At 44.3% G+C, this 71,722-nt stretch overlaps 3 protein-coding genes across 7 annotated transcripts; 1 reads left to right on the top strand and 2 right to left on the bottom strand.

Moving 5' to 3' along the window:
• Nucleotides 1–23,195: 23,195 nt before the first annotated feature.
• LOC147855315 (uncharacterized) lies at nt 23,196–32,629 on the top strand. Of its 4 annotated transcripts, none has more exons than XM_087330197.1 (8): nt 23,196–23,283; nt 24,092–26,538; nt 26,662–26,779; nt 26,987–27,060; nt 27,958–28,196; nt 30,932–31,018; nt 31,107–31,206; nt 31,292–32,629. In XM_087330197.1, the coding sequence occupies exons 2-8, from the start codon at nt 24,100–24,102 to the stop codon at nt 31,805–31,807; spliced, it is 3,573 nt and encodes a 1,190-aa protein (XP_087186323.1). In that variant the 5' UTR covers nt 23,196–23,283; nt 24,092–24,099; the 3' UTR covers nt 31,808–32,629. The 4 variants fall into 4 exon arrangements, with proteins under 4 accessions (XP_087186323.1, XP_087186324.1, XP_087186322.1 ...); XM_087330198.1 differs by lacking the exon at nt 23,196–23,283 and adding an exon at nt 23,978–24,018; XM_087330200.1 differs by lacking the exon at nt 23,196–23,283 and having other exon boundaries at nt 24,060–24,196; nt 24,348–26,538.
• A 1,371-nt stretch (nt 32,630–34,000) lies between these two features.
• LOC147855316 (pentatricopeptide repeat-containing protein At4g18520, chloroplastic-like) lies at nt 34,001–36,646 on the bottom strand. The gene is made up of 2 exons (XM_087330603.1): nt 34,601–36,646; nt 34,001–34,480 (listed from the first exon to the last, which is right to left on the bottom strand). The coding sequence occupies exons 1-2, from the start codon at nt 36,644–36,646 to the stop codon at nt 34,001–34,003; spliced, it is 2,526 nt and encodes an 841-aa protein (XP_087186729.1).
• A 3,704-nt stretch (nt 36,647–40,350) lies between these two features.
• LOC147855317 (UDP-rhamnose/UDP-galactose transporter 3-like) lies at nt 40,351–42,712 on the bottom strand. 2 transcript variants are annotated; one of them, XR_015530871.1, is made up of 6 exons: nt 42,510–42,712; nt 42,219–42,406; nt 41,824–42,024; nt 41,327–41,488; nt 40,728–41,208; nt 40,351–40,555 (listed from the first exon to the last, which is right to left on the bottom strand). XR_015530871.1 is itself a non-coding variant. In XM_087330782.1 (5 exons), exons 1-5 carry the CDS (start codon nt 42,700–42,702, stop codon nt 40,846–40,848), a joined length of 1,107 nt encoding a protein of 368 aa, XP_087186908.1. In that variant the 5' UTR covers nt 42,703–42,712; the 3' UTR covers nt 40,723–40,845. The 2 variants fall into 2 exon arrangements, 1 of the variants encoding a protein (XP_087186908.1); XM_087330782.1 differs by lacking the exon at nt 40,351–40,555 and having other exon boundaries at nt 40,723–41,208.
• Nucleotides 42,713–71,722: the final 29,010 nt, after the last annotated feature.

Below are 71,722 nucleotides of genomic sequence, written 5' to 3' on the forward strand. Positions count from 1 at the left end.
TCGGCGTAGTTCTGTGAGTTCAACACCATCATGCCCGGAGGCCCACTACCGCCACCTTCCATTTTCTGTGTTACCGTCGCTCTGATACCACTTTGTTGCAAAACAGCGCTCGGCCACAACCGAGGAATAGGATCAACTCACAGAAAACAGGAAATACAGAATTCACGAAGACAATAGAGAGAAGAGTGCTCAGGATGTTTACGTGGAAAACCCTAAATGGGAAAAAACCACGGGAGTCCTCAAACTCCAACTATCACTATGATCAGAGATGTACAATGGTGGAGCTACAAGGCAACAACCTTGAGCTCACTGTCTTCGCCACAGGCGGCGGTAATACATAGAGGCAACGACCTCTTCGTCTCTCTCTCTCTCTCTCGGCTGCTCTCTTCACTCTCTTGCACACATAAGAGTAGCGATACACAGAAAAATGAGCAACAACAACATTGAGCTGTTTGCCCTAAGTCATATTTATACACATATGACTTTCGGGCTATTTACAATTATAGCCTCAAGGGCCCTTGGCAAACATATTCACAAATATGTCCCCGCATCCGGATCTCTCTCCGGGTACATTCGTCATCCGGCTCCGTAGCCGGGGTCATCATCATCCGGCTCCGTAGCCGGGGTCATCATCATCCGGCTCCGTAGCCGGGGTCTTCATCATCCGGCTCCGTAGCCGGGGTCTTCATCATCCGGCTCCGTAGCCGGGGTCATCATCATCCGGCTCCGTAGCCGGGGTCTTCATCATCATCCGACCATCCCATCCGGAGGGACCGTAATCCCAACACGGGTCAAATATGCTGACCAAAGTACTGATACCTGACAAGCTGGATGCATGCCGGAAGCAGATCGGACTAGTAAGACATCCCATGCCGGAGTGAAGGGGGAGTTTGTTAGGAAACAGGTCCCTCCAGATGGTGAAGACCCGGTGAGAACCGGATGAAGAGTACTCGGCTACGGAGAGCCGGATGGTGCAGACCCGGTGAGAACCGGATGAGGAGTACCCGGCTACGAAGAGCTGGATGGTGCAGACCCGATGAGAACCAGATGATGAGTACCCGGCTACGGAGAGCCGGATGGTGCAGACCCGGTGAGAACCGGATGACGAGTACCCGGCTACGGAGAGCCGGATGGTGCAGACCCGGTGAGAACCGGATGACGAGTACCCGGCAAGTGCCGGATGATGCAGGCCTAGTGAGGAGTGCTCACCAGATGAAGAGACATATTCGTAAATATGTTTCTGAGAGTCCGTCGTGGCTATATTTGTAAATAGCCAAAAAGTCATATTAGTATAAATATGACTTAGGGCAAACTTATTGTAAGAAGATAGTTGTTGTCATTCTGGTTGGCGCAAGTGCAGAGCGCGTAACTGTGGACAGAGAGAGAGAGAGAGAGAGAGAGAGAGGAAGAGGTCGTTGCCTCTATTGTAACCGCCGCTTGTGGCGAAGATAGAAAGCTTGACGTTGTTGCCTCGGTGCTTTACTGTTGTACACTGTAACATAGTGATAGTTTACAACTTGTGGGCTGCCGTGGTTTTTCCCTAGTTTGGGTTTTCCACGTAAACACCCTGTGTACTCTTCTCTTCACTGTGTCGTGCATTCATTCCTGTTTTTTGTGTATGATTCTAAGCTCAGTTGTGGCCGAGCGTTGCGCATAGGGGACGTATAGTTCCCGTCAGATGACGACTTCATGGTCTGTTACACACCTCCAAAGTAGATCGTCGTTACCCCGACGGTACAAATTGCCACGGAGCATCGTGAAGGGGCCACATTTCTTTAGCAAGGCACGCGCATGTGTTCGTGGTAGTCGTTTTAGGAAGGATGCTCCTTCAGTTAGGACACGAATGATATCTGATGCCCATGCTGGTACGGTGTCGATCACGAATAATGTTGCATCTAGTGTTTCATCGTCGACCCCAGTGGCTTCTTCTTCGCTAGGAATCCGGGAGAAATGATCGGCGAGTACATGGTCTTTCCCTTTTCTCACTACTACCTTGAAGTCGAACTCGAGTAACGTTACGATCCATCGTGAGATGCGTCCGGTGGCGTGAGTTTTGTTTACTAAGTAGAGTAGGGCCTGATGATCTACAAAAAACGAGAACCGGAACGCCAAAAGGTAGTGGCGGAATTTCTTTACGCTGTAAACCATGGTCAAAGCCTCACGTTTCGTCGTGGAGTAATTTCATTCCGTAGCATTTAGTTGGCAAATAGCGAAGGTGACCGGTAGGTCGAGTGCCCCTTCACCGGGTTGAGCTAGCACTACACCAATCACGAAGGTGGAAGCGTCGGACGTGGAATTCTTTGGTCCAATTGGGAGGCCAGAGGATGGGGGCCTTAGTTAGGCGCTCTTTCAAGAGCTTGAAGGAGTGTGTGCATTCTTCTGTCCACACGAACTGCTTTAATAGGGTGTAGAGTGGTCTAGCCTTGTCCGCGAACATCTTAATGAAGCGTCTATAGTAACCCGCATATCCCATGAACCTTTGTAGTTGTTTCTCGTTTGTGGGGGGTGGCATGTCAAGGATGAGTTTTACTTTTGCCTCATTGGTCGAGATCCCGTGGCAGGACACGACGTCTCCTAATATTATTTCGTGCTTGACCCAGAACTGACACTTGAGCGGGTTGAGAGAGAGTTGATAGGTCTTGCATTTTTCGAACATCAAACGGAGTAGCCCCAAGTGGTCATGCCATTTCGAGTTGCGACATAAGTCGTCAACATAAGACTCCACCCCTTGTCGTAACCTTGCTGCAAAGATATGGTTTGCCGCTCTTTGGTAGGTGCTCAAGGCACTCGTGAGTCCGAAAGGCATCTGTTTATACGCAAACGTACCAAATTCCGTGGCGAAGGATGTCTTGTGTTGATCCTCAGGGACCACCGAGATTTTGTTGTACCCGGAGAACCCGTCGATGAAGCTATAATCTTTTGCTCCCGCAGTTCTTTCGAGTAGATGCTCGATGTAGGGTACCAGGTAATTGTCCTTGATAGTGGCTTCGTTAACTTGGCAGTAGTTGACACAGATGTAGATTTGGCCGTTTTTCTTTGGGACGACTACAATCGGGGAGACCCAAGTAGTTCGTTCGATTGGGTAGATAATGCCTGCAGCCAACATTTTGTTGATTTCGGCTTTCACTTGTTGGGCGTAGTTAGGGTTCATTGGACGTGGCCTTTGCCAGATTGGGTGGGTGTCGGCTCACATGGGGATACTATGGGTGACGACCTCAGCTGGGACTCCCTTCATGTCGACGTACGACCATGCAAACACGTAGCTAAATTCCGTGAGGAGGGTGATCAAGGACGCCTCCTCGTCGGGCTGGAGATCTGCAGCTATGAACACCGGTTTGGAGTCTGTCCCTTTCCCGAGGTTGATTTCTTTCACCCTTGTTGGTCCATTATAGACTTCTCCTAGGCCTTGGGGGGTGAGTTGTGGTCTCTTACAAGCCATTGCCCTACTCCCTTGTTCATAGAGTTTGAAATGCTTTGGGAAGTCCGCTTCCGTCACAGTCTTCTGAGTGGTCGTGACGTCACCTGGACATGTGACTCGTTGTACCAGTTCTTCGTCCTTTACGTCTACTTCTTTTCGTCGGGGTCCCAGGGTGGTGACGTTGAAGCATGAGATTGTTTCTCCGTCCTCTTCACAACACTTTGTACCTATAGGGTACATTGCATTGGTTGTGGCGAGAGCGTGCACCCAATTCATCTCTAACGTCTCGGAAGCGACGGATTGGTCGTCTCTCTCACGTGTGTTCTCCTCTTTGGAAGTGGTGAGGCTTTGAGGAAAGTGTTGGCCTTTGGTCAAGAGTTGAACTATCTTTGTGGGGTTGCATGCTAGGAGGTTGTTCTCGAACTCAGTGGTTTCTGACCAATCGTCTACGAGAGGGTTGCCTTCTTGTTCATGCACTTTTTGTGTGTATGCTTTGATGCGGAAGGTTTTGTTGTCCTTACGCATATAGATTATATCGTTCCCGAAATCCATTACCAGGCGGCTTATACGTAGGAATGGTCTTCCTAGTAAGCACTTGTAGGCTACATGGTTGGACGATCTTGTGACGACGAAGGTGAGATTGAACTCCACTCCGTGGATAGTGAAGTGATGCGCAGGAATCATGCCTTCCGGTCTTTGGATGGACCCATCTGCCATTCGTAGTTTGACATCGGAAGGAAGCATTCTTGGGCTCCCCCACTTACACCAACATTCGTAACTGACGATGCTTACCCCTGCTCCGGTGTCAATGATGGCATCACACGTCTTACCATTGACGCAGACTGGTAGAGTGAAACTAGTGTCGTTGCTCTTGAAGTGAGCTTTGTGGACGTCGACTGGCAGTCCTTCGGGTTGTTTGAGGACTGTGAACGTGTGAGGAGTGTGGGTGTGTATCCCTTCACCATATCCTGCCGATAGGCCACCATTGAGGCGTCGGAGGACGTCGTGCCACGGTTGAATGTCGAGTTTGAGTAGTTCTTCGAGCGTGAACTCTATTTCCTTGGCGAGTAGAGGTCGTAGCAGGGGGTTGTCGGTGGTGAAGGTGCCAGTGTAGCTCTGCACTTCGCGTAATGTGAGTCGCAATCTTAAATTTAAGATTTGCTGGAGTAGGGCTGTGTTGACCTCTTTGATCGGGGTAGGATGGCAAGTGGGGGTGTCGGTTGGTGTGACGACGGGGGAGGTGAGGGGTTTACCCATTCTTCTAGTTGTTCGAAGTTTAAGTTGGGGAGGCTAAGTGATTTTTCAAACTGTTCGTGGTGTATGAGCTTGATGTATTCTTCTACCTTTTGTTTCTCAGCTACTGGGTTTGGGTATGCCGCTAGGTGTGCTGGTAGTTCTTGATTCGGATTGACAGGTAATGTTTCTATGTCTCCCTCTGGTTCTTGATCTTGTTTTGAGGTCTGCGTGGAATTATTCTTTCTAGATTTGCGTCTCTTATGTGCGGTCACGGGGAGACCTTGATCTTGGTATTTTAAATTGTGCGCTACTCGTTGGACTCGTGTGATGACATTGGCACCGATCGCGGATGGTACAATGGACAATAGATTTGTGCCGACCCTTTTCTTCTTTTCTAGGCAATCAGATACTAGGTGTTCTTTACCGCACCCTGGGCATGATGCTTCTCTTGCGATTGTTGGGTGAGACCTTGCGCCAGTGGTTGTGGGGGCGTGTCGAGTGCGAGGTGTCGTGGTCGTTAGGCCATCTGGTTGTAGTATTCATGTTTGGTTGGGCACTCGCTAACCATATGTGGGCCTTGGCAGTTGAAGCATTTCAATTCTAACCTCCTTAGACCATTGTTGTTGCGGTATCCCATTGGGGGTCCACGCTGTTCCCCTCTTAGGATGTACACTGGTATTTGGTCGCCTTCAAAGTCCACGAAATGGGACAATACCTCTTCTTCAATGCCATACTCCCAATACGAGTCTTCATATTCGGGGGTGCTCACCCCGACCTGGGTTTGGTTATCTGTGGTATATTCCAGTTCGACGAGGCGGGTGCCGATGCTCGGTAGTGGGAGTTGTTGAGGGAGTATCGCTGGTAGTGGTGGGCGGCTAAGTGGTGGAGGTGAGCGTGGGTGTTCCACCATTGGCATTTGGTCGTACCTTCCAGTGGGAGCTTGCCAGCAGTTCTCTTGCGTATGCATCACGAAAGTTTTGCACCACTTACAGTATTGCGGTCATTGTTGATGAAGGAGGGGACACTCATGTCCCGTGTGGTAGCCGTTGTCGCGAAAATACGACGAGGATATGTGAACGTTGAGGCAAGACCCCGAGGCCTTTGACTAGAGGATATCAAATTCGTGTATTTATGTACTAAGAATTAACCAAAATGAGAAAGATTCACAAATTTCATTAATAAAGGGAAAGAAAGATTACAATCAATCTCAAGATTGAGATTACAAAAAGCTTAGTAAATGGAGATTACTAGAGTAATAGATAAGAGGAAATTAAGATATGAATTCTATAGAAAATTAGGGTTTGTGGCTTTGATAAGAGATTATGGTTTTATGAGTTGAATAGCTTCCGTATGGAAATTTAGGGTTATGAGTAAGATATGGCTTCCGTAAGGAAATTAGGGTTTACTTGAGAGATATGTCTTCGATAAGATAGGGGAGCTAAGAAGGAAAAGAAAAAAAATATAATATGGACAGAGTATATCAGTATAGGAAAAAAAATGGAATATATATGGAGTTTTCCCTTGATCATCTACATGTCCACTTTTGGTTGCATGGCCTCTACTTTTAGTTGCATCTATTTTTTAGTTGCATGGCTTTTTCTTTTAGTTGCATGCAACCGTCCACATGACCTTTATTTTTTGCATGCACTCCAACTTTAGTTGCTTGCATCCACATGGCCTTTACTTTAGTTCTCTTCACTTTACTTTAGTTTGTTGCATGATCCAATCTTCCGTCCGTCCGCGTCCAACCTCGTCCGATAGCCGGTTCTGCTCGATCGCCGAATCCCTCGCCGGTCGGTTCCATTTTGCTTGCCGACCTATTCCGATTTGATTGCCGACCGGTTCCGGTTTCTTGCCGGTTCACGGTTCCCGTTCCCGTTCTGGTTTGCTTACCAACCGATTCCGGTTCCATTTTGCTTGCCGGTTACGATTCCAATTCCGGTTTTGCTTACCGGCCGGTTTTCGTATTTCCATACAGGCCGGTTTCCGTATTCTGGTTTTGCATACCGACCGGTTTCCGGATTTGCATACCGGCCGGTTTTCGGATTTGCTTACCAGCCGGTTTCCTGTTTGCATACCGGCCGGTTTCCGGATTTGCTTACCGGCTGGTTTCTGGATTTTGGGAACTTGGCCACCATCATCCATCAAGACAAAGTGGCCAAAGTGCTCTTAGCGCAAATGATAAATGAGGGAGCTCAAGGTGCTTATATAGTCAGGGCCTTAAGTTTTCTATCTATGTGGGATAGTTCTAATTTCTCTATCTTCTCAAACTTCATTTTCACATAACTTGATATGTATTTCTCCATTTTGTATATAGTAAATACGTTTTGAAGCTCTTGAGTATATCCATCTTTCTATAGTAAGCTACTAATCTAATCTATAATAATTATTTCATTATTTTTTTACATAGTGTGTGAAGATTCTGGTCTCTGCTCCTTTGCCGACCGGGTAACACATGGCACGCCTGTGGGACAGTACCTTGTACGTCGAATCCCACTATCGGGCCCTTAGCCTTCATCCAAGATGTCTAGAATACTCTATTCCAGGGTATCCAATGGTTGTTCGGAATTCGGTTGTTGTTGCTGCTATTGTGGTTGTTGTTGTTGTTGTTGCTGCGGTGGCTGCGGCTCCTCCGACTGTTGCTCTTGAGCGGGCGTATGTTCGGCTCCCGGTACCGACAGTTGTAGCGGTGATTCCTCCATTAGCTACTCCGCCAGATTTGACTCCGGTTGACTCGTCCTGGCCTTGTCTCCGTCCGGTCCTTGCTCCGATGAGGGCTCCTCATCGCTGAGGTTGACGGTCGCCGCCTGCTTTGATTCTTCTCTTCGTAGCCTGGTCTGCTCATAGCTCTCAAACTAGATTTGAGCATCCAGTCGATCATCATCTAGCTGGGCTACAAGTTGTCGGACCACTGCTGCCTGCTCCTCCACCAGAGTTACAAAATCTTCGGCTAACTCCTCTCTGACGGCGGTGAAGTCCTCCTTTGTTAGCATGTAGCAGTCGTCACCATCCTTCTGCCGGTTTTCCACGTCCGCCCGTAGCAACCGGAGCTCGGCTGTGTGCTTTGCCCATTTGTCCCACCATTTCTTAGAGCTTTCGTCAATCAAGCGTTTGGTTTTGTTCCTCCATGCCTGGACAATGAACTGGATCCGCTCCAATCCCATTTTTTATTTGTCCTCCACGGCTTGCCGTTCGTCCTTCAACTGCTTGATGAGTGCCACCGTATCCACCTCCTACTCCCGGTAATGTGACAGTTGGATTTGATAAGTGTTCTGCAGCCTTTGCAAGATCATCGTCGCTCTTTCCTTCTCTTCCTAATGTTGCTTATGCAGCTCCATCCGTTCTTGCGCGACTTCCTCCAGCAGCGTGGTTCTTTCAGCCCGTTCCTCCGCCTGTGCCGTCTCAACCCGATGTACCTCCTGCCGGAGCTCTACCATCTTCTCCTCTTGTTTCTTATGCTCCATATCCAGGTGCTTGTAGTCCCGGTGTAGGTGCTCAAAATCATCGGTTTTCTGCTTCAACTTTTGGTTGACTTGTCGGCGAGCGCGGTCTTCCCGGTCCTTTTACAGACGGAGTTCTTCTTTCAGCCTTTTGATCTCTGTTTCCGCCATTCGTCGTAGCTTCTCCTTTTCTTATAGCGCCTTCTCTTTCTCCTCCTTCAGCCGGTCGTAGGCCTGATGTCCTTTCCGCAAATTCTCTTCTGCCTAGCGGAGGTTCTCAGCAGCCTTTCGTTGCTCTTCTTCTGCCGCTTTCTTCAAGTCCCGCTCTCGGGTGCGTAATGCTTCCTATGTGGCCAGTTCCTCTCTTAAGTCAGCAAGCTTTTTTGTTTGCGCCGCCACTATCTCCGGGACTATTTCCGTCTCCGGGGTCTTATTGCTATGTACAGGTGTCGGTGCTTCTTTATTTTGTACATCAACTGGGGTCACAAGTGCTTGGAGCTGTGGTCCGGTTAAGGCCATTTTGGCCAATTCTTTTGTGGCCAGGTCCAAGTCTTGTTCTAGGCTCTGGATCCTTGACCGGGCCGTCTCTAGTTCTCCGGTTGTGACGAGCAACCGGTCCATCTGCGCTTTCTCTTCCGCCTCTATGTAGTGTACCACTCCGGCAATCTGTTCTCCAATCCACCGGAGACATTGCTTGTCGGTGCCCTATTGTTGCGTCTACTCAGAGGGTTGGTTGTTGGTGTCGCTGGCCAGTGGTCGGTTTTGTCCAGTTGCGTCGAGCTGCAACTCTGGCTCTTGTTGGTGACCATTTTGCCGTTCTGGTTGCGGCTCCATTGGCCGCTCCGCCTCTGAATGCTCTTGGCTTGCCGGTGGGGTCGGCAATTGTACTTCCGGCGCTTGCATATCGGGTCTTGCCGTATCCTGACCCATCGGTAGAGGTTGTTGTGCAGGGGGCTCTCTGGCCGATTTTGTCCGAACCGGTTCCGGTTCCATCCTTGGTGCAAGCTGCTCAGGGCGGGGTACAGGCATTCCATCCTTCTTTGGGTCCGAACGCTCCCCGGCATGTTCGGAGGTGCTTGCCTTCTGGCGCCGTTGGAGGTGCTCTAACAGTTCCTCCTCTGTTTCCTCCTCTTGAGTCCCGATGTTGATTTTCGCTGCCAAGGGGTCCGACGCTTGTTGAACCAGTCGGCTAAGCCTAATCTTGATTGGCCGCACTGGTGGCTCCTCCTGCATTTCCGCCTACCGCTTCTTGTTGGCGCGCTCCTTTGCCGCCTGGTCCGTGTCGGCCACCCTCCCTTTGGTTGCCTTAGACGCCAACAACTGTTGCCGTTTAGAGGCTGTTTTCGGGGTGCCTTCGGTTGTTCTTCCCCGCTTCGTGGTCTTGACGGGCTCGATAGGTGGCACCAATAGAGTGAGCCATTGCGCCACCGCCGTCCATATCTTCCGACCCTCTTTGCCTCTGACTAAGTCGATGGCCGCACAGAGGCCATCCGCAATCAGTACCGCCCAATCCACCTTCACGCCTTCATATGTGGCTATGATTAAGCCGGCCCAGTTCTGGGGCATGCAGGGGGGTCGAGGGTATACATGTCCGAATTCATGGAGCACCCGGGCAATCTCTCGAAAGAGAGGATCTTCGCCGCCCTGTGTCTGGTAGGCCTTGCTTGCTACAGAGTATTCCCCAAAGTATTTTCGGAGTTGTTCCGGGGTAGGATTGTCGATAGTGAAGATTCCCCCTTCCGGAAGGCCAATCAACGCATGGATGGCCTCCTCAGTAATCATCTCCTTGTCGATTTCTTTGACTATCTTCTCCGCCTCCCGGTGGGGTGGCGCCTCCATGATGGTGAGGAAACCCTCTAAGCCGTGTTGCCTTAGCCACTTCTTGGCTGCTTCAGAGAGTGCTTGGCAGTCCATGGCTTCGTCGAGGTCGGTGAGCGCTGGTGAGGGTTGTGTGTGAGGAGTCTCTGTGTGCGTGGGTTTGCGTCTGCTGATCTTCAATTGCCTGTCTGCATTTGTGCTCCTTTGTTTGTGAAATGTGAGGGTTTCTATGTGGCGGGGGTCTTCTTGCTGCATGTTGGTGCCTGTTTATTTTTTCATTACCCGCGCATGTGCACGTCATGTACTAAAATAGAATGGCGTGCCATGTGGCGGCGGTTTAATACCCTATTAATAGCCCACTACGTACCTTTTCAAAGTGCCTTTTCACTCCTTCTTTTTGCATGTGTCCATTCACCCCTCGCCCTTGCATGATTTACTATGATTTGATTTGATTTGATTTCTTTTTTACTTTTTCTTTTTTTTTCTTTTTTTTTTTTGATAAATGGTTTTGCTAATTAGCAACTGGACCCCTATCCGGATTATGATCCTTGCCGGACGCTAGACTGCTTGCCGGCGCTTCCAACTTACCGGTGTCCGGTTCTGTGTCGCCCTTCACTTGTTCAAATGGGTTTCTTGGCATGGGTCCATTGTATGGTTTGAGTCGGAACCCGTTGACCCATTTACCCATAACCTCGCCGGCGAGTGTCCCTAATTGGTAGGAACCGTTGAACTCTCGCGTAATCCAGTATGGTCCGATCCACCGAAACCGTAGCTTTCCTGGCATCTTACCCATCCGGGTCTGGAACACGAGTATCGTCTTACCGATGCCGAACATCTTTTCATTCCCTTTTCAGTGACGATCCACGAACGCCTTCCTTCGCCGCTGCTCTAGTTCTAGGTGCATGATGCTGGCTAGCCGGTGTTCTTCCAATTCACACAACGCATTCAACCGGATAGCTTCTGATTCCTTCTCATTTAGGCGTTCCCGAATCTGTATTCGTAAACTCGGGACCTGGAACTCTATCGGCATCACTGCTTCTAATCTGAATGCTAAGCGGAACGGTGTTGTGCGGATACTTGTTTTATATGCCGTTCGGTAGGCCCAAAGTGCACTGTGCAGCTTTGTATCCCAATCCGTTCGGTTCTCATTGACGAATTTCCGCAGGATATTCTGTAGTGTTTTATTTGTTGACTCTGCTAATCCGTTGGCTTGCGGATAATAGGGAGTGCTTCGTTTGTGCACCACCGCATAAAATGTCATCAAACTTTCCACTACTTGCCCTAAGAAGTGCCCACCTTGGTCACTTATGAGCTCTATCGGACATCCATATTGGCACCAGATGCATTCATATAAAAATTTTGTCGTGGATGCCGCGGTGTTGTCGCGTAGTGCTTTCGCTTCCACCCATTTCGTGCAGTAATCCGTAGCGACGATCACGTACCGGTTGCCGGTTCTCATTGCCGGTGGTTTGAACGAACCGACAAAATCTAGCCCCCATTTCTGAAATGGTTCTACTGGTAGCACGGGTTGGTGAGGCATTCTAGCTTGTTCGGTTGGTTGCCCCATTCGTTGACATAGGTCACATTCTTTAGCGTACCAAACTGCATCTTTCAATGTTGTAGGCCACCATAGTCCACTCTGCCATATTTTCCTTGCCGTAGCGTCTCCGGCATAATGTCCTCCGGCCACGCCGCAGTGTGCCTCGCGCAATATTACTTCCTTTTCGTCACTGTGCACTGCACGTCGCCATATGCCATCTGCGCCTTTGTGGTACAGTGTGTCCTGCAATAGACAGAAGTGTCGGCTTTGAACTGCTAAGCGTTTCCTTTCGTCTCTGTTCATCTCCTCCGGAGGTAAACCGGTGCTCAGAAATTGGTGCATATTGGTGAGCCACTTGTCTTCCTCTGCGACTGAACTGTCCGTTGTCGTTTCTGTTGTGACTCTAAACAGCTCTGCATCCGGAAAGTCGTCTGGGACTCCGTCACCGGTTTCGCCGGAATCTAGCCGGCTTAAATAGTTCGCTACCGCATGTTGTATGCCAGGTCGGTGGAATATCTCGAACTCGAATTCTTGCAGTAGTAATGTCCACTGGGCTAGCTTACCGGTGAGTGATGCTTTGGACACCAAATAGAGGAGCGCCGAATGATCTACGTGAAAGGAAAATTTCCTTCCCAACAAATAGTGTCTAAACTTGGTGACACTGTAGATCATTCCCAAAGCCTCCCTTTCCGTCGTGGAATAATTACATTCCGCTTGGGACAACTTCCGGTTGGCATAATAGACTGGTCGGTACCATTTTGGTTCTGTCAGTTGCATCAGTGCGCTCCTGATTGCAATGTCGGACGCGTCAATGAACACATGGAACTCTTTGGACCAATCCGAAGGTTGCACCACCGGCGCTTGTGACAACAGTACTTTTAGTGCCCGATAAGCCTGGTCTTCTGTGTACGTCCATCGGAACGGTGTCCGATGTACTACGGCATGCAATGGTGTAGCCAGGTCTGCCAGATACCAGAGCATTCGACTATGCCACCAAATTTGTCTTAAGAACCGGCTTAGTGCCTTTGCCGTGGCTGGTGTCGATGCCTCCATGATTGCTTTTACTTTGTCCGGATCTACTGCGATATCGTCCTTGCTGACTATGTGGCCCAGTAACGCTCTGTTGGTTACTCCGAACACGCATTTTGCTGGGTTCAGGCTTAGTCGGTAAACCCTACATTTTTCTAGGCATAATCGGAGGTGTTGAAGGTGATCCCCTTCCTGGCTATAAACAGTGAAGTCATCCAAAAATACCTGCGTGAATGCCGGAATGAATTCCCCGAAAATTTCCATGATGATCCGTTGGAAGGTTGTCGGTGCCGTTTTCAGTCCGAACATCATCACTACGGCAACAAAGACTCCCCATTCGGTGACAAAAGCGGTTTTCTCCTGGTCGGCGGGGTGCATCCGAATCTGATTATAGCCGCTAAAACTATCCAGAAAACTGTACACCTTATGACCGGCGACTGCATCCAGGACTCCATCCGTGAATGGAAGTGGGAAGGCGTCTGTTACCGTAGCCGCATTCAATTTCCGGTAGTCAACGCACACTCTGATCTTACCGTTCTTTTTGGGTACTACCACTATCGGGCTGAGCCATATGGCTTTCTTTACCGGTCAGATGAAGCCCACTCTCAGCAACTTGTCGATTTCTTCTTTGACCTTTGCTGTGTAATTTGGGTTCATCCAGTAACGTCGTTGCGCTACTGGTTTGGCGTCTTTGCTCAGATGTATCTGGTGTTGATATAACTGAGGATCGAGTCCCGACATGTCTTTGTAGGACCAGGCGAACACATCACGAAATTCTTTTAGGAGTGTGATCATTGTCATTTTGTTGTCCGAAGTCATTTCCTTGGCGATGTGCACCGGTCTTGTGTCCTCTGTGGTACCTAGGTTTACCTCTTCTAGTTGGGATGCTTTCACACGCTGTGATACTGCCATTTCTTTTTCCAGTGCCTCCTGTGCTTGCCATAATTCCCGGATTGCCTCTTTATCCGGTTCCTCGTCGGTCCCGTCCGGTCGCAGTAGGTACGGTGATACTACTTCGACTACATCAATCTCGAACAGAGGTACGATCTTCGGATTTTCCTGTAAGTATTGATCGACCTCTTCGTCCGCCAATCCTTCCAGCATGTTAACACATTCCGCATATAGCAGCGTTGATTCATTGCCGGTACCGGATCGTGGTTGAGTCGGTACTCATACTTTCGCTTTTCCACGCCGGAACGTAATTATGTTCTTCCTCCAGTTTTGCTTTATGTGTGCCGTTTTTAACTAGGGCCGTCCCAACAATAGTGGGTAAGCTCCCTGAGCTTGTAGCTGGAGAACTACTGCGGAAATGCGAAATGTGTGACCCCCGATGGTCACTTCCAGATCGCGTATTAATCCGGTCGGCCGTACTGAGCTAGTGATCGCCATCCGAAGCCAAGACGGACACAGTTCCCAGTCCTAGATTCCTAGCGTGTTACACGTTCGGAGGCTGATCACGTTCACGCCGGATCCTCCATCGATAATCGTGTCAGGTAGCTCTTTTCCCTTCACGATGGTTGTGATTGCTAGACTGCTTGTGTCCACCACTGCCAGTCCTTCCTCTGGATTTGAAAAGAATGCCGGAGTCGGTGGTGTGTCAGATGCCGTCCTTCTGGTCTTCAGTCCTTCCGTGAACCGTGGTACCAGTTGCAATAGCCGTCCTAACGGCAGCATGATTTGGCATTCTTGTAACACCTGCCATGTTGGGTTTTCAGGTTGCCCCAGGCCGGTGAACTCTTCGGCATTCTCCTTTTGTTGTTCGAGCTCAGCCGCATTCCGTTCATTTGCCTTCTTCACCCATTCGGTTGCCTGCTTCCGGATGGCTTCTTGAGTTTCCCACTCCGTGGCTTTGCCTTTTGATCTTGTAGTGACTTGTTGTATGTCCGCAACTTCCGCGGCTACCATGTTCACCGTCGGTCGTTTGTCGTAGCTCTTCACCGGACATTGATTACTATAGTGACCCTCTTGCCGGCAATAATAGCAGTACGGCTTCCGAGCGTTGCTAGATTCAACGTGTGTGCTTGGTGGCGGACCAGGGGCAAGTGCTTGGTTTTGGTCTGGTTGGCTGCTCGGAGCGCCCTTTTCCGGTTCTCGTGGATGACCCCCCTTTTTGTTGAAATGACGTTTCTTATTGAAATTCTTTTTGTTGCGGTATCCTTGTCGGGGCTGGTCTTCATCCTTGCCATAGTCGTCCCGTCGGTGGTTGTAACCAGGGGAATGATCCCAGTTATATCTTTCATACCGTCCATTATAGTCCCAGTATCTATCCTGTCTATCATACTGGTCATACGCGTCTCTTCGGTCGCTATACCGGACATCTTGTGCCGGCCGGTAGCGCTCCTCTCGCCACCAACGTTCTTCTTCTTCCTCCCGGTTGCTCCGTGGTTCAATTTGCCGGACCGGTGGTGCTTGTCGATTTAACAAGTTATACTCACATCGTTCCATTGTGTGACTTCTGGAGTGGCTGAGCTGACTGTGTATCCACTGGAACCGGATGACAAACTATTGGATGTTCTCTGTTGGTTCCTGCCGGATACTGTAAAATAAGTCGACCATTTCCCACTGGCCATCTCCTTGTGGAAGAAATGCAAGAATTTTGCCTTTAATGTTTCAAACGTGGGGATGGTGCTGGGATCCTATGTTCGGTGCCATCTGGCGGCCGGTCCCTCCAAGGTCATGCCGAACTCTGCCCGTTTTGAGCGTTCCTCTTCGACTGCATTTAAGCGTTGGGACACATGGTTCGCTTCCCAGGTCTGCTGAAACGCATGGACGTGGGCTTCCGTGTCCAGATCACCGCAGTATCTGGGATATTGGAACGACATATCGTTGTCCGGTGTCGGTACACGGGCTGGTGGTGTCGGTGGTCGTTCCTCCTCCAGTGGTGTCAGAGGTTTTCCCCAGTCTTCTATCGCCGTCGGAGGTCTTTCCTGCTCCTCTTGTGGTGTCAGAGGCTTCTCCTCCTCAACTTCTAGTGTCGAAGGTCTCTCGTCGTCGACTTTTGGTTCCGGAGTGTGGTCAACTTCTGGTACCGGAGTTTCCAGCCTTGTCGATTCGGGTTCTGGTGTCGGCAAAGTATCTGACTCCTCGTCCTCTAGTCTACCTAGGGTGTCGTTACTGCTGCGGTAGTTCGTCTGCGCGTTATATTCCCCGTCCAAACCTGATTCAAATGCCAAAAATGCTTCGGATTCGCCTTCCCCCGTTGCCAATGCCCGGAGAAGGGATTCTCGTTCCCGGAGGCTGCTTAGGCTGCTTCCTTCGTCCGGGTAGGCGTTTTGTGGTAGCCGAAGTGATTCCTTGGCCACTCTTCGGATCACTTTCGAAAATGAGCGATCCGCTCTGATTTCTTCTGCCACTTGCTGGAAAGCCTCTCGCTTCCTCAGTCGTTCAGCAAGTCGCCTTGCTCGCTCCGTAACCGGGTCGTTCATTGGTCGCGTCATCCATTCCCGTCGTTGTTCGTTGCGATTGTGCAAGAATTGTGGTCGCCAAAAACTGTGTTAATCGTTAGGGCTGGACAATGGCCTAACACAGGGTGTCTCCGGAAGACACTTCACCAAAGGGTGTTACGGCGAGATAACTTAAGACACAACGATTACTTCGACTTAATTAGCTACTTAGCAATAAGGCATACACTTAATACACGCGTAAGATATAACAATTAATTCAGAACGGTAATCAATACGTGAAGATAAAACAACAAGCTTATATTAATTCTCCGTTAAAGTTATACATTGTAACCGAGCCTTTATATAGGTCACCGGTGCTGCGTACAAAACGGTGCCAACCGGCACCTGTTTGGAATCGGTCCGGATCCGGATCAGCATACCGATTCCGGTCCGTCCGTTCACTACATAATTATAATCTAATCTACTTAATTAAATATATTCCGAATAACCATCCCTTTCACATTCTGCTCTCTGCTCCTTTGTCGTCCAGGTAACATGTATATTCGTCGAAGGCTGAATCTTCGTCGAAGGTTGAATCTTCATCAAAGGCTGAATTTTCGTTGAAGGTTGTTCTTTCGACGAACTTTGGGTCCTCGTCAAAGGTTGAATCTTCGTTGAAGGTTGTTCTTTCGACGAACTTTGCATGGGAAATTCAAACTTTTTGGTGCCAACGGTCGTTTCGTGACCTGTGGAGTGATCGTAGCCGTGAGACTCACGGTGATTATGCTTGCCCTATAACGGCCCAATCTCCACAATGTTTAATGTTAACCGAGCGAATGAACAAAAAAATGACTTAATTAAACTATGGAATAATGAGAAAAAAATAGAAAATGGACTTAATTAAACTACGAAATGATGAGAAAAAACAGAAAATGGACTTAATTAAACTATGAAATGATGAGAAAAACAGAAAATGGACTTAATTAAACTATGAAATGATGAGAAAAAACAGAAAATGGACTTAATTAAACTATGAAATAATGAGAAAAACAGAAAATGGTGGTTCTCTTGCGATTTCTTCCTTCGTTGAGTGGTTTGCCTCCGAGTTTTTGACTACTCGAAAATAGGCTTCAAGTGTCGGTCGTATCCCTGGCAACGACGCCAAATAGATGTTAAGGATCTATGTATCGATGGAGTAAGCTCCTCGATATCGTGGCGGGATTCGGACCGACGTATACCCTCTTGATGGTGAATCGGGCGGAGATGGTTGTCGGATACCTCCGAGCCTCACACTCACTCAACGATTAGCAAATGATTGAGCACGATATCTCTCTCACTCTCTCAAGCGCTCTCTCATAGAAAATAGATTAATAGATATAGACAATAAGAAGGAAGAGTATGTCTATTATTAACCCTCTTTGCTAAGAGGTCTGGCACCAATAAGGAGAGAGATTAGTGTTCTCTAACTAAATACTTCACTAATCTCTCTTAAGCTCAAAGGTTACAAGAAGGAGGAGAGGAAGCTCTAGCTTTAATCAATAGGAGATCTTTACAAATGGGAGAACCCCCACAAAGCCACTGCTATGTGGTTTATATAGCTTTCACGTTTAGGGTATGGGCCTTTCACACTTGACCGTCTCTTTGCTTTCCTTTCCTCTTGCCGTTTCCTCTTCGTACTACGTCCTTGTTGATGCGTTCTTATTCGTGACTGGTTGTGTTGTTATTCCGACGCTTAACACTTGAGACATTGTATGTTGGGGTAAAGGCCCTAAATAACCCCCTTATAGTGTGTACATGTGTAAGGTCAAGTATTGTTGACGATGTCAGGAACAATACTAAGACAGAGAAGGAATTAGTACTAAACGAAGGATTAGTACTATGAGAGGTGTAGAACTTCTTCGAGAGAAGGAAGAAGTGAGCGAGACGGAGAGAAAGAGAGAGATAGAGAGTGATGATAAGAAAGATATGTATTATGTGAAGAGAATATACAATGGTGGCGAAAAGGCTTAAGACTGGCGTTGAACCAATTTGGTTCAACATAATGCCTAGTGCCCTCTTTTATAGTGTTTTCAGGAGTAATCCTGAAGCTTCTAGAATGTTCCAGAGAAATCTAGAATATACACTAATTTCCTATAATAAAATGTAAATGAAAATAATATCCTACGTATTACAATAGATGATCTAATGGTCAAGAGCTCAACCCATATAACCTAAGGTCATGGGTTTGAGTCTTGCCATATCATGACAGACGATATAGGCATAACCCTAAGGACAAATTCTAAGTCTAATTTCAATAGGTTAAGGGTAGGATCGTTGGGAAACCAATTACCCTAGGGACTGGGGAAAACTAGTAAGAACTTATTATATGTGGTGGTATGGGAGCCTTAGGTGTTTGACTATATAAAGGGCCATAGCTACCCCTTTCATTAGGGTACCTTGAGACATTGTATGTTAGGGTAAAGGCCCTAAATAACCCCCTTATAGTGTGTACATGTGTAAGGTCAAGTATTGTTGACAATATAGGCATAACCCTAAGGACCAATTCTAAATCTAATTTCAATGGGTTAAGGGTAGGATCGTTGGGAAACCAATTATCCTAGGGACTGGGGAAAACTAGTAAGGACCTATCATATGTGGTGGTATGGGAGCCTTAGGTGTTTGACTATATATAAAGGGCCATAGCTACCCCTTTCATTAGGGTACCTTGAGACATTGTCTATTGGGGTAAAGGCCCTAAATAACCCCCTTATAGTGTGTACATGTGTATAGGGCTATTCATAAAGGCCAAAAGTCACTTATCACTTTTTCGTTATTTTTGGGCCAAGTTTAGTGTGAACTTGCCCAACCCTAAATGGGTCATATAAAACATAAGTTAAAAACTTTTGGGTCTCTCTCTCTATCTTTTCAACCATCACTCTACTCCTACACCTAAAGCCCTAAGTGTTCCTCAACCCTATTGACAATTTCTGACCCTTTCAACTGGTAACAGAGCAGATTTAGGGTTTCAAAACGGTTGCACAGTTGTTGTACAGAAAAGATAAGGTATTCTACCATTAGAAGCTCCAGTTTCATTGCAAAGAACGTTGCCCCAGAGTTTCGAGGAACTTCTTGGGTGTCGCAACAATCCATAATAGGCTATTTTTAGGTGATATACAAGTTAAAGTAGGGTTTCTGCAAAATAGAGCCTAAAATTTGGGGCTTTTGCTCCTATACGCATTGAAAAGTTGAGTATTAGCTTTATGTATGCTCTCTGAGGTAAAAAACAACAACATTAGTTGTTTTTTAGCACAGAGTAAGGTTCTGAAATTCTTTGTGCAGAAAATTTAGAGATAAGTTTTTGTGCCTGAAATTGCTCTTGTAACCTTTTGGAGCTATGGTGCACTATTTCTTGAGGTTAGTCTCTGATTTTGGTGCATTTGACCTAAAATTCCAACAAGTTATCCTCTTCACTATGAAACTATGGCATCATCATCCTCAAATGTAAAGAATTGATTTGAGATTCGATGATTTGAGGGAAAGGGTTTGACTTGTGGAAGGAGAGAATGCAAGGAATTATCCTTTTGAAGGATTGTGACAAAGCATTGGAGGTAGAAAAACCAGAGAACATGTCAGAAGATGCATGGTGGATTTTGAACAAAAAGGTTGTCACATATATTAAGAAGATTGTTTCTGATGAGATTTTGGTAAATCTCAAGGGCTTGGTCGCTACTTCCAAAATATGGGCTAAGTTGAAGGCTACATATGAAAATACTACGCATGTTAATCAAGTACATCTAATGCGAAAGCTTGTTGGCATGCAGCTAGATGACTCTTAAGAGTGCAGTTGAACACTTGTCTTTGTTTACAGGCACCTTATCACAATTGCAGGACTCAAGAATGGCTCCTTTTGATGACAAGCTTAGAGCCATTTTCTTGCTTATGACACTACCTTACACGTGGGAGACATTGGTAGTCTCATTGCCTAATAACCCCAACTTGACCTTTGATGGTGCTGGGGGTTCCATACTCAATGAAGAGATCCTGAGAAAAGCAAGTGGAGAAGGTGGCAGATCAGCCAACACGGTTAGATGTAGGACAAATATGAGAAGTAACTATGTACACAAGAACAAAAGTAGAAGCAAGGAAAGGGGAAATAGCAACAAAGGTAAAAGCAATGATGTAACCTGTTATCAATATGGTAGGAAAGGCCACAAGAAACCTGATTGCCGCTATTACAAAGCAGAACTTGAAAGAAAGAAGAATTCTAGAGATAAGAAAAAGGACAAGATTGATGCACATGACAGTCAAAAGACAAAGAGAAGGCCAATTTGGCCTCTAATGTAATCATAGAGGAGTTGTTAGATGTTGAGGAGATTTTATGTGCCACTTTTTTAGCTGATGATACTTATGCATATGATGCCTCTCTAAATATTCATTCACAAGACATGTGCATCACTAAGAATGATTTTATTAATGCTTTGTTGACCATCAATGATGCATTGGCCCAAACATGGATAGTTGACTCAAGTACTTCATTTCATGTGATTCCTATCAAAAGAGTGTTTTTCTACTTTTATTGCAGGAAGCCATGGCCATGTATACGTTGGAAACAATCATGCATGTTCCATTGAGGGTATTGGCACTGTGCATTTTTCTACAAATGGAACTAATAAGCTGGTTTTGCATAATGTGCATTATGTAACAGGGATCAAGAAGAGCTTGCTTTCTGTGGGTCAAATGGATATGCATGGTTATAACATTCTCTTTGAGAGATGATCATGGAAAATGAAAAAAGGTTCAAGGTTGATTGTGAAAGGCACAAAGAAGGGAACTCTTTATTGTTTACAAGGAAATGCTATATGAGGCAAGTTTATTGCTTTGGCTAAGTTCACTCACATATGGAGTTGTGGCATAAGAGACTTGGCCATATGAGCCAAAAGGGTCTCACTAGGCTTTGTAATCTAAAGAAGCTTGATGCTAAAGGTACAAAGCTTGACTTTTGTAATGAATGCCAATTATATGGAAAGCAAGTGAAGTGTTCATTTTACTCTAGTGTGCCTTGTAAGTTTGGTGTACTTGATCTTGTTCATTTTGATGTGTCTAGAATGCCAACCACATCTATGGGGGGCGCTATGTATTTTATTTCATTTGTTGATGACTTCTCTAGAAAAATATGGGATCAATTACTTAAATCTAAGGATGAAGCCTTTGTTGTATTTGCAAAAAACTAAAATATTTGCGTATGGACAATGGTGGTGAGTATACAAGTGGTAAATTCAAGAAATTTTGTGAAATTTTGGGTATTAAGAGAAAGCTTATTGTTCCATACAACCTCTCTTCTAATGGTGTGGTTGAACACTATAATAGGACACTTTGTGAGAGGGTGAGATGCATGTTGTCCACCGCTAATCTCCCTCATAGATTTTGGGGAGAGGCACTCAAAACTGTAATACATGTATGCAATAGATCCCCTCATGTGTCTTTAAAAGGTGACATCCCTAAAGAGGTTTGGTTTGGCAAACCTGCTTCATATGATCACTTACCGTGTCTTTGGCTACGAGGTTTTTGTACATATAAGGCATGAGCTGAGAAACAAACTTGATGCCAAGTCCATTAAAGGCCTCTTCATGGGATATGGTGAAGAAGGCGAAATGGGCTACAAGATTTGGATACCCTAGCTCAAGAAGGTTATACGCAACCGAGATGTTGTTTTCAATGAGGCAAGGTTGCTTAAAAACGAGTATGCCTCAAAAGATGTCCATAAAAGGGTTGGATTTCAGCATGATTAACCACCTATTAGACCGAGTTTTGACCATCAGGATGCACCGCAAAGGACTGAAAAGATTGATGATCCAATGGTTTTGGAGCCGGAAGATGATGGACAGACAACAAGATGAGGATCGTAAGGGGAATATGGAGCCAAGTAATAATGCTGAAAATAATGGACAACAACCTAATAATGATGATTTAGACATACCACTTGGTGCTGACCCATTGCATGACAATGTGGATCATTGGGTGAGACGTTCTACTCGTAAATAAGATAATCAAGGAGAAAGCTTGGAAAACACTCCCGACAAAAAGAAATGTAATTCCAATTGAAACCTGCCATGATTGAGCCCAACAATAATAATGAACCGGGAAGTAAGAAGACAAATGCATCAGGCAAGGGAGTAGGGATTACAAGAGAGAATCGGAGATTGGCATGGAACGCAGAAGGGGTCATCAATGACCAAAAGCACCTAAGTCTACAACAGGGCTTGAAGCACAACATGCTTACCATTCGGGGGGCGGGAGCATGCAATGGAGTGTGTGTGCCCCCCCCCCCCCCTCTCCATGAGGTGACATGTTCGTTCATGATGACATATAAACCTGTATGGCCGGTAGCAATGGGCCCGGTTTCGGCTTAAACCGAACAGAACCGTTAAACCATGGTTTAAAGGTTTATAAGTTCCAAAATAATTAAATGGTTCGGTTTGGTTTTAATTAATAATAAACGGTTTGGTTTGGTTTTGAAACTAGGGTTTATAGGTTTTTGGGCTATCTTTTTTTATCCATTAAATGTTTATGTAATTTAATGGTTTAATTAATGTTTTTCATTGGTTTAATTCACTTAACTTAATTGTTTATTTAATCTAATGGCTCAATTAATCTTATTGATTGATTTTAACATAAATGCTTATTTAATTTTGTGTATATTTATTTAATTAATTTTTTAATTAGGTTGACTTAAATGTGGTTAAGTTTAAACTTTTTTATTAAATGGTTCGGTTTGGTTTTAACTTTTCCTTAAACAGTTTTGGTTTAAATGGTTTTTAGTTTACTTTTTTTAAAAAAATGGTTTGGTTAAAAAAGTTCGAATGTTCATAAAGGGTTTGGTTTGGTTTTTGTTTTATATAAAGGGTTTGGTTTGGTTTCAAGGCACCGAAACCGAACCGAACCAGGCCTATTGCTAATGGCCGGTGTGTGGAGACCATCATCTTCGGAAAGAGTTTAATGATAAGAATCGGAGGGCGGGTGCTTTTCACGTCTTCTCTCTTTGGCAGGGCTTCTTCTTCTTCTTCTTCTTCTTCTTCTTCTTTTGCTTCTTCTTATTTGACGGAATATGTATGCACTCGTTCAACGTTGACGGAGACATGACGGCGACGGTGACGGTGACGGCGGTGACGTCATCACCGGCGGGGGCGATGAGAGAGAGAGAGAGAGAGAGAGAGAGAGAGAGAGAGGGGTTTTTGTGTTTTGCATGGAACTGCGTTTTTGGGTCGGTGAAATTTGAAAAGGATCTCTGTCTCTGTCTCTGTCTCTCTGTTTCTAGTCTCTATGTGTGCTCTGCAGAAGACAGAGAAGGTTTTCATTCCTCTGCACAGAGATATGGGTGTTGTTGGGCTATGGATGCATAGTATCCGCCAGATGAACTCGATCCCTGCAGAGCTTCTCAAAGTAAGTCTCTTCCCCTCCACTCTGCCTTCATCTGTTTTGGTTCTCTCTTCGCTCTATTCTTTCTTTTCGCCTCTTCCTGTTTTCGTTGTAATCCAAACAACTCAGATTTTTCCTCTGTTAGGGTAGGCTAAACACATTTTACTCCGATGCATCCTCCCCTTTATTCACTCAGTAGTAGAAAGCAAAGAGCAACGCAATTTTATGGGCTATGTTGTTCCGGCACAAGTTTTCTGTGCTTTTTCCTTTCCCCCTATTCTCTCTGCCTTTGGCACATTGTCATAGCTAGTTCTCACTATGTTTATCTATCTTCTCTTCACAGTCTGTGGGGCACCTAGGTGATGAGACCATAGCATTATATTATGCCGCCAAATGTATATTCTCTCAGAAGTATTCATAAGGTTAATAATGCAGGAGAAAAAAAACAGAATGATACAGTTAAAAAATGCAGGGAAAAGGAACAAGTATTCGCCAAATCTATTTCTTACAATGCACAATGTCCCTTGATGTGTATATTGAGTTTTCTTCTGTTTGCCGTATGCTAGATGCTTCAAAACCTGTGCACTTTTAGTCCTGAAAAAAAAAGAGAGCTTTTTAACTTCTCCTAGAGAAGAGGTGCTATCGATGAGACTGCTGCGAACAGAATCAGAACCTCCTGCATATGTTTTATTGGACATGAAGATGAGCTAGAAAACTAACAAAAAAAAAATCGTTCTGTGATGCCAACTATGTGAGAAAGTATGAGAATAAATTAATAATGCAAAGTCATACCCAATGCTGGTCATAAGATATTTTGGTTCTTGTTTGTTAGATGCAGGGATGTCTGCGTGTACCCTTCATGTAGAAGTATTATTAAGGAGACTAAGCACTGACTGGGACATCAGAGAAAAGCCTCTACAGATGACAGCTACTGATGGTATACAGTCAAATGTTTTTCCTAGGGTTTCAGACCTGAGTTGTGGCGATTTAGAGTGTGAAAGGACTAGTGTTGATATTTATGAATCATTGCTAGAGGGAGAGAATGTAGCCTTATCTTCTGTCGCAAGTGAAGGTTTTGTTGCTGTCAGTAGCCATGCAGAAAGTGGAAGATATGAAGATGCGGCGATGGGTGTTTGTGAACTAGAGTTAAATTCACCTATTACTGCATCTCTGTTCTCTAGTAGTGTTTCACAAGATCACTCACATGATATATCTGTCTTCGTACCTGAGAACGACAGAGACAACAGCGTTTGCAATGCCATCTCACAATCAACACAATCCAGTGTGGATGGGAATGAGGAAAACCTTCCTTTTTCAGATATGCCATCGTGGAAAGAGGGTAAACAAGGAAAGACAATTTCTTGCAAGGTGCAGACTTCAGGGAATCAAAGACCAAGACTGCTGGATGGGTTTGACGTGAGACAAAGAAAACAATCCAAACCCCTTGCCACGGATCAGAAGAACCTGGATTTCAAAAGGTGGACATCTCCTCGAAGGGCACATGCTGATTCTTTGAGGAGCAGTTCACAGGGGAATAATATAAAAGAAAACAGTGTCTTGCAAGATAAGTCCTGGAAGAGTAAACAGAAAAATGATCATGAACCTGAAAGTGACAGTGAGTGTACAGGAGAGACCCTAAGGTCTTTCAGAGACCGCTTGTTTCTTAAAAAACAGGCTGAATCTTTGAAAAGGAAAACAGCGGAACAACCATCAGGGCTGAAGAAGGCGGCAGATAATCATAGAATGAATGCGGCAGATAATCATAGAAAATGTAAGTACATGCTGCGAGCACTTCGTGAGACACCAAAATGGCTCCAAGGGGGATCTCATTCTAAAGAGAGAAAAATGCCACGAGCAACTTGTGACCTTGCTTGTGTAGACACACGAAGACAGTTATGTGAAGAATCTCATTCTAAAGAGATGAAAAATTCAAGGTCAAATTGTCATTTCAATTATTTTGCAACACCAAGGAAGTTACATGCAGACTCTGACATGAATGAGGCAAGAACTCCAAAGGAACTAGTGCGGGATATTGCGAAAGAGGCCCTTCTTGAGGCTGGCTTCAAGATAGAACTAAGGCCAAGGCAGAGTAGAAATTATAATGATTCAGTGTATGTTTCACCAGAAGGTCATATTTATTGGTCTCTCCCAAAAGCATGGGAGGCTCTTAAGAGTGATAAGAGTTCAAACGATCTGGTAGATGATGAAGAGGAAATATTGGATGAGGGAAGAATACATAGTCTTGTTGATAAGAGTACATTGGAACAAGTACTAGTCGGGTTTGGGGAAGATGAACGGCTACTATCAGCTCTCAAGAAAATGTGTCATCTTTCTTGTACAAGTATTCATGATATTGTTAGGCAAGTGGAAGTTACAAATGCTAAATTGGCAGACATATTGTTGGGTGACCTGGGGCTTTTGAGAAGGATCACCAGTAAAGCTAAAGAAAGGAAAGCATTGCAAGCTTCTAAGTTACCAACCCCTTTTGATGAAAGAGATGGGAAAAAGCGGAAACTAAATAATTCGAATGTCTCGACGGAAATGGACAGAACCTCCTTGAGTAACAACATCACTCTGAAACAAGTGCAAGCTGTCAAAGCAGAGAAGGATATGATGCAATGGAAACAAACAAGGAAGGGTTTGCAAGAAAGACTTAGAGTATCTAAAGCTGAAAATCTACTTGTCTTTGATAGTCTCCAAAAAAAGAAGCGAAAAGAGGGTTCATATAAATCTGCTTCCAAAGGTACTTCTAAGTTCAGAAAGGAAAAGATGTCATCTAAAAAGGGAAAGAAGGCAAGAACACGAACTGGTTTTAGGCTTGAGGTTCGCCCGGGAAGATCTGGTGTTGATGGCGTAGATGAGTCATCATGCAATGGAAAACAGACAATCTTTTCGTGGATGATAGGTAGAGGTGCAATGCGAGAAAAAGAGAAGATTTTTTGTGTGAGTTGTGGTAGCAATCAGACATTGAAGGAAGGGGTAGTGACCCGAGAGGGGATCCTGTGTAGATGCTGCAAAAAAGTGTACACAAGCTCCGCATTTGAATCGCATGCTGGAAAACCACTCTGTGATCTAGTTTTTACATCAGGAAGTTCTGTTTTAAACTATCAATTAGAAGCCTGGGCAGCTGAATTGGAAGCTAGCAAGACCCAAAATTATGTTGGAGTTAGTGTAGCTGACCCAAATGACGATACCTGTATCTTATGTGGGGATGGTGGGGATTTAATCTGCTGTGATCGATGTCCTTCTACATTCCACATGTCATGCCTAAGGATTTCCGTGAGTGTTGTATTATTCCTTCAGAGGATTGCTAATTTCATGTCATTTGTCAGAAATAACTGTGGCATTGTTGACACTTAAAGTATCGTTACAAGGATTTAATACATGAACATTATCATACAGAGCATTCCAGAAGGGACGTGGTATTGTCCCAAGTGTAGATGTGGCACCTGTGGAGGTACCAACCATAGCAAAGAAGAGGAGCTGACGATGGTTCAATGCAGGCAGTGTGAACATCGCTGTAGGTGCCACTTTCTATCAAGATCTCTTCTGAAATATTGTTGCCTTATGCACACGATGGTGAAAATGTTTGCGGTTGATTTTCAAGAGTTAAAGTATGTGTGGCATGTTCAAATTGTCCCCATAGTTGAAGGACATGCATAATTATTTGAATTGCAATAGAGCTTTGGGCTTTTCTTTTCTAATTTTATTTCAACTGTCTTGACAGATCATGTTTCTTGTTTGGAAGGCGGTCCTATAATGGCAGGAAAACTGTCCTTTTGTAGTCCTGCATGTAAAAAGGTACACTTTTGAAACCTTTCTTGAAGGAAGTTTACTAATTTAGTTGTTTTCTTTTGGTCCCTTTGTCAGTATGACTAATTTACTTATATTTATTCTGGTATGTTCTTCACATGAGACAATATTTTAAAATGTAATGTTCTGTTTCAAGGCCATTTTGGCGTCTTAAATGATGTTAATGTGTCATTCTTTCTTTCTCATTTATATTTATTTAAGCTCAGGCATGTGTCCCTGATTTTGTTTGCTAGGTCTGGCAGCTTCTTTTTCGTTCTAAAATCAAATTAGGACTTTGTTGAGTGCACTTATGAGAAGTTTATCTTCCTTTTAGGAATTAGAATCTGTGGTAGATAATAATCTATTTTATAATCTGTGATGAGAAAAAATTATACAATTAATTTGTATGTGAATATTCTAACATAATTAGGTAACGTTCACATGTAATGCAATCAACAATTCAAAAGGATCCATAGAGTTTCTGAAGATTATTTAAGATTCCAATGACTTTGGAAAGTTATGCTCTTAAAAGAGTTAATAGTAAGTAGAATGCACTGTTAACATAATCTCAGTACCAAAATGGAACAGTAACCTTTCCAAAAAAAATATAACGTTACCAATAACAGATCATCATGTTGAAAATGAAACAGTGGCCTTTAATTTGAAATATAACGTTGCCACTAACAGATCACTGTGTCCAAAATGCTGTAATATGAACAGTATTATTGTTTTGACTACAGCTGGTATGGATGTCTAGAAATGAAAGTTTTGTTGAGACGTCTTTCATGTAAATGTAATGATAATAATGGTGAATAAATATCTGAAACCTGATTAATATTCTTATTATTATTACTGTTTTCTCTCAAGTGAGAAATATGATTGATGTTTCATCACTCTTGTTAGCAGATCTTTTCTACTTTAAGACAGCTTGTTGGCGTTGCACACCCTCTGGCTGGAGGGCTGTCATGGAGTATACTGCGATGCATGGATGAAGATAGGGAAGCCAAGCCTAATGACATCAAAATGAGAGTGGAACAACATTGTAAACTTGCAGTGGCACTCCTTGTCATAAAGGAGTGCTTTAATCCTATGATTGATCCTCGTACAAACATTGACATGATCACACAAGCTTTGTACAACCGCTGGTATGTTCCTTTAACTTTTTTTTTTTTGCTTCTTATGCATATTTTGATGAGGGTTTATGCATTTTTCTTATTGATTGCATCGAGTGCTCTGTCTGAAAAACATAATCTTTGCATTTGAGCAATGCTTGTTTTAGTTTCAGTATTTTGTGATGTATCCGAGGAACATAGGCTTGTAAATATAAATCTGCATATTGTTTAAATTCTCTTGTTTGTTTCGCGTTTTTCTTTTACAGTGCTTAGTGTTGTGTTAGTGAATATTAAGGGGCAGTTAATGCCCATTTATCATAATAAAAGCCTCTATCAAGGAAAATGAGACTTATTCCCACCCTTGTTAGTAATGTGTTTCCTCCTACAAAATAAAGATAAACACAAATCCCTTGAGTGTCTTCACATTGCAGACCACCCTTTTTCTGTGAAAGTTTATGGCAAGAAGTAGAAGAGGAAGAGTAGCTGACAACTGGGGAGAGCTTACTACATTCTCCTTTATAAACAGAAAGAAAGAATGAAAGAATGGAGCACATAAAACGGGGCAAAGATGGCAGCTATATACAAGGGTAGAGCAAGGGAAAATGATGGTGGTGATAATCCATATGCACAGCCAGATTATGTAATTTCCATACTGATGTTAAACACCAATTTAGCTAAATATTCACCTTGGTAGAAATCGTATGCGAATGAAGAAACATCTTATAAATTTAGACTCATTAAAGGCTTATGGTGATAATCCATCTGTCTGGCCAGATAATGTCATTTCCATACAGATGCCAAACACCAATTTAGCTAAAATTTTACCTTGGGTGGTATGCAAAAGAATCAACAGTTTACAATTGTAGACTCTATTAAGGATTGACCTATACATCTAGGAATTCTAGATTGGTCTGAACAAGCAAGGGATTGATGTTGACAAAGAGAATACAATAAGCTAGAGCTGAAACTCTAGAAACACAGTCAGCTCAAATCCCTATTTAGGTCAATTTCTGCAACATAACACATTTTCCCTTCGAGTTAAAAAGAAGGATATATTAAGGTCTCAAAAAGAAGTGAAGAATCTCTTTGTAATGATGATTTTACCCAAGAGATACCTCAATTCAGCTAGGAAGTATGTAGGATTTCAGCACTCAAGAGTTGTTTCCCAGCTGAGAAATACTAGGGGGAAAGGGCTGCAACAAAGATTGAATGAGGCAAATTTTGGTTATGTTGCCAAATGTCAAGGTGGGTAAGGAGAGCAAATGACAAGTTGACAACAAATGACATGTGCTAAAGGTGAAACCAAGGTTCAAGGGATCAAGAGGATTCTATTAATTGAAACTTGAAAGATTCCAGAAGAAGCTTAGAAATTTGAGATGTTTTCAAGGATGAAATTTTCATTGCGATCTTGAGGTTACTTTGCATTTGAAATCGAATGAAAGACAGGCAGTTTTCTCGAGGAGAAAGAATATCAGCGTGACACTTCCTACAATGGATATATCGAGTTTTTTTTGTTATTCTATTCCCTAAGCCCTCCGAGCAGGTAAGGGAACAGAGTCTACCTATAAAGCCATTAATACTGTTATTAAGTGCCTTCAATTGATATGCATACATATTGTGTAGCTTCCAACAATAGATAGATCGAGTTATTTTTGCTATGCTACTCACTCAGCCCACTGAGCGGAGAAGGGAAATGGACTATCCATCAAGCCATGGATAGCTATTAAGGTCCTCTGACTGATACACATACATTTTTGTTGTCTATAACAAGAGAATTGGAAATCCGTGGAATGAGGAAGATTCCCAACCCAATCTATTAAAAATTTGGTGAATTATAAGCATTCCATGAATTTCAATCAGAATATTTTACTTGGGAAATCTATATCAATTTTTTGTTGGGTATCTCTTGCACACTTCCTGTAATGAATTAATTTTACTGAAAGATTACTGGTTTTCTAAGAGCAAGGATATTAATGTGTAACTTCCAACACTACGAAGATCTATGCTACTCCTCAGATCTAATGGGCGGAAGTCATTCACAATTTAAATCCTATGTTGTATATGAATAAAGGCATTCTGTGCTAAGACTTAAGTTATTGGCAAAGTAATTTTCAGTTAGGCATTCCTAGCTGTATAATCAACTGCTTATAGAGTATTCATAAGTTGTTCAATTTATATTGGGAAGTAATGATAAGCTATACAATAATCTTTTTACCATTGGAGCTAGCTCTATAGTCAAATGCTTATAGAGTATTCATAAGTTGTAGTTCAATCTATATTGCCAACGCACAAGCTCATGAATTTGATGTAGCTAAGTATCAAAGGCTTAAAGTTAAATAGTTCTATTTGTTTTTGATGTGTCCAAGAGTTGATAAGACTGGATTCCCATATTATGATCACGTTTTTCTTGTTAAGGAACTTGACCCCATTCAGTGATGTGAAAGTCATTATTAAAAGAAATATTACTTCAGTGTGATACTTCAAAATCCTGTCATTATGAACTCTTAACTTAAATTATTTGTGCATTTCTCAACTTAGTTGATTTGACACATACAGCAATGTTGATGCGCTTGGGCAATCATTAAACTTCTTAGTTTTATACAAGTGATCTCTTATTGGCTTTTCATAACAGAACAGGTCTTTTGGATTTGTTCAATATATCCTTGTAATTTCAGATCTAGATTTCAAAGTTTTATGTAGGAAGAGGAGAAAGCTGTCTGCTGCTATTTTGCATGGAAGCATTGATTGAAGTGAATCTTATATTATAGGTTGGAATTTGATCGGTTAAATTATGCGGGGTTTTACACAGCCATTTTAGAGAGGGATGGCGAAATTATCTCGGTTGCAACAATAAGGTATAATGTTAAACATTCACGTTTGTTTACTAATATGTAGTCACTCATGTCACACAGAATATCATAGTTCTTTATGGCTTTTCTATAGGATTCATGGTGCACGACTAGCTGAAATGCCACTTATTGGTACACGAGAAAAGTACCGTCGGCAAGGCATGTGTAGACTGCTTGTTGGTGTTATTGAGGATGTGGGTTCTCTACTCATTCTTTCCTGTGAAAGAAACAGATATTTATATAAATCTCAGGATCTTCACTTTGTTTATGTGTTTACAGCTTTTGTGCTCCCTAGAAGTGCACAACTTCATTTTGCCTGCAATTCCTGAACTCTTTGATACCTGGACACAAGCATTTGGTTTCAGACCTTTGGATGCATCCCAGCGGTTGGAAATTAGAGATTTGAGCATGATGATATTTCCTGGAACTGAGTTGTTGCAGAAGTCTTTGATGGGAATATGTAAGACAGATAGAATAGTGGGGCCAAAGATAGAATCAGATTCAATACCAAGCGAAAATGGTGAGCGGAAGGAAATATCAGATTCAGTGGGGAGACAAAATAATGGGCAGGAGGAAGAATCCAATTCAGTACTGAGAGAAACTGATGAGCAGATGAAAGATTCAGATCCCGCACTGACACGGAAAAAAGAATCAGATTCAGGTGTGGCACAAACTGATGACCAGAAAGAATCAGATTCAGCACTAACACAAACTGATGGGCAGAAGAATGAAAATGTTTCAGCACTGACACAAAAGGTTGAGCAGAATAAAGAGTCAGATTCCACACTTACCTAAAATGATGATGGGAAAATATAGGACTGTTCCAAAAGCATTGAAAATCCTGATATGATCATCTGATTGATTGTAGCGATGGAATTAATCTGTGGTATGTTTAGGGAAAGCTCCAGTGTAACCTTGCAGCAGAATATCAGTGGAGAGATTGAGATAAAACCAGGCACACAGGCGGTGGTAGCCTTTGAAAATTAGAGTAATTAGTAACTATTGGTTCAATACTTCTTGTTTAGAAAGTTTCTCAAATTGTTATGGGCCAGAAAGTTAGTAAAACAATGATGGAAAACACTACCTCTCTGATTGTTCCTCAACTTGGATGAGAAGATTTTAGACAAGTGATATTTTCTTGCTGCTAAGTTACACCCAAGGAGGAAGGAAGCACACAAAATGGGAAGCGTAGTACTCCCTGAAGAACTGGCAATGAATTGTCTTAATTGTTCGAAGAAGGCACTTCATTCAAAAGATGATAGAACTGCCAGGTGCACATATCGCTAATATATTGTTAAATTGGAAACATTTTGGAGAGCCTTGCAGGTTGCACTCCAAGTTTTACATTATGATTGATGCATTGATATGTTTGTCTGCATCCGAATCCTCAAATATGTTCCCTTGTAAAAAAGTGCTGGTTAATCTTTATCTCATTTTTGACTTTTGTCATCGTCTGTAAATCAGTAAGACTAACCTTTTAGCTCCAGGTAAATTTTGGGGTTATTTTCATTCTCTGGCTAATATATTTCAAAAAGATTTGAGATTTATCTTTATTAATCCAGAAAGCCTTGTTGCTTAGTATTATTGACTCCAGAATATAATCATCTTTTGGCATAACGTCATTTTATTCAAAACATAAGATATCCATGATATTGATTTTATGTTGGCATTAACTTTTAAAATTCAAGAGTGGGTGATAGAGAAAATCTAGTGCGATTTACTACTGTGTCAGAAAAGTGTGGTTAAATTTGTATCTGCCAGATGGTGTCAATGATTATTTATCAATATTTTGCAAACTAGTATCCAACAGTTCATTCCATTTTATTTTCTGCCTTAGTGGTACAAGGGGTTGGTGGTTCTAGGGTATTGATGGTACTATAATACTATGACAAGGTACTGTGACTCAATTCATTTGCCTGATAGATGTTATTATTCCGAAATGTGATTATGGGTAAACTTTGCTATTTCTCAGGTTAGCATCACTGTTAGGTTATTGATTTTATTTTGTGATAAGAGGACAGTAAGAGGTTGGTATGTTACATGATGTCACCTAAGCACTATGAGAGGTGAATATCAGTGGATTTCATATAAGACATCATAGAAGAGATTGGTCTGACTTCTGCATTGGTGCCCTGATGTGAAGGTAAAATATATACCTTCATTTTTCCGAATATGCACAAGCACTAACCAATTAGTGGTCCTTTTAATAGATGTTGTGTTAGTAATTGCACTGTACAGTGGCTTTTACTGATGAGTGCCAGTATGAACAAGACATTTTGGTTACCCATTATAGGTGCAATAGCTTTGATCACGTTTTGGAGTGCTGTTTTTCAGGAAGTGTCAGCAGAAGATAATTGTTTATTGTACAATGATTATGTTTTACTGCTGAATATCATATATTTGTTGGAGGCACTAACAAAGTAAGTTGTAAGCACAAAGAGATTTTTTGATCCACATGGTCGGAATTGATCCACTTGGGATATTTCATAGGCTTCCCAAACATTGTTAGCATTCCAGCTGTGGCCGTACATATTTCTATCTTTTTGTTTGCAAGCAGGCCTAATGCTTCAGCAGTGCATGTTACACAGCACGTGAACTCTGCAATTCTCTTCCAATATTAGAACAAACCTTGCATGCAGTATTGGACACTGTACCTTGAAAGAAATTGAAAGACAGTGTGCTACGTGCAAGCAATGTGTGCTCACAGCAACTCCCTTTGTCTCTGATGCAATAGACTGAATAACCAGTCCAGTTGTCATTCTTTCATTAACATGCACTTCAAATTCTTATCACTGTCTGAATAATACAGTAAATGAGAATTTGGGTGTTGACAAAATGCATGGTCGAGGACTACAGGAATCTCCACAGAACTACAAGAATGTGAGTGTACAACAATCTGGAAATACTTCACGGTACTAGAAAATTGATGGTAGTTGAGTAACACTACTCACAGATGTTTGTTTATACATAAATATACATTTCATTGACCTAACAATTTCTAGGCATCTCCAAAACTTTATTGTTTGCTCTCCGAGCTTCAAATTTGTATGTTTCAGAAGACATACCTACTGCAGCGTATATATTTCCCATGCAGACATAAGCAACAACACACTTCTCATCCGCTTTTGTACATTGATCAAAGGCCCATCTCCCAAGCTTCACGTTCAACCATTTCTGACAGGCACCCAGCAATGATAACCACAATGGAAGATGACTAAATGATGAAGTTTTTTCTATCATAGCTATGGCCTTTTCAAAGTGACCTGCACGGCCAAACAGATCCACCATGCAGGCATAGTGTTTTACTGTTGGAGAAAGATGATAAACATCCATATTACTAAAAGCAATCTGCCCCTCCTGTAGTAGACCCACATGACCACATGCACTCAGAATTATCAGAAAAGTGATAGTATCTGGGGAAATATCCTCAGCCACCATTTTGCTGATTGAATAGAGGACTGATTTTATCTGACCGAGTTGTGCATATCCAGAAATTAACGCATTCCAGGATACAACATTCCGAACTCGAAAGTCATTAAATACTTCTTGTGCTTTTTCGACCATACCACATTTGGCATACATATCCACTAATGCAGTGTGGAGCACAGTATCAGTTTCCAAGAGTCCTTGTTTACTAATCTGTGCATATATCTCATCTCCCATCTCAAGGCAACCTAGGCTGCCACAAGATTTCAAGATACAAATATAGGTAATTTCGTTTGGAGATATACTTTCATCCTTCATCTGCAAGAAACATTTCAGTGCCCTATCACCAAGGTCATGCTGTGTGTAACCGTAAATTAGTGTGTTCCAAGAGACAATATCTCGTTTTGGAAGCCCATCAAACACTTCTTGTGCCTTCCCTAGCATGCTACACTTTGAATACATGTCCACAATTGCATTTCGAAGAATGATGTGGTCTTTAAATAACCCATAGTTTCTGACTTGGGCATATATCTGTTCTCCCATCTCAAGAAACCCTATGTTGCCACATGCTTTGAGAATACACACAAAGGTGACTGCATCTGGAAAGATCTTCTCATCTTGCATTTGTACAAAACAGTGTAGAGCTTCATAACTAAGGCCATGTTGACAATACCCAGCAATCAATGCATTCCATGATACAACATTCCGTGTAGGAAGCTGATCAAATACCTCTTGTGCTTTTTTCATAGCGGTGCACTTGGCAAACATATCCACTATTGCAGTGCCAAGCACAACATCATTTTCCAGCAATCCCTGTTTTTTTACCTCAGCATATATCTCTTCTCCCACTGAAAGTGAGTCTATGTTGTTGCAAGCTTTCAAAATGCAAATAAATGTTATGGCATCAGGAGCGAGGCCCTCATCTTGCATCCCCCTGAAGCAGTTCAGAGCATCATTACTACGACTATGCTCTGCATATCCTATAATGAGCGTACTCCAACATGCAATGTTCCTAATGGGAAGTTTTTCAAATACTTCTTTTGCTTTTCCAAGCATGTTACATTTAACAAACATATCCACAATTGCTGCTCCAAGACTGGCATTTTTTTGCAGCAATTTCCGTCTTTTCACCTCCTCATATATATTTTCTCCCATTTGATACGATCCCACACTTCCACAAGCTTTCAAAACACAGATAAAAGTAACTACACTTGGTGGAAATCCATCATTTCGCATCTGCTTGAAGCAGTTCAATGCTTTCTCGCCGAGTCCATTCTCGACATACCCAGATATCAAAGTATTCCAAGACACACAATCCCGTATTGGAAGCTCATCAAATACTTTCTGTGCTTTTTCTGGTACTTTGCACTTGGCATACATGCCAACCAATGCCGTGCCGAGGATAATGTTTTCTCTCAACAGTTCACGCTTTTTAATCTCCCCATGTATCTCTTCACCCATCTTGAGACATCCTACATGGCCACAAGCTTTGAGCATACAAGCAAATGTAATTGCATCTGGAACTAGACCCTCATCTTGCATTCGTATAAAGCAGTTGAATGCTTCCTCTCCAAGCCCATGCCGGGCATATCCAGCTATCAATGCACTCCAAGATATGAGGTTTCTAATCGGAAGACTTTCAAACACTTCTTGTGCTTTTTCCATCTTGTTGCACTTAGCATACATATCAACCAACGATGTGCCAAGAACAGCATTTCTCTTCAATAGACCTCTCTCCGTGATTTCTTCATGTATTTCGATTCCTAACTCGAGCGAGCCGAGACTAGCGCAGGCTTTCAAGATGTACGAAAATGTAATTACATTAGGCGAGATGCCCTCTTTAAGCATATTTGTGAAGGAATGTATGGCTTCTTCATGGAGCCCTTTTTGAACATACCCTGCAATCAGTGCGTTCCAAGACCCAACATTCCGCAAGATAAGGTCATCGAACACTTCCTTCGCTTCCGCTAGGGCACCACAGTGAATATACATTCTGACCAGGGCATTGCTGACGGACAACTCCTTGGGGAACACGTCCTCGTGTAGCATGATGTGAGAGTGTATTTCCATAGCCTTGTGGAGGTTCCTCTGCTTTCCATAGGATTTTATCAGACCTAAGAGGAAAGGAGATCCTTGTTCTTTGGAGGCATGGTGATGGGGCAAGGTGGGTCCTTGTGAGACAAGGCAGAGCGATGGGTCCACAGCCATAGCTCATCTTAGAGGAGGAACAGAGAATCGAAGGAAGCTCAGAAAACAATGCCCCTCTCTAACACACATCCTTTTTCTTTTATTTCCCAAAATGCCCCTCTCCTCATACCGTTCTTCTTTTTCTCATATTTCCCCCAATACCCTTTTATATTCATGCTTGCTTTGTGATTCTTGTGTAAGCATTATTACAATTTACATTTATATATGGTGGATTCATCCCGACATGTAGAGTCGATAACTGGGAAGTTTCTAGTCTTTTATTTAATTCACATCTTTTTTAGGGTTACCTCAGAATGGGCGGGTTCACATTTGAATCATTTGCATTCATGGGAATCATCATTAACATACGATACTCGATCTGTAGCGCAAATGTCCCTACACACAATGTGTGTGGCACTACGACCTCCATATGAGTGGCCTGAGAATAAATAAGCACAAAAACCACAATATCATCTTGTTGTCTCAACCTTCAAGCATCATATAACCTTGAACTTTTTCTTAAGAAGTATGAAGTACTAGAAATATTATCATCACTTGTATGATGGCATTCATCGAAGTAAACAAAAACTCTAAAGGGGAAATTTAGAGATTTTCTTCCCCAAAATCATGCCTATTAGCTTCTATGATTTATTCAGATTATGGCCCAACATAATGTTCAACACTATGAGTGTCTCTTAGGGAGGCGAGAATAACTTTGGGATTCCTTGAAAGTGGTTTTCATATTGGTGAAGAAAAACAACACAAACATGATTTGGAAGGCTTTAGTTTTGAAGTTTGACTTGAAGAATAAATGAATAATCTCGGGAAAAAAACTCTGGATTACTTTTATACCTCCTCATTCGTTTGGTGAATGATGCCAATGCAGGGAAGTTTGGAACTTAGCTCACATGGATCTAGCTAGTTCTAACTAAATCTAGCTCTCCTTGCTTTTATAGGCCTTTGGAGCTCTTCATGCAAATAGAAATAGTTTTTCTTCTTTTATGATCTCCTTTACTTATCTCCCAAAAATGTTGATAACCATGTCCATTCATTCACATTTCTTTTGTTCAACCCATTGAAGTCCAAATAACCTCCCATAGTCCAAACAAGATTCAAGCCCTTGACCTTTCATTCTAAGAGTAAGCTTTTGTCAATTGAGCTATGTCTTTTCGTTACCTCAAATTTCATCTTTGTACTTGTCCTGCCCTTGAACCTTTTATATAACAACTGATACATTTTCCCACGTGAGCTTCCCACATCACGACAATGGAAATATGATTTGTTTGCGCTATTATAAATCACTTTGCCATGTGTTTTCCATTTTACCTTGGTGCACATAAAGTCCTACAACTTTGAACCTTTGATCTCAATCAATTTAAAATCCATAGGGGGTCTTGGAATGTGCCCATATGGACCTCTTAATCCTAGAATATCTTATGATGGAATGACATGTCATTCTTTGCATTTCGGTTCACATTGAACAATTCTAAAGATTTCCTTTTAGTACTTATTTGCAATAATATCTTGAACCACACTTTTCTTCATCACTTGAAAGGATTAGAGTACTTTTTGACAATTCCTTGTGGGTTGTTCACTTTTGTTTTTGACTTTTTGATCACTTTCTCCACAACTTTGCTTGTCTTTGTCAATCCCCTTCTCATTACCTTGTCAACTACAAATGCTTTTGTTTCTTCTTTATCAAACTCAAAGATCAATTGAAAGTATGAGTCAAGTATGTTTACGACGTTATGGTCATCTACTTTGGCAACTTTGTGAACTTTTGTATGTTTTCTCATCTTCCTCTTCATTTCAAAGTTTTGATATTCTACTTGTGTATGCTTCTTCTTGCCGCTGTTCAATCTTGTGTTTTATGCTTTTCTTTCTTACAAATGATGGGATTGGTCCCTGATCCAAAGTAATTCATCAATCTTGTTTGGCAAATCTTAGATTGTTCATTATCATTCTTATCAAAAACTTAAATTATGAACTTCACTATTTAATCTACATAGCTAATCCATATATACATGTTGCAGACATAACCATAACTAATCATGAAGTAGGTTTTCCCCATTGTCCCTAATCTTACGTGTTGCGGGTTAATTATGAAAGGAACAAAGGTATGAGTTGAATAATACAACTCTATGGTGTGAGATAAATGTTAAGCGTGTTATTACTTGACCACTTCGCATGAAGTGGTCAAGTGTGTGAACACATAAAGGCCTAAGGTTTTTGGGTTGTATAAGAAGTCTAACAATCTTCTTATGGGGAGGCTTGACCTATTTCCAGGCTATGTCAATGTGGCTATGGTTCTTGTCAACTAAGCATGTGCAATCCTCATGGGACCCAATGTATGATACGCACCAACACTTGATGGTATGGGACATCGATGAGATTCGGGTTCGTCTCACATTGTTTCTAGGGGATGGTTGGGCGGTCTAGCAACCCAAATTCCGTCCTTTACTTTTTCTTTCCTTATATTATGCTGAATTATTAGTTATTCTCTAACAATACCAACAATAATTTCTATTATATGCTAAATTCTTGTTACGATAGCATTGCCTTAAATTGGATTTATATCTTATTTCGCAGGCTTGTATGAGGTCTTCACGATACCTTGGCATAAATTACTTAATACAATAGACTTTTTAGTATTTGGATATACACTAGCGACAACATGAATTTGCAATTGATCTTGAAAGATTGATTAAAGTTAGAACCATTTTTCAAAGGCCTAAAATGAAACCATTTTTTTGTTGCGTATATATGTATGTGTAGATGTAGGTTAAAATAAAATTACAATGTTTTGACTCATGTTTTACATTAGGTAATATCAATATGGGTTGTTTTCCACATTGCAAAATATATTAGGAGTTATTGCATTGAATCTAGAGGAACCATTGCAAAATGTCTTTAACCTTCAAATGTTGACATTCATAGGCTTGGTGAGGTTTTGAATAGTAGTCGAAGTTTTCATTATGTTAGTGAAGTGGTCGCAAATATGAAGCCAAGCAAAACCATTCATATTAAGGAAAGATTTGGAAGCAAAATTCAATGCAAAATCAATCGTATTAAGAAATGATTTGGAACCAAAATTCAATGAGAAGATTTCCAAAACTTCTTGATAATATTCTTACCAAAATCTTTTTGACGCAAATTTTGGTTTTCCAAAACTTAAAATAAACTTTATGATTTTACCTAGACTTGAAGTTCCCTCATGTCCTCATTAACATCGCATAGATTACCAGAGGCTTTAACATATAAATTTAACTCATATATTTGAAGGTTAGGAAATATCACCCCGTCCCACTTATTCAATGCACTTTACATTTTGAGAACGTTCAATATGTAAGAGGACTTACTTTCCTGCACTATGCATGACTATCTCCTACTTGATATCAGTTGACGATGAGTATGTACTCTATGAAGGAGAAAGCTGAGGTTGTAAAATGGTTTGTGAGAAACAAATTTCTCCCATATATGCTTAATTTGCTGCCCTTGACAATTCCTTGAGTTAATAACATGTTGGATACTAAACAATGGTTACTAAAATTGTGATCATTGGCCACCTCCAACCTCTCTTTTCCATCCCTCTTTCAAACTCCATACTACCTTGTTTACCATCCAAAATCACATGAAATTGTACATTACCTTGCTAGTCTTCAATCTTTTCAAACAAATTTAATCATTCTAAAAAGACAGTAGTGACAAACATCGGCGACTCCAACTTCAAAGAATGCTGAATCAACTTGTATTTAGTTATATTGGAGAAGAAATTCCTTGGTACATGTTATGGTCTCTCCATGTACATATCTAGCATACAATTTGAAAATGATGTAAGAAAAGATAAAACGATAAAACAAGCATCTCTCTTGTCGAGGGGATGATCATGGTAGTAGAATTGAAACGCTTTCTTTTTTGCGTTTTCTTCAACTCCAGATGCCAATCTCTCATGGTCTCTCCATGTATATATCTAGCATACAATTTGAAAGAAAAACGATAAAACAAGAATCTCTCTCACCGAGGGGATGATATAGTAGTAGAATTGAGATGCTTTTTTTTTTTGCATTTTCTTCAGCTCCAGAAGCCAAGTATCAGTAAAGACTCAGTATGCAGTTATTGTAAAAGAAACTCCCCAATAGAAACTCACCAATCGGAATCATCCCAAAATGAATTTAATTTTTCATTTCAAGCTTCCATGATTCCAGAATGAAATCATTATTTCATTTCAAGCTTCCATGGCCAAGTTCGATCCCAGTCTTCTCGGTGCCACTACTTGTCACAAGCAAGGCTACGTCTTCTTCAGTGAGGCTACTCTCTTTGAAAAGAGCAGGTGGAGACACGTCCACCCTCTTCGCCTTCTCAACCGCCCAACTGTAGATCACCATTCCAAGGATAGCCATCAACATACCCACCATGTTCTTTGCTGTCAACGATGAATCGAATAAGGCCCAACCAAGAACAAGCACACAAACCGTCTTCATGTGGCCCAACACTTGAAAAGTCACTGCCGAAAACCTGCCGATGCAAAGGTATTGGCTAATGTTGCAAAATACTGCCAGTGCACATGATAGTGCTATAAAAAACTGATCACAAAAAAGAACATGAGAAACTTTGGAATCATATCTATCCATCGAATGATGGCATCTTTCTTTCAAATTCCAGGGATATTGGGACATGAAATATTTTTCTTTTACTACTTACAATGGAGCCTGGGGAGAAAGGATATGCCAAGATATTCTTGCCATTCAAAATGTAGTCAACAAAAGGCCCTAGAAATAACAGCGACATAGCTTGAAATGGAGCTGTCTTCTTTAGCAATTCAAAAGAGCCAATGGAATACTTCTTCTGAAAAGATCCAATATACTGTGAAAGGGAACAAGAAAAAACCAGCAAGATTCTGTTAAAGTGGTGCCATGTTGTGAGGTTACGCTGTGTTATATCTACTATATATAGAAGTTCCCCCTCTCCCTCTCTTGTTACATAGATACATAGATACATATAGATACAAATACATAGATACATAGATGCATAGATACATGTGGATACAAATACATAGATACATAGATACAAATACATAAATAGATACATATAGATACAAATACATACATGGATACATACATATATCCTATGCTTTGATATGTGAACGTGCTGCATACATGTGAAACTCTAGTGATTGATTGACAGAAGCGAAGGCTTACAATCTGTTGCAAGGATGAGGAAAGCACAGCAATGAGAGCTGACACAAAGCCTCCAAAATTGATATGCACATCTGTGACTGTGCATACAGCAACACCAACCACCACCACTACCACCGCCGCCTTCACTTCTTTAGTGTATGTTTTGCTATGGAGGATCCATTCAAGCACACATACGACCGGCACCATGCTTAATTTCGAGATCTGATGAAGACATGATGAGAAAAGAGAATCATAAGATTCGATTCCAATCCAGAGAATTGAATGTGGGAAAATGCAAGTCAATCTCATTGCCGGAATCGCAGCAAACGGAAACATAGACAGGATATGTAATTGGTAAAGATGAGGAGCCATCAGATTCGATGCATCGGTGTGTAGTATATGAAGGGAGAAAATACCTGATAAAACCCTACTGAATTGAGCATTAGGCTTAGGTTCATGCAAACGATGGAGGTATTTGCGACTACAGAAAACCATAGGAGGTCATTGAAAGGAACAGTCTGCTTTGAGACTTCTCCCGTGATTGATGAAGAAACATAACCAACCAGAGCTGTGACCGTGAAATGGAAGGCTGTGAGGGTAGTAGCTGCAGATCTCGGACATAAAGCCGGCCACAAAACAGAGACTTGCTGAGTTTTTTGAATCAAATGGAAGCAAACAAGGGATGATATAGATATATATATACATACCGAATCGGAAATCGTAGCCTTTGGGGGACATGACTTGCTTGTTGGCCATGATGATGCCCACAGAGCTGGTGATGTTCATGGCCCATGCGCCCACATCTGCAACAACCTCCTCTCTCTTCTTGTTGCTACCAGAAGTGGAAGAGGAAGAATTAGAATTAGAAGAAGAAGAAGAGATTTTACTCTCCTCAGGCATCTCTCTGTCTGTGTGTCTGTGTGTGTGTGCCTTTGGATTAACTTGTAAAGAAAGAAGAAAGAATAGCGCAATGGTGGGGCTCTTCTCTTCTTCTTCTCTTCTCACGTAGATTTCTTTCTTTCTTTTCACATCTTCCCTCTGAAGAAGGTAAGCCAATATATGTATATGTATATGTATATATGTATAAATATGTATAAATATGTATATTCAGATCTATATGCATCTCACACACTCTCTTTCACATGTGTATCACGTGAAATATAATATTTATGGTCTCATAGGTCATAATTTCACCTCCCACGTCTTTGGGCTCTAACTTATTGGCATAAAATGCCGACTCCTTCTACTTTATTATCCTTAGTGTGAACACATTCTCGAGCTAGGGCTTAAGTATATATGCCTAGAGCCTAACGTTGTAAAGACAGTCTTGGAGAGAAAAAGAGTTTTACAGAGAAGAGAATAACAGAGAGCTTCCATTGAAGCCTAATCTGTGTCTATCCTCTTTTTCTCGTTGCATATCTGTGTTATTTGTTGTACACATTTTACACTGCAGGTCCTCATCTTCATCATCCGCTGCCCACCATCATATCTTCCACAAGTCGTATCAGAGCGACCTTGCTGTCCAGCGGCAACGAAATGCATAAAAGACTTAGAAGGGAAGCTATCTGGTTGAAAGAAAAGACCAGGTCAACAAAATCTACTTTCCAAAAAATGGCGACACAATCTGGCACAAATGTGGAAATCCGGAAGTTCTCGATGGGAAGAACTTCGCCCTATGGAAAGAGATGATGCATGATGTACTCATCATTCGGGGTCAAATCAAGGCTATGAGACACAACAACAAACCAACCTCGATGACAGTAGAAGAATGACATTCACTGGATGAGATAGCCAGGTCGACCATTCAAATGCATATGGACGAGAACGTCTGTTTTAGCATGACCAAGGAGACAACAACATTCTCTTTGTGGGAAAAGTTACAATCGGTGTACGAGAAAAAGTCCTCCTCTTCAATGTTGATACTAATTCGACAGTTATTCAACATGAAGCTGAGAGAGACGGATCCAACAACCTCCCACATCAACACCCTCAGTCGGGTGTTATTTGAACTCTCCTCCCAAGGGATCAACTTCGAAGAAGAAGTTAAATACCTTGCCCTCCTTTCGAGCTTTCCGGCGAGTTGGGAGGTATTCTACATGACTTTTGCCAATAGTTGTCTGAATCTAAATCTAGATGAGACGATCGGACAAGTTCTCATCGAGGATATTCGGCGAAAATTGATGGGACTCACCATCGATGAGTCAGCAAAAGCCCACCACTCGACCGAGTTGATCGAGCGATCTAGTCGATCGAGAGAACTGGTCAAAACTCTAGTCGACCAAGAGAGAGGGGAGATTGACAACGATCGAAGTCGAGGAATAGTCGATCAAGTGATTTCTACACCCACTGCAGAAAAGCTGGTCACAATGTTTTTGGCTATTGGTCGATCAAGAGGAAGGAGAACGGTCGACGGTGTTAGGAATATGTCCCTCCAGTGGGAGGAGCCGACTGTTCGGCCCAAGTAGTGCCGATAGTCGAAGACTAAGAGGAGTACCGATTGTTGGAGAGTCGACTGCAAGAAAGTTGACTGGATGAGTCGACAGAAAGGAGATCCAGGTCGAAGATGCGACCAACTAGTCGAGCCGAACAGATGGTTGATGACCAAGCCGACTAGTCGGACAGGCTGGACAATCAACACTAGGGTCAACTAATGGCTACTTATTATTATAGATAATAATAGCAATGTTGTGTAGTAGTGGCTACATTTGTAAATAACCCATATAGGGTATTAGTATAAATACACTTAGGGCAAGTTCTGTTTGTAAGTGAGTGATGCAGAATTGTGTGTGATTCTCTGTTGTAAAGAACGATAGAGAAGTGTGAAAACGAGAAGAGAGGTTGAGTGAGCAGCGCTATAGCTGTGTTCTGTAATAGCATATGCCAAGAGCCCTGCACGACTTATACACTCGGTGTAGAGGGTGTTGTACTCAAATCTCGTCATTGTATATCCACTGTATAGTGAAGCTCCGTTCTCCGTGGTTTTTCTCCCGCTTTAGGGTTTCCACGTAAAATCTGTGTACACTTTGCTCTGCGGTTCCAAACTGTGTATTTCAATGCATTTCTTCTTGTGGATTGACGATTCGTTTCTCAACAGACAGTTCGAACGAAACTCAGGACAATCTGACTCGAACTGTTCTCCAATCAGCAACCAAATATGTTGTCGACTCCCGATCAAGAGAAATCCTATCTCTTGAGGACTCAATGATTACTGGACTTTGGTGCGCAAGACATGCACAAATGTGGTTACTGGACTCTGGTGCCACATTTCACGTGACCCCAAATATCGAATGGTTTTCAAACTATTCGGCCGGAGCCAACAACACATTCTGACTAGGCAACGAGCAAGAGTGCGCAATCGTAGGGATCGGAGAGGTTCCCATCCAATTGCCAAATGACAATACTATCACCCTGCACCAAGTCTGGCATGTATCTGCGCTAAAGAGGAGTTTGGTTTCCATCAGCATGCCAGCAACAGCCGAGTATAGAACGACTCTCAATGAGTCATCATAGATGATTAGCCAAGGGAATATGAAAATCAGAGGTGCATACAAGTACAATAGCCGACATCTGTTGATGGAGATTAGTCTAGAAGGGGCCTTGAATGTAGCCGAATCACGTGACTTAAACCTATGGCATGGCTGACTAGGCCATATGTCTCAAGCCGGACTAGATCGGTTGATGGCGATTGGCTACGTCCCGAAGCTCCAGACAAAGACGAACTTCTGCGAACATTGTCGTTATGGGAAACATACATGAAGTCCGCACTCTCTCCACTATGAGACAGTACGATAGCCGTTAGAGCTTGTGCACACATACATCTGTGGGCCGATGCTCGAGAGATCTCTAAGAAGCTCCCGATACTTCATCACATTCATAGATGATTGTACATGGAAATTCTGGTCCTACTCGATTAGGTCAAAAGACGAAGTGCTCGAGGTCTTCACTCACTGGTTAGCCGAAGTGGAGACCTGATCATGATATAGGGTAAAGACATTCTGCTCCGGCAATGGAGGTGAATATACCTCCTCAGCCTTCAAGCAATACTTGTCCGACAAAGGGATCCGATATCAAAAGACCATTCCCTATACTCCCATGCAAAATGCCGTGGCGGAACGAATCAAACAGACGATTCAGGTGAGAGTGACGACAATGCTCTAGCACTCCAGACTAAAGCTAGAATTCTAGGCCGAGGCATTGTTGACAACAGTATATTTGATAAATCAATTGTCGTCGAAAGCAATCAGGCTTGAAGTTCCCCATGCACTATGGTCAGGAAAAGAGCTGACCTACGATCGGCTTTGTATATTCGGATGCGAAGCCTATGCATGTATCCCCAGGGAGAAACAAACCAAGTTGGCGCCCCATGCAACAAAGTGCATATGCCTCGGTTCTGGAACTGATGGGGAATTCGGCTATAGGTTATGGGATTGAAACAATCGGAAATGGATTTGGAGTAGTGATGTAGTCTGGCGTAGTCTTCAATGAAGACTTTATTCTCTTTGAACAGAACCAACCGAAAATGGTCGGCAAAAAGGTTTCCTTCGAAATCAACAGAGACGCCGTTGAAGTACCAACCCATCAGGTGGAATCAGAAATTTGACAAATAGTCGAAGAAAACCAAGCCAACAATCCCTCTACCGAATCCGAATTGGAAAGAGGTCCACTATTCGAAATAGATTCGACTAAAAGATTGACAAGAGGTGAAAGAGATGGAGTCGAAACGACCAAATCACCTAAACCGGCCAAAGGCACCGAAAGGTCGCATAGAATCGATCAAGGCACCAACCAATCCGTCAATCAATCCTGAAGAAGGGGAGGATGATTCGATATTGCCGAAATCCTATTGCAAGGGAGAATCATCCCGAAGGACTCCTGAGGATGGTTCAACCAATACTTATCAGCCAATAGAGTAGATCGAAGAATCTGAACCAATCAATTGGGCACCGAGGAGATCAGGACGAGTTCGAAGGCCAACATAGTTCTATCAACTAGGCCTCGACTACATCAATTGCATGGACATAGGCGAACCAAGCTCTTACGACAAAGCTTTAGCCGCGCCAGATGCCGACACATGGCTACAAGGCATGAAATCCGAGATGGACTCGATTCGTCAGAATCAAACATGGGAGCCAATCGAATTACCAGCTAGAAGGAAGCCGCTACCTTGCAAATGGGTCTTCAGATACAAATATGTATATGACTTAGAGAAGCCCAAATGCAAAGTTCGACTTGTCGCAAAGGGATTCAAACAAGAACATGGGGTCGAGTACGACAAGATATTCTCACTAGTAGTCAAGATGACCACCTTTCGGCTCCTACTTGAGGTTATGGCGATTGAAGACCTAGAGGTCGAGCAGCTGGACGTCAATACGACATTCCTGCAGGGAGACTTGGAAGAAGACATCTATATGTCTCAACCGGCATACTTCATAGCGACGGGGGAGGAAGGTCACCTCCACCTCGTATGTTGACTGAAGAAAAGCCTTTACGCCTTAAAACAAGCATCGCGGATGTGGTACTAGAAGTTCAACTCCTATATCAGGCAACTTGGCTACCATCAATCCAACTCCGACCCATGCATGTACCCTTGACAACTGGCTGACGAGTCCCGGATCTATCTGATCCTATACGTCGACGAAATGCTCATTGTAGGGAGTAATCGAGTGGAGATCGGAATACTAAAGTGGACCCTTCATAGCAATTTTGCAATGAAAGAACTTGAACAAGCCCGACACATACTAGGGATGCAGATAGAGCGAAATCGAACAGCGAAGACTCTCCAGCTCTCCCAGCCCGACTACATATAAAAGGTGTTGAAGTGCTTCAACATGGAGAACGCGAAGCCAACATCAACTCTGCTTCCGATGTCAATCCAACTATCAGATAGAGACTCTCATTCGACAAATGAGGAGAGAAAGCTCATTGGAAAGATACCCTACGCATCAACGGTAGGAAGTATCATGTACGCAATGGTGGCGACCCGACCCGATCTTGCCTATGTCGTAGGGGTCGTCAGACGATACATGTCGAACCTAGGACGGAAGCATTGGGAGGCCGACGAGCACATCTTTAGGTATCTGAGAGGAACCAAGGATGCACGATTGACTTTCGGATCAGCCAATTCGACCGAAGTCGAAGGCTATACTGACTCCGACTATGCCAGAAATATGGATAATCGGAAGTTGACATCAGCCTATCTTTTCACCTATGGTGGTGGCAGCATGTCATGGAGGTCAAAGCTTCAAGAGTGCATGACCTTGTCTAAAACAGAGGCTGAGTATATAGCAGCATTGGAGGCAGCAAAGGAAGCCATCTGGTTGCACCGACTCTTAGTCAACTTCTCGACGAAAAGACAAATCAACCATCCAACGTTGACCATCTATTGCAACTCACAGAGCACAATACACCTCATTAGAGATCTAGTCTATCATGCGAAGCCGAAACACATTGAGGTACAATTTCATCACATTCGGGAGCTCATAATAGAGAAGAAGCCCAAAGTCCAGAAGATCGACACCGAGGTGAACATTGTCGAATGCTTCGGAGCACTAAGGACAATGATGGGACTACGACATGCGACTGAGAAGAAGTGAACCGAACGAGGAGCAAAAGGTAAGTCGAAGGTCGGCCCGATCAAACGAGCGGAAAAGGCAAAGTCAAAACGAGCGGAAGATGCAGCACTGAGCAAGGACATCGACTGGAGAGGAGACGATCAAGGGATGAACGAAACTGAAGACAGATCGAGCATCCAACGGGGAGCCCAGGAGCAAGCACAAGCAGAAAACAAACGGTCGAGTAGAGGCCGAGAGTAAGAATTGGACATGAACTGATGCAAACAAATGAGCCAATTTAGACACAAGATGATTCAAACAAGTCAACTTGACTGACTCAGACAAGGCAATCTGGAGGACATACGATCTAGATAACTAGCCGAATTAGGCTAGAGACCTACTTTACCTCTGTAAATTCGGCCATATGCCGACAATGTTGCATGTATACTTGTCACTATAGATTATATTTGTAATCTAGGTTCACGGGGGAGATAAGCCCAATTATTTGTATACATAGGAAAGAGTAGCTCTTTTATTGGGGATTTTGTTGGCATAAAAGACTCACTCCTTCCACTTTGTATCCTTAGTGTAAACATATTCTCTAGCTAGGGCTTGAGTATATAAGATCAAAGCCTAATGTTGTAAAGACAGTCTTGGAGAGAAAAAGAGTTATAGAGAAGAGAATAATAGAGAACTTCCATTGAAGCTTAATCTGTATCTATCATCTACCTTTCTTCCTCTTCTTCTCGTTGCATATATGTGTTGTTTGCTGTACACATTTTACCTTGTAGGTCCTCCTCCTCCTTATCATCCGCTGCCCACCATCATATCTTCCACACAACTCCCTTTGGATGAACACAATGCATCATCTCCTTGTGTGTGTGTATGTAAGATAGATAGATAGATAGATAGAGAGAGAGAGAGAGAGAGAGAGAGAGAGAGAGAGAGAGAATTAGAATTAGAATTTTTATCGTCCATAAAGAGGCTAGTTTTGGCCTATGGGACTGGCGTATACATGTGTTTTTGATATGTGTCTCCTTCCTAAGAAGGGATATTCATACTATAAAGAAGGTGAGACATAGGTGGTGCTATGCAATGGAAGCGAACTGTGTGTGTGTGAGTACACATAAGGCAAGATAGATAGATAGAGAGAGAGAGAGAGAACTTGAACAAGAAGTTGTATATGTATAAAAAGAGAATTACATCCAACAATAACTAAGTTACAAAAGGTTGGTTTAAATACCAACTGATCTAGGGCAAGTGCCCTTTCTACTAATTACAAAGCTAGTCTAGTATGATGTCCACTGACTAGTGTGAACACTATCTCTAAAGGAAGTTGAGTTCGATTCTCAACACGCCCCTTCGAACACAACTTCTGGATGTCGAAAAGTTAGTTCGGTTCGCTCCTCGAGAATCTTCGATTTGGTTGAATCAACTTTCGAAAGGTTAGTCGACATGGCTTATGATTTCGATTGTTCGATTGCTATGTCTTTGTTCGGCTCGATTATCATCGTACTTTGACTCCTCTAGTCGGCTTCGATGGACTGCTGTTTTTCGGTACTCCCACTCAAGTGCGGCTAGTCGGTGATCGAGAGACCAAGGTTCGTCACGAACTGCTGCAACTTGTCAATCCCTAGGGCTTTTGTGAAGATGTCAACTACTTGAAAATTGGTGCTGATGTGATGTACGTCAACATCTCCAGCCTAAACGCGTTCCCGAATGAACTAGTAATGCACTTCGATATGTTTGGTCCGCACGTGGAACACGGGGTTCCGAGCCAAGTGGATATTGCTCATATTGTCGTAGTATAGGAGAATTGGATTCTTGATGGGATTGTCCAAATCCTTCAAAATGCGTTTGAGCTAAATAGCTTCGCATGCGGCGATTGCCACACCTCTGTATTCGACCTCTATGCTCGACAATGCGAATGTCGGTTGCTTCTTACTGCTCAAGTAGATTGCTCCGCTATCGAGGGAGAAGACAAATCTGGAAGTTAATTGTTTATCGGCCTTATAGCCGGCCCAGTCTGCGTTCGTGTACCCTTCGAGCCAAATAATCGTATTCGACTTATACAAGATGCCGAAATCCATCGTCCCATAGACGTACCTAAGTACCCGCTTAGCGCAATCGAGAGGAACATTTTGAGGATTCTGTATAAATTGGCTAAGTAGGCTGACCGAATAGTTGAGGTCGGGTCGTGTGATGGTTAGATAGATTAGGCTACCGATCAGTTGTCAACACTGAGGCAACTTGCACTCTTCTGTTCCCGAATCGGCATCGAGTTTGAGATTTCGATCAAGAGGGGTAGACACATGTTTGTACTCTCTCATTCCAAACTTGTAGAGTAAGTTGAGGATGTAGTGTCGTTGACAGGTCAATATCCCGACTGGTGTCCGAATTACTTCAATATCGAGGAAGTAATGGAGCTCATGCATATCTTTCATTTCGAATTTTCCGGATTGGAATGGTTTGACCTTATCAATCTCAGCGAGATCCTTTCCTCTGATGACCAGATCATCCACGTACAGGATGATGACAATCCATGTACAGGATGATGACAACCGGGTTGTTCGACTCGTTTTGGATGTACAAGAAGTTATTCGATTTCGACATTTGAAAGTCGATTTGGTACAGATATTGGGTGATCATTGAATGCCAAGCACGCGGTGCTTGCTTGAGGCCGTATAAAGGCTTCCAGAGTCGGTAGACTGTTGTCGGGTGTTTGCTCGATTCGAAACTGGGTGGTTGAATCATGAAGACCTCCTCGTCTAATTCACCTTGGAGAAAGACGTTCTTTGCGTCCATCTGGTGGAGGTACCACCCTTTTGCAACTGCGAGTGCGATGATTGTCTGAATAGTCATATCATCTTCGCCACCGGGGTTAAGGTCTCCTCGGAATCAACTCCGTGCATTTGAGTGTATCCCTTAGCTACGAGTCGTGCCTTTTAGAGATTTACTGAGCCATCGACATTATATTTCACTTTGAAAATCCATCTACAACCGATTGCTTTCTTGCTTGAAGTATGGGGGACGAGATCCCATGTCTCATTTTTGCTTAACGCATGCATCTCCTCATTCATTGCTTCGATCCATCGTGGATCCTTGGCTGCCTCGGAGAAGTTTTCCGGTGTCGTGAAGATTTCCGGCTATAGTGTGAAACCGGGGTGGAATGGGCAAGTCGGTGGTGTGCAACATGTGCACATGTATACTAGGATATGGTGTATAGAAAGAGAGGGGAAATTTTTGTCCCACATTGTAAGGTCCCTCCCTCCTTGGGCTATAAAAGGAAGGGAGGGGTCACTTATGAAGGTTGTTGCCTATTTTGTGCGAGTAAGGTATACCACTTAGTCTAGGGTTCTCCCTCTTCCCATTTCGTTTTAGGGTTAGGGTAAATCGTGATGGAAGCCGGACGGAAGATGGCGAAGTGAGATGCGGCTCAACAAGCCGTCGAAAGGGTGGTCGATCGAGTCGGCCGATTGAAGGGGGACGATGTCCCGAGGTTCTTGGAAGCGTACGATGCCGAGATGGCGAAAGGGGGCGTGGACGAGGAGATGCGGCTAGAGTATTTTCCTCGAGTGGCGGCCGCAACGGTGCACAAGGAGGTCAAGGAGCTACGAGAAGCTCACGAGTCGTGGGTGTCCTTGAAGGTAGCCCTATTGGAAGCGTGCGGATACGTGAAACCGGAGTGGGTATGCCGGCAACCCGATGGGGAGCGGTCGGCAACAACGTGGCCCGCGAGCGGCAGAGAAGAGAGAGCGGTGAGTGAGTACGCACTACCGCCGGAAGAGAGCTCAATGCAAAACGGTTCGGAGGAGCTCGACCTAGAAGCGCTAATACGAGAGGCATGCGAGCTTGTGAAGGCGAAAATCGGAGCCGAAGAAGGGCTTGTTATGGAGACGGGCCGGAGGTGATTGGAGGATGCGGAGGAAGAAGCCTCCCTAGACGTAGAAGACGGGGCCTATACGGAGGCCGGGAGAGCGTACGACGGCGAGATAGGAGAGGGTGCGGAGCAAGCGACCCTCTTGCCTTGCGGTGAAGGGACGGCCATGGAGGCCGGTAACTACGGATTCGGGACATGGTGGCCCGAAACATCGAGTGAAGAGCGGACAAGCGGCGGTGCCGTGACCTTACACACACCGGTCCTAGAGACTCCGGCATCCGGCCCGAGAGCCGGTGTGAGACCTAGAGTGACGGACGGTGGCGGCGGCAAGGCGGGCAACCGAGACGACGGCATGGGAGAGATGGTGGTAAGCGTAATCGAGGTTTGCGGAATCGGAGATGGGGTAGCCGCGGACAACGACGACCGGACGAAAGCGGCTACTGACACAACGAGTGGCGGTGCCGGGTCCTTACCCACACCAGTCCTAGAGGCTTCGGCGGCCGGCCCGAGTGCCGGCGTGAGACCTAGAGCGACGGGCGGTGGTGGCGGCAAGGCGACCTACCACGGCGACGAAGAGAACGAGGAAGAGATAGCCACGGACCACGACGTCCAAACGAAGGTGGCTACGATCATGGCATCGGCGAGTAACGGTATCGGGACTTTTTCCACACCTATTCTAGAGACTTCGGCAGTCGGCCCCGAGAGCCCACGTGAGACCGGAGAGACGGAAGGTCGCGGCGGCAAAGCGGACGATCGAAACGACGACGAGGAAGGTCATAGCGGACGGAGGCAAGACCTCTCGACACCGACACCGGAGACTACGGCGGTTGCGCTCGAATGCCAACATAAGACCGGAGAGAAGGGCGGTGGCCGTGAGGAGGTGTGGCCCGGAGCGAACACGTACGAAGATGAGGACGCGAGGCCCGGAACGGGCATATACGAGAGGACCGACGGAGAGGTCGGGAGCGGCAAAGAGGAGAGAGTCGGGACCCGACCCGACCGGAAGATGGACCGGTCGATAATCCGACATGACCGGAAGACGACGCGGAAGAACATTGGAGCGGGGTCTGGTCAACCGGGCCCGAACCGAAGAAGAGCTGGCAAGGTTGGGTTTTTTCGGACAAACATCTACCGGCCGGTTACGATTACGGAAGGGAGCCGACCAAACCAGGACTCGATCGGCCGAGACCGATCCGGGCGAATGGGCCACAACACTCGGTGGGAGCCGGTGAGCACAAGAAGGAGGCCAAGCATGCACAAGGAGTACAACTCGGTGGGAGGCCAAGAGCGAGAGGGACCCTCCTCACCTATTCTTGAGACTTTGGCGGTTGCGGATCGACGTAAGACCAAAGAGACGGCGGAAGGCGGCGAGGAGTCGGAGACCGGAACGGACGAGGCTACCGGAACGGGTACCCGGTGCGTGAAGGCAGACGAGCATGGCCAAGATGGCAAGCCGGAGTCGAAAGGGGCTACGGCAACAAAATACGAAGAGGCCGACGCGGAGGTCGGGACTACAACGAGGGAAGTGTGTAACGCAAACCATGCATTACGGCGTAGAACGGAGCGTGCACTACGGTCGGCGAAGGGCCGAGAAGCAAGCATGCACCCGGAAGAGCCGCAACGAGTGACCGACGATGACGGTCGGAGAAAGCCTTCGAGAGGCAAGAGCGGGACGACGGGCGGTGCGACGAGACGCCAAGATCGACAGAACGAGACGGGCGTGATCGGCGTGAACGAAGGATTGTGTCTGGGAAAACGGAGGGGATGCGCGGAGAACAACGGGGTACACACCGGGAAGAGAAAACGCAGCGGCTTCCCGGAGGACATACAAGGCCAAGCGGGCAAAGAGGGTGCAAGTCGAGGCGAGGCGGTAACGAGAGCCTCGAGGGACACCGACACGGAGGTCGGGATGACGGTACGCTCTACGGCGAGAGAGCACGACGGGCAAATGAGAGGCAAGGAACGCGGAATGGGGTCGCCTAAAGGCCAAAGAATGAGCACATATTCGGGGGACAACATCGGCGCACGAGAAGAGCCTATGGAAGGCAAGCGCGGAGCAGGAAGAGCCGACACGCCAAGGTGTTCGGCATGCGGAGACGATAAAACCAAAGGAGGAACATATGCGGCACGAAAAGGGCGGAATCCGGAGTACGATCGGAGAGTTCAGGATCGCACCCGGAGGACATACGAGCCTTTGCGAGGAATGCGCGCGGCGAGAGACGGAGCGGTGAGGTACCGGTATCGGCGGATGATCGACGAGCATGAAAGGCTATGTCTTGAGAACCGGAGGAGGTGCGTGAAGAGCAACGGGCTACGCGCGGGGAAGGGGAAGCACGGCTTCCCGGAAGGCATGCGAGGCCAAGCGGGCCAAGAGGACGAGAGTCGGGATGAAGCGGTAACGGGAGTCGCGAAGGACACTGACATGGTGGTCGGGATGACAGTACGCTCTACGGCGAGAGAGCACGGCGAGCGAGGGAGAAGCGAGGAGCGCGTAATGAGGTCACCGAGGGACCGAAGAACGAGCGCATGTTCGGGAGACAACAAGGGCACACGGGAAGAGCCTACAGAAGGTGAGCGCGGAACGGAGGGAATTGGCACGAGGTGTTCGAGACGACGAGAGGATCGAGCCGGAGATAGAACACAAGCGGTACGCGAGGGGCGGAATCCGTCGAGCAAACAGGGTGACCGAGGGCCTAATCGGAGGACCTACATGGCGGACAAAGTAAGAGTGACCAGATCGGCAATGGCATTCGGGAGGGTCGGTCGAAGAAGAAGGCGTGAACGTCGGATATGGCGGATCGGATGGAGCCGACGATTCGGGGAAACGCGGTGGACGTGGTGGATCGGATGGAGTCGGCGGGTCAGGGCCGGCAAGACGGATCGGCGCCAACAAGGGACCGGCAAGGCGGTTGGGTGTCGGTAAGGCGAAGGACCCGGTTGATCACCATCGCCAAAATCTCTCACCCTTTTCCTTTCTTGGCACATACCGGTGGATGTGCGGTTTGGTGGGGGTGGATGTCGTGAAGATTTCCGGCTATAGTGTGAAACCGGGGTGGAATGGGCAAGTCGGTGGTGTGCAACATGTGCACATGTATACTAGGATATGGTGTATAGAAAGAGAGGGGAAATTTTTGTCCCACATTGTAAGGTCCCTCCCTCCTTGGGCTATAAAAGGAAGGGAGGGGTCACTTATGAAGGTTGTTGCCTATTTTGTGCGAGTAAGGTATACCACTTAGTCTAGGGTTCTCCCTCTTCCCATTTCGTTTTAGGGTTAGGGTTTCGGTTGGGGTTTTCTTCTTGGGTTTCCCTTTAGGGTTTCCGGGTAGTCATTTTGGTGCGGCCATGGCGGCCACCATTGTTGTAACCATTCGTTGTTTTAATATAACTTGTTGAGCATCTTGCCTCCGCCGATCCCTCCTTCAATGTCGTGATCTTATTCTTTCCTCCTCTCCTCTTGAGCTAAGCCTCCATATTATGTCCTATTCTTTCTCCTCCACTCCCTAGTCCAAGACCCCCGCAGTCCCGCCCCTTCTACACGCACGCGCGTAACAACGCGACACCGGTTCTCAGACTATCGCCACCTTCATCATAAAGGAACAATGGTATGCCATATACTCATTGTAGCCGAATAGACTAACCGGGTTTTTCTCTTGGGTGGAACGACGCAACTTCTCGTTTGCATAGTCTAAGGTTTTCTTCGCTTCATTCGTCCGGATGATTGGGATGTCCAGGCCTTTGAACTCCCTGTGAAGGGAGTGAATTGACTCGTTGTCAATTACATCTTTGTATTCCGGCATTTTGGCCTTTCCTTTGTCTAACTCCGGACTTGGTCGAGATGTGCTTTGGTCACTTGGGGGCTCTTGTGCTCCACTCAGCCTTGTCGTAATCGGACTTTCTTTGAACATGTGTCTGAGTCGAACTTTGTCTTCTATCTCTCGTTCGGCTGATTCCGGGTTGACTGGGGTCGAAATTGGAGTCGACTCTGGTTCGTACTAGGATGCAAACTCGTCGAAGACAACGTCTCAACTTACTTGAACTTTTCCGGTAGATGGATTCGTTTTGTTTGAGTGAATACCCTATGAGGATACGTTTCTCCAACTTCAGGTTGAGTTTTTGTCGCTTCTCGTTGGAAATATGTACATAGGCAATTGAGCCAAATATCTGGACATGTGATAGGTCTGGCTTCTTTTCAAAAAACTTCTCATGAGGGATTATGTCATGTACCCCCGAGGTTGTACACTTGTTCATGAGGTAGACGACTGTGTTTGCCGCTTTTGCCTAGTACAATTTCGGCAGGTTTTTCTCGTTCCTCATGGCCCTTGCTACCTCTACTATGTGCTGATTCCTTCATTCGACTACTCCGTTTTGCTGAGGTGTGTGTCGGTATGAGAATTCTTGTCGAATTCCTTCCTTTCAGAGGTACACCGTAAACTTGTCTGAGAAGTACTTTTTGCCTCCATCCGATCGAAGGCATTGAACATGCCGACTTGTGGCTTTTTCGACTTCATTTTGAAACCTTTGGAAGTGTCCGAACACTTCACTCTTCTGCCACATTGGATAGATCCATACATGCCTTGAGAAGTCGTTGATGAACGAGACATAATATTGGCATCTGCCAAATGTGGCTGTTTGTGCCAGTCCCCATACATTTGAATGTACGACATCCAGGATCCCTTTGCTCACATTCCCTTGTTTTGGGGATGGTTGTCGGTGTTGTTTGCCGAATTGGCAGGCTTCACATACACCCGTAATCTTCTTCTCTGTAAATGTCGGAAGTTCAATTACGACTCCTTTCGACTGCATCCTTTTATTAAGTTTTTGGAGATTAATGTGGCCGATTTTCTTGTGCCACAGTTTCAAGTCGGTTTCGACTTTGATGTTGTTTGTGAACATGGCGGACTTCACCTCGCTCGACTCGAGGATGAACTTCTGGCCTCGACAACTGTGCACTATGATTTGATCGTCTTTTTCAATGAAACACCCTTCATTATCGAACGCACTTGCATGTCTTGTTCTACTATCTGGCCGATTGAGACCAGATTTTTCGTGATGGTTGGGACATGCAAGACGTGTTTGAGGTAGGTTTGTTTGCCATCATTCCCGAATGGGACATTTTCGATATGCCGAATCGAGTGAGTTGTGTCATCTCCGATTTCAACATAGCCAGGCGGATCGGGCTTTCGTAATTCTCCTGAACTAATCTTCGTGGGACGTCATATGATTGGATGCTCCCGAGTCGACAAACCATACATTATCAAAAGGAGAGGTGCTTGTCTCACCTTGTGTTGACATTGAATGCGCTTTGTGCCTCATCATGAACATTTCGCCACGATCGTCATAGTCGGAATTCGAAGCATAGTTAGTGAGTTGTCGGCTAGTCGAAGTCGATTCTTGTTGCTTCTTTCGGCACTCGTCTTCGTAGTGGTCGAGTTTTCCACAATATCCACATTTGATCGGGTTATTGCGATGGCTTGGTCTGGCAAGATGGCTCCCCCTTTTGCCAAACCATCTAGGATTGCTCCTACCATCTTGCCATTGGTAGGAGTTGCATGCTCGGGTCAGCTAACTTTGTGGCCTTCGACTGAATCGACCTTTGTTTCCTCGTCTGAATCCTCTTCTATCATCCGACTGGGAGTAGAGCATCTGACCATCAGGTGCATTGCTCCTTTGTTGGGCATGATTTTCTTCCACCAATAGTATCGATTGAAGGTCAAAAAAGGAAGGTGGATTCTTCCTTGTGAGAATGGCCGATCTAATTGTGCCAAATCAAGGTGCTAAGCCACCAAGGCATATTTGCACCATCTATTTATCATCAATGATGATGTTGATTGATCCTAGGGCGTCACACAACTCCTTGATCTTCAAGGTATAGTTGGTGATGGACATATCCCTCAGTTGCATGTTATTCAGCTCCTGTCGGAGTTGGAGCTTTTGTGCAGCTGTTGTCGTGAAGTACGAAAGCTTCACATTAAAAGTCTACAATAAGATAAATACTTAACTAAAATAACATTTGATAATGTTTTATATATAAAGATAATATTAACAACACATATGATAATATTATATATATGTAAAGAAAAATAATATATATATATATATATATATATATATATATATATATAGATAAATATATTATATTACACGAACAAGAGAGGACTTGAACCAATAACCCCACCCTATGATTTTCAAATCTTACCATTTACTCTATACTAATAATATATATAAAATAAAGGATTTGTTTCATGATATAAAAACAATGTTACATGTTGTATTCAATAATATTTGAGAGACTCAAACCCACAACCTCATATACCAAAGTCAACACACCTACCATTAGGCTAGGTCCTTTGTTTTTAAAACTATATTTTCATGTTTATTATTATTCCATATATTTTTTCATACATGAAAGCTCAAATGAGCGAGATGCCTATCATGCATCACATGTAATGCATGAACGCCAAATGGCGATCATGCATCACATGCATTTCATGCACTACATGCATGACTTGTACCCTCCAATGCATCATATGCATGGGGGCACCTATTTAAATAGTGAAAGAGAAGATCAAAGGGGGAGAGGTATGAGATATCAATCAAATATATATTACATAAGAGATACCATAAAATAGAAAAAGAAAGGAAGAAGTTCAACATAAAGGTGGAGCTCTAGCTTGGCGATCGTGGTGGTCAACTCTCAACAAGAGGGAGGCAGTTTGAGCCTTATCTTCATCAAAATATTGAAGTGAAGATTGTTGTGGCTTACTATCAAGAAAGAGAAGAGCGATTATCTTGTGAGACCAAGTTCGAAGGATCAACGATGCTTACAACCACTTTTGTAACTCTTTCATCAAATAATTATAAATCTCTTTTATTCCTTGAAATATCATTCAATATCCTATCTTGTCATATCTTGTTGATGTCTATTTACTCTATCTCTACTCTTTCGTCTCTTCCGTCCATAATCCCAGTGATTCCTTCCTCACTTTCACGATATCTTTTGTTTACGCAACGCTATGCTTCTAGGCAAGCCACGCCACGACACCGTATTGGCCACAAAAATCTTCTTGAGATTGTCCCAAGCTTCTTTCGGCATTTTCGACTCTCGAATATAGTCGATCACGTGATCATGAACGCATGATGCAAGGAAATACAAATACGGTTTGTAGCCTGTTCCCACACTAGGTAGTCGATGTGTGTTGGGTTGGGTTGCGTTTCGTGAGATCCTTCGGTATAGCTCTAGTAACCTTGTCCGACAAGGTCTTGATCCATCTTGTATTCCCAAGAGGCAAAGTTTGTCCTGTCGAGCTTCTCCATAGGAAGAACGTTTCCCATCTGAGTATTCATGATGTCGATTTCTTTCTCTGTTGGTTGAACCGGTTCTGATGATCGTCGGTGTTGTGATCACAACACAGTTGAGCGAGTTTGATCAGACAACCACACGCTCTAAAACCATCTAAAGAAGGTGAGACGTAGGTGGTGCTATGCAATAGAAGCGAACTCTATGTGTGTGTGAGTACACGTAAGGCAAGACACACACACACACACACACACACACAGATAGATAGATAGATTATATTATCGTCTTCGGAGGTCAAATATGACCTATGAGACCAAAAATATTACATTTCACGTGATACGTGTGAAAGTGAGTAGTGACTCTCGATGTTCAAGAACTTTACCAATGAATGTTGCAATCCAGAGTGCACATTATGGTTGTGAGAGGAATTCATGCAAATATTGGGCTCAGTCGAAGAGATGTGGAAAACATGGTCGAATATGATCAAAGGCAGAGCATTGTATCCAAGAGTGATACTCAGACTCATGAACTTGTTTAGGGCAAAGTGTGCATAGCTGACCACTCTCATCACTTGTGCCCCAACGCCCTGTTTCACATCGCAATGCATGTGAGCTAAGTCACATGGAAGCAATGGTTCGAATGGCAGATAACGGTATGGGCTCTAACATGTATCGATGTGTACGATTTCCCCGTTCTGCAAAGACTATGGTTTTGTAGTTAGGTGCAACATGTGTAGTATAATGTATGAAGCATGAGCCTCCACATTTGTCCCATGTCATGATACATTGGCGTTGCAAAAAGGCCTCATTTACAAAGGAATCTAATGATGCATCATGAAGCAAGTGTCTCGCATCTCATCTACCAAACCATTTTTCTATATCTTGCATCCAACCGGAACACAAAATTTTGCTTTTATGCGTCTTTTGGATCTTTTTACTTGCTTCCCACGCAATTCTAGGAAGTCGATGTGAGGGACTTTTTTGAACCTTAAGCATGTTTTCAAAAACCCTTTCCATGGCCATGATCTCAATGGGAAGCGATACCGTCTCAAGGAGGAGGGTGTAGGGCGTTTGTTTCTTAACTTGTAGAAACTTTGTAAGAAAATGTTTTTGGACATTTTCAAACTCTTTCCACATAGATTTAAGGATGCTACCGCCCCATAATTTCACCCCATACTTACACTTAATATCTCCAAGATTGCATATGTTCTCAAATGCATAGTATGCTCGCTTACCCGCCTCTAAGCGGCATGTAGCACATTCATTCCATCTATGATTCGAAGGAACTTCAAGGCCAAGATATTTGAAGCTTTTGACACATTCAAGTAGCTCATTGTTGTACATAATGCATGGTTTATCTCTTTTTTGGCTCTTCACAAGCATAATCTTTGTTTTAGAGCTATTGACACTTAATTTAGTATGCATGCAAATTTTTTCCAATGCCTTCATAAGCTTTTGTGCATCTCCTAAAGTATTTGCAAAAAGCACTACATCATCAGCATATAGCAAAAGCATAATCACAACATTCCCAATGGCAACTTCTTCAACACATTCTTCCTTTGCAAACTTGGTAACCATTTCTTCCAATTCATCAATGCATAGACCAAATAGTGTTGGTGAGAGTGGGCATTCTTGCTTAACACCAATAGTGCTTTTGAAAAAATCTAAAAGTTGATCTCTCATGCACACACAACATATAACCTTCTCATAAATTCGGGAAATTGCAAGCATATATTCACTTGGCACCTCAAGTTCTTCCATTTGCCTCCAAAGATGCTCACGAGGTACCATATCAAAAGCTTTCTTGAAGTCTACAAAGCAACAATATAAACCTTTACCTCTAAGGCGTCTTTCTTCCATTAATACTCGAAGGGTGATAAGGTGATCAATGGTGCTATGGTGTTTCCAAAAGCCAGCTTGTCCATAAGCTCTCTTACCACTTTTTTCAGCCCATACACTTATCTTTGATTCCATTATACATCCAAATAGTTTTGCCATTAATGAGCCAACCATGATGGTTCGATAGTTGTTTACATTATTTATATCTCCACCTTTATGTAAAGGTTTGATCCAATTTGTAGAAGCTTGAACAAGAAGTTATATATGTATAAAAATAGTATTACATCCAACAGTAACTAAGTTACAAAGGTTGGTTTAAATACCAATTGATATAAGACAAGTGCCCTTTCTACTAATTACAAAACTAGCCTAGTATGATGTCCACTGACTAGTGTGAACACTATCTCTAAACAAAGTTGAGTTCGATTCTCGACACATACATATGAGCTCAACCTTCTAGGTGGTGTCTTAAATATGGCACTTCAATTATCACTCCCTCTTAGTATGTCAACATATCTTGAACAAATTGCACTATATGTCGAGCATGTGAAGAGAAAGTGATATTCATCCTCCACCATGTCTTCATTGCGTACTTTACATGTCTTCAAATTCCTTACATTTTGATACCATGATGCAACTTCAATACCTAACTTCTGGGATCGAGTGTGAAGTAGTGTAAGGGCTCTACGAGCATTACTACTAATATGGGTAATGAGATAAGGTTGGATACGATCAATAGGCTTTCTTGCTTTATATTGAGACCACCATTCAAGGTTGACATTTGCAATGTAGTATTCTAGCTTTGTCCTCTTAGCATCTTCCCACATCATCCATAATGATTCCACCAACCTTTCCTCAACCATTACATAATGCATAGCATCACCTTAAAGCTCTAAAAGATCATCCACACCCCATCCTCTAAACCATTTCCTTATGTCAACAACCCAACCGGGTGAGAGAATCTTACTCTCATTATTCTTTTGTAACTTACATCCAACATTCCAAGAAAGATATGGTAATTGATGATTTGGCATATTCTTGACTTTTGTAATGTATTTATATACTCTTTGGAGTGCCAATATTTCTATGGTTCAAACACATGTTTCCAAGAGCATAACCTGGTAAGAGGTAGTGCATTTAACTCCTAATTGCCTCCTTAAAAACATCTTTTAAAATTTCTCAATCTCATTCCATGCATTATGTTGAAGGGGGTTGAGAGAGTGTGAGGAAGAGAGAGTGACACAATATTGAGAGGCAAAACTTCTACTATCCTCATTCATGTCCCCTATGGTGGGGTTATATAGGTACATTACATGAGGGTTCCAAATCAAGAACATCCAATGAGGCTTGCCGGTTTGTTACATAACCTTCTAAATACTTAGACTCACTTTACAATATTTGCACACATAAATGTGCACGTGTTTACACATATTAATGTACTCACACTTTCTCATGTGCACATTTGCACATACACTTACACATGACTTTTAATACAAAGACTTTACACTTATCTATACAGGTACCATCACTTATACACTTACAATACCACGGATAATACATATGGCATGCCCGTGGGACAATGCCTTGCATGGGTGAACCCACATGCCTTCAATAAACACGAACATCGTTCCTTGGACTTGAACTTATGACCGGAACTCCCTCAATCTTCTCCTATCGCGTTGGTCAGAACTCCATTGACTGGAACACGTGTAACACGAACACAACCTCAACGACACAGACCTCTTGTTCGGTCGGAACATCCACGAACATAGAAACTTCGGTACTCCTTTTTCTTGTTTTGGTCTTATAATGATGTTTTATGTATGTGTGTGTGTTTCTTTTATTTTATGTGTGTTATTGTGAGTTTACAAATTTTTTAGATCACCCCTCATGTTTTTAAAAAAAAATATTGGTAATGCCCTTGAGGTTTTTGAAATTTTGTTTTTCCCCTCGAGCTTTTGAAGTTCTGATAATGGCCTTCGGATTTTAAAATTCCATTTGTGCTCTTGTGTTTTTGAATTTGGTGATGCCCTCATGTTTTTTGTAATTTCTCTGTATGCCCCTTTCTTTTCTCTTTTCTCGATCTTTCCTCCTATGCTGCATCATATTCTTCTTATGCATCTCTCTGTGTCTTCTTTCGGTTCTTCCTTTCGTAGAAAAAGACAATGTCTCTACCTCCGTCCTTTCTTTCTTCTTTCTTCTACGGCAAATCACAATCTTTCTTCTTACGATTCAGAGCAGAACAGAACAATTCTCTCTTGGCTCTCTGCTCTACTGATTTATAACAGTGGTATCAGAGCTTGGGAGACATGGATAGGAAGCTTTGGAGTTGGAAGCAATGAGCGTTGGAGACCTGTATCAGCGGCGTAGGAGATTCGTGCGGCGAGCGTTGGAGTATCGGGCCCGACTGAAGCATCTACTTGTTGTTGGGCATCTCAAACATCTTCGACATTGAAGAAAAGAGCCTGTTATTCACAGGTATTTCCCCTGGTTAAATTCTCATGTTTATTCGTCATCTACGAAACATTTCTGGTGGAAATAAGCTATGGTGGGAGAGACCCCTACCACATCTGGAAGAGAGATTTGGGATTAGTGTGAATGTATAGCAACACACATGCGTATAGTTTGTGATTTGGGAGATGTATGCTAGTCAGCATCGTTGATATTTTGGAAGTTATATGCTTTCAGTGGTGCGTATTATACGCAAGGGTGGTATCAGTCTTTTTTGACAATTTGCAGCTGATATTTTGGAAGTTGTATGCTTTCACTGGTGCGTGTTACACGCAATATTGGTATCATTTTTTTGACAGTTTTCCATAAGCTAGTCAGTTACTAGTTTTGTTGCCCAATTGTATTTTGTTGTTTGATATTGTCATTCACTCCCATGGAGTCCGAAATGTTGGATGCATCTAGTAGCACTTCTGTTGGTCGCAATAGTTCAAGTAAGAACTATTCATTTTTGGGAAAAGACCATATTGAGATTCAGAAATTTGATGGATCTAATTTTGCTTTGTGGAAGAATCAGATGCGTGATGCACTGGTTCAACAAAGGCAAACCAGGCCTCTAGGCGGCAAAAAGAAGAAACCAGATGATATGGATGACGATGATTGGGAGGAACTTGATGCCTTGACCATGTCCACTATAAGACTGCACCTAGTAGATAGTGTTTACTTTACTGTTTTAGACAGTAAAAACTTCGACGAACTTTGGAAAAAGTTATGCAATACCTATGAGAAGGAAACTGTAGCTAACAAGGTGTATTTGATGAGAAATGTTGAGAGACAAGCTCAACATTGGCCGGATCGGTTGAGCAAGCCGAGGACCGGATCGGTTGGGACTGATCGGTTAGGCCGGATCGGTTGGAAACCGGTACGCAGACCGGTGCATAGGAAGGCCGGATCGGTGCGGAAACTGGGAGGCCATCGGAAAGATATTCCGCAAGGAATATATTTGGGAGTTAGTGTAGGGGCTCCTTAATGAGCATTGAAGTATTGTCAGTACTTCTGTCAGTCAGAAAAGGACTTGTATAAAAGTGTTCATTGAACACACACGATATATAGATTGAGTATTATTTTGAATTAAGTTCTTGTGTTTACTCTCTCTCTCTATCTCTCCCATGCGTACTATGCAAACCTAAGCTTTCCATTAAACTTGCGTTTTCTGTTGTTCGGTTACCTATATTGCTTCCGCACACCATTCTTTTCATGGTATCAGAGCGCGAGGGTTGAGAACCTCTGTAGTCGACTTTGCTTGAAGGAAAAACCAACGAAGAAGAACAAGAAAACCGATGGACAGAGGAATGACTAGCTCGCTTCCGATGGAGAAGCTCGACAGAACCAACTACGCATCTTGGTCCTACAAGATGCACCAGTACCTGCTTGGACACGGTTACTGGAGCTATGTCGATGGAGCAAATAACACAACACCCGATTCGACACACAAAGACTTCCCGACGTGGGAATAATCGGCGAGCAAAGTGTTGTATTGCTTCACGTCTTGTGTGGGCGAACAACTATTAAGCTACGTCTGGGATGCAAAAACGCCGAAGGGTGCATGGGAAAATGTGAAGAAGATCTTCGCAGTGAGCACCACAGCTAGGAAGCTTCAGCTCCGATAAGAGTTGAGCAACCTACGACAACGCGATTTGTCGGTGGTTGACTATACCTCGAAGATCAAGGACATATGTGACTCCTTAGCTTCCATCGATGTGAACATCGAGGAAAGCGAGATGGTCCAGGTCTGTCTCGGGGGTTTGGCGTCAAAGTTCGGAGCGTTCCGAACTGCTGTGTGTACACGGGAGAAAACGCCGTCGTTTTTCGACTTACAGTCGATGCTATTATAGAGGAGAACCACGCGGGTGCGTCGACAAGCATGCATGCCGACAACAAGATGTTGTACACGGAGGGAGATAGGCCCCATGGTCGTGGCAAACGAGGTGAGTCGGTACGCAATGGAGGCGGCCGACGGGATCAAGGAAGAAGGCACCGAAGTGATGCCGACAGCAATTTCGGACCCTCTGGAAACAGGGGGAGTCGAGGCATGTTAATCCTTAGGGCCGGACAATGGCCTAACACAGGGTGTCTCCGGAAGACACTTCACCAAAGGGGTGTTACGATGAGATAACTTAAGACACAACGATTAATAGGACTTAATTGGCTACTTAGCAATAAGGCATTCACTTAATACACACGTAAGATATAACAATTAAGACAGAACGTTAATCAATACATGAAGATAAAACCAGATGCTCTCCGTTAATGTTTTACATAGGAACCGGGCCTTTATATAGGTCACCGGTGCTGCATACAAAACGGTGCCAACTGGCACCTGTTCGGAATCGGTCTGGATCCGGATCGGCATACCGATTCCGGTCCGTCCGTTCACTACATAATTATAATCTACTTTACTTAATTAAATATATTCCGAATAACCATCCCTTTCACATTCTGGTCTTTGCTCCTTTGCTGGCCGGGTAACAAGGCGACGAGAACCGGCAAGGGAAATCCGCCGTGGAATGCTGGTACTGTGGCAAGAAAGGTCACAGGGAGAGCGAGTGCTGGAAAAAGTGCGCCAATTCGGAGAGAACCGGGTCCGGAACAGGTTCCGGACAAACCAACAAAGGAAATCGGCAACGATCGCACTACGCTGAAGGATCCGGAGAAGCCGAAAAAGGGTCAGTCTTCGTGACGAGACACGAAGCAAACTCAATGAAGAAGATCACCCCGAAGTCGGAGGAGGTGTGGTACGTCGACTCTGACATCAAACCACATGACGTGCCACGAGGAGTGGTTCTCATACCTTAAGAAACCGACGCAACTAGGAGTAGTCGCAACTGGAGATGACACTCCGCATCCGATCGCGAATGTCTGTGAAGTACCCTTGAGCCATGTCGGGCAGAAAGGGAAACTTATGAAAGTGTTACATGTCCCGACAATCACGAAGAATCTGGTGTCGGTCGGGCAAATCGTCGACTAGGGGATGTAGGTTCGGTTTACACACCTTGGGTGCTTCATTGAGGAAGAAGGCCGTGTTATTGCGCAAGGGCGCAGAGATGGGAGGATGTTCATCCTCGACTCTACTGACGGTGGCACCGCAATGTTCGCGAAGGGACAAAAAGTCGAGTCGGACATCGACTTATGGCACAAACGGATAGGCCACATCAACTACCAGCGGCTTCAGGACCTGCAATCGAAACAAGTGGTGTTCGGATTGCCCAAATTTAGTGGCCGGAAGGTACAAATTTGTGAAGCTTGCCAGCTTGGGAAGCAACACCGACTTCCCTTCCCCAACGAGCGTAACTGGAGCCGGAACAAGCTCGACTTGATACACTCCGATGTGTGGGGGCTGACACAAAACGTTAGTCTTGGCGGGAGCCAATATTTCGTCTCCTTCATCGACGACTACACATGACACACGTGGATCTACCTCATTGAGAGGAAGAGTGAAGTCTTCGACTGTTTCTGGGACCTCAAAGGGTTCGTGGAAACGGAAACAGGAAGAAAGATCAAGTGCCTGCGGTCGGATGGCGGAAAAGAATACTTTTTCGGTCAATTCAACGGTTATCTACAACAGATGGGAATTCGGCGCGAATTAAGTTGTAGTTATATACCGGAGCAAAACGGTGTGGCCGAGAGGAAAAATTGGTCGGTTGTGGAAGCGGCACTGGCAATGCTAAAAGAAAAAAGCTTGTCGATGTTCTATTGGGCCGAGGCGGTAAGGACTGCGGTATACATCCAGAACCGGATCGGAGACAAAGTGTCGGTGCACGAGCTGTATTTCGGAAGGAAGCCGAACTTGCGACACTTACGAGTTTTCGGTAGCATTGCATATGTGCATGTGCCAAAAGAGAAACAGAGGAAGATGGACGCAAAGGCCGAGAAATGTATCTTGGTCGGCTACTCGGACGAGCAGAAGGGTTATAAGTGTTATAACCCACGCACCAAACAAGCGCGCGTGATCCGCGATGTTGTGTTTGACGAGTCTGCGTCCTGGTACTTGCCTTCGACTCCGGACCTCACCTCCAATCCGAGGTCTGACAATGAGGTTAGCGAGGCCGAGATGCCTCCGGATGAGCCTGAAATCGGGACCCGCGAAGAGACTCGATCCTAGAACGCGAAGATCACGCAGCAACTGCGTCAGATGGGCTTTCCAACGTCAAAATCAGACTCTTCCCTGTTCATCCAGAAAGGTCGACTCGGTCTGGTCAGTATTTTACTATATGTTGATGACTTGGTCATCACCGGCGCCAACCTAGGTGAAATTCACCGCGTGAAGCTCCAGCTCGCAGCATCATTCGACATGAAGGATCTGGGGGACCTTCATTACTTCCCCGGGATCGAAGGCATACTGATCAGACAACGTCATTATGCGCTGAATATGCTCTTCAAATTCGGGATGGCAGACTGTAAGTCCGTCTCGACTCCTCTGGATAGAACCGTCAAGCTTCGCCCCGAGTCCGGAAAGGTATGCGACCCGATGAGGTTCCAACATATTGTCGGCAACCTTATATAGTTGACCATCACCCGACCAAATCTCAGCTACCCGGTCAGGGTGATTAGTCAGTTCATGGCGCGACCGACCGAGGAACACCTTCAATGCGCAGAACGCGTACTCCGGTACGTCAGTGGCACCAAGGACTAGGGGCTACTATATCAGTCCAATACAGCCCCAAAGTTGGTCGGCTACACTAATGCCGACTGGGTTGGCAACGTCGCCGATCGCCGATCCACGTCTGGTTTCGCGTTTTCTCTCGGGAGTGCCGCGATCGCGTGGAGTAGCAAGAAGTAGCCGACAGTTGCGCTGCCGAGCATCGAAGCCGAGTATAGAGGAGCGGCTGTCGCGACATGCGAAGCCATATGGTTGAAGCGGCTCCTTAAGGATTTGCAAATGGAGGTGTCCGATCCAACGACTATCTACTGTGACAACCTTAGCAGCATCCAGCTCGCCAAGAACCCCGTTTTCCACGCCCGGACTAAGCCCATTGAGGTGCATTACCATTTCGTCTGTGAGTGTGTTCTCTTCGGTGAAGTCGAACTTCAGTATGTTCCGACGGATCGGCAGACCGCCGACATCTTCACCAAGCCTCTTGGACTAGACAAGTTGCGGCAATTCTCGGGTGCGCTTGGGTTGCGTCACCTCGACGTGCCGAACTTGAGGGGGAGAGATGTCCCGAATGACCACGGAAGGGGGAGAGAAGACCACGACGCCGAGTCGGATGACGAATTCGACTTCGGATCGACTGAAGAAGCCGAGGGCGGATCCGCAGGAGCAGCCGAAAGAAAGAGCCAAAGCCAACCAAGCATGGGGGAGATGACGCCGTCAAGGGCGAGAAGACAGAAGACGAGTTGGAGATAGCCAACTCGGACGAGAGCGAAAACCGATCGGAGGTAGCCGAGTTGGTTCGGATGTTCGATTCGGATACACTGAATCAACCGAGGGCCAAGCGGAAAAGAAGGCAACAGCAGAAGCGCCAACACCGCGACAGCAAGGGAGCTGTGAAGGGCCGTGGGAGCAGACAAGCCGACCGGAAGGGTCGAAGTGCGCGGAGTCGAACAGGCCGAGGAGAGCGAGCGAGGCGTGGAGCCAGGAGGAACCACATCGGTGATCCGGAAGATCTGGAAGAGCCTCAAGTTGAGCTTGAGGGGGAGTGTTGAGAGACAAGCTCAACATCGGCTGGATCGGCTGAGCAAGCCGAGGACCGGATTGGTGCGGAAACCAGAAGGCCATCGGAAAGATATTCCGCAAGGAATATATTTGGGAGTTAGTGTAGGGGCTCCTTAATGAGCATTGAAGTACTGTCAGTACTTCTGTCAGTCAGAAAAGGACTTGTATAAAAGTGTTCATTGAACACACACAATGTATAGATTGAGTATTATTTTGAATTAAGTTCTTGTGTTTACTCTCTCTCTCTCTCTCTCTCTCTCCCCCGTGCGTACTATGCAAACCTAAGCTTTCCATTAAACCTACGTTTTCTGTTGTTTGGTTACCTATATTGCTTCCGCACGGCATTCTTTTCAAGAAAGCTATATGACCTTCATATGAAGGATACGGTAGTGTTGCGTCTCATTTAAATCAGTTTGATGCATTATGTGTTGGGATTTCGGTCCCTCCGGATGGGATGTCCGGAGATGAATGACGGCAAGCCCGGTTGCGGTTACGGAGCCGGATGACGAAGACCCTGGCTACGGAGCCGGATGATGAATACCCCGGCTACGGAGCCGGATGACGAAGACCCTGGCTACGGTGCCGGATGATGAAGACCCCGGCTACGGAGCCGGATGATGAATACCCCGGCTACGGAGCCGGATGATGAATACCCCGGCTACGGAGCCGGATGCTGAAGACCCCGGTTACGAAGCCGGATGACGAATGTACCCGGAGGGAGATCCGGATGCGGGGACATATTTGTGAATATGTTTTGCCAAGAGCCCTTGAGGCTATATTTGTAAATAGCCCGAAAGTCATATGTGTATAAATATGACTTAGGGCAAACAATTTGTTGTTGTTGCTCATTTTCTGTTTTCACTTAGAGGGAGCGAAGTGAGAGTAGCCGCGAGAGAGAGAGAGAGAGAGAAACGAAGAGGTCAACGCCTCTGTGTAATACCGCCGCCTGTGGCGAGGACAGCGAGCTCAAGGTCGTCGCCTTGCAGCTCGCCATTGTATATTCCAGTGTATAGTGATAGTTGGAGTCGTGCACTCCCGTGGTTTTTCCCGTTTAGGGTTTTCCACGTTATACCCTGTGTATTCGTCTCTCTGTGTCTTTTTCCCCATTTTCTGCTGCATTGATCCGTGTTGTCTCGGTTGTGGCCGAGAGGCGAAAGATTTGATAGCGTCAAATCCTTACAAACTGGTATCAGAGCACGGTAACACAGAAAATGGAAGGCGGCGGTAGTGGGCCTCCGGGCATGATGGTGTTGAACTCACAGAACTACGCCGACTGGAAGATAAAGATGGAAGACCTCCTCATCGTCCGAGACCTGTACGAACCGATCGACAATGCCGAGATACCCAAGGGGGTAATAGAGTCGGAGTGGAAGCTCCTGAACCGGAAAGCCGTAGCGACGATCCGGCAATATGTAGATGTAAGTGTTCTGCAACATGTGGCGAACGACACCAACGCATATGAGATGTGGAAGAAGCTGTCGGGCCTCTACGAGAGGAAGAATGCGTTGAACCGGACCTCCCTGATGAGGAAGATAGTGAACCTCAAGTACCGGGACGGCGAGAATATGGTGGAACACGTGAGCACGTTCATGGGATTCGTGAACCAGCTTGCGGCGATCAAGTTCCCGTTGGAGGATGCAATGCAAGCCATCATTCTGATGTGTACATTGCCGGAAAGCTGGGAGAACTTGGTGGTGACACTCAGCACCTCCTGCACGGAAGATAACTTGTCCCTACAAACGGTAAAGACAAGTATTTTGAACGAAGAAGCGCGTCGGAGAGATAAAGAACCGGCCTCCGACTCGAAGGCGCTGCTTACCGAATCGGAACGGGGAAGACAATGGAACCGGAGTCCGCAAAGACGGGAGAAGTCGGGGACCCGGTCGCAGTCAAGAGGAAGGCCCACGTGCTTCCACTGTGGGAAGCCGGGGCACTTCCGGAAGAATTGTTGGCATTACCGAAAGGACAACGGAGCCGACGACACCGATTCGAAGAAGTCACCGGAGAGAAACGGTGCATACCGGGGAGCCACGGACCGGAGAGGTCCGGATCGGCGAGGGCAGGACCGGAAAGGAACGACGGCACTCGCGGCAAGTGAAGAAGAAATCATGCTCATTACCGAAGAGAGGGAGCTGAACCTTGCCGGTGTAGAGATGACCTGGGTGGTTGATTCCGGAGCGTCGTTCCACC

This window comes from Azolla caroliniana, unplaced genomic scaffold, assembly GCF_043228905.1.
Source record: "Azolla caroliniana isolate FFs.n. ecotype wild unplaced genomic scaffold, voAzoCaro1.0.p SCAF_14, whole genome shotgun sequence".
NCBI classification, from domain to species: domain Eukaryota; kingdom Viridiplantae; phylum Streptophyta; class Polypodiopsida; order Salviniales; family Salviniaceae; genus Azolla; species Azolla caroliniana.

Coding starts and splice junctions, on each gene's coding strand:
- LOC147855317 (XM_087330782.1), bottom strand. CDS start 42,702: ATGCCTGAGGAGAGTAAAATCTCTTCTTCTTCTTCTAATTCTAATTCT. Junction 42,025..42,218: donor ATTCAGTAGGGTTTTATCAG/GTATTTTCTCCC, acceptor TGTCTTCATCAG/ATCTCGAAATTAAGCATGGT. Junction 41,209..41,326: donor CTTTCTCCCCAGGCTCCATT/GTAAGTAGTAAA, acceptor TTTTGTGATCAG/TTTTTTATAGCACTATCATG.
- LOC147855315 (XM_087330196.1), top strand. CDS start 24,055: ATGCTGGTCATAAGATATTTTGGTTCTTGTTTGTTAGATGCAGGGATG. Junction 26,539..26,661: donor TGTCATGCCTAAGGATTTCC/GTGAGTGTTGTA, acceptor ATTATCATACAG/AGCATTCCAGAAGGGACGTG. Junction 31,207..31,291: donor TTGTTGGTGTTATTGAGGAT/GTGGGTTCTCTA, acceptor ATGTGTTTACAG/CTTTTGTGCTCCCTAGAAGT.
- LOC147855316 (XM_087330603.1), bottom strand. CDS start 36,646: ATGGCTGTGGACCCATCGCTCTGCCTTGTCTCACAAGGACCCACCTTG. Junction 34,481..34,600: donor CTGTGCTCCACACTGCATTA/GTGGATATGTAT, acceptor CAACTCGGTCAG/ATAAAATCAGTCCTCTATTC.